Source organism: Halichoerus grypus, chromosome 6 (assembly GCF_964656455.1).
Source record: "Halichoerus grypus chromosome 6, mHalGry1.hap1.1, whole genome shotgun sequence".
NCBI lineage: Eukaryota > Metazoa > Chordata > Mammalia > Carnivora > Phocidae > Halichoerus > Halichoerus grypus.
Window position 1 is genome coordinate 149,460,561 of NC_135717.1, and position 72,089 is coordinate 149,532,649.

Sequence of the window (72,089 nt, forward strand, 5' to 3'; positions counted from 1 at the left end):
TTTCACAGAATTGGACACTGAGGCATGGGGAAGTTAAGTTTAAAAATGGCAGAATCAGCTGGACAGTCCAACACCAGAACCAGTGATAGTGACCACTGTTAGTATAACGATCGACTGTTTTACCTGCGTGGTGATTAGTTGAAAACATTACTTAAGGCACAACCACAATGGGAACATTCAGATTTATCTTAAACGTAGCAGAGCCTTACATTAAGGGTGCTGGTACGCATATGTATGTACACACACGCACACGCACACACACACGCACACGCACATGCACACGCACATGCACACGCACTCCACGAATGCCTGATGGTTCAGCACATTTTGGTTATTGCACGGCTTTTGTTTTCTTGACTTGAGTTAAAAAGACTTTAACAAAGCTCCCATAAATAAGAGACCAAGTAAATAAAAATCTCATATTTGTAGTGTTACACTAATAAGCTTAATAACAATAATCCACAAACATCTGCAATCATAAAATAAAAACTTCATTACCATTTCAATGCAGTCACTACGAGTCCTCAGGTTAGCGAGTACGCCAGCTGCGTCCTGGGGCTTCACAACACAAACAGCAATTCATTCCAAATTACCACTCTCTGTTAGTGACTCTTGCTCTCTGGCTCCCGTCCCAAACACTCCTGCTGTTCAGGTCTATTGTTTCCCCTCACTAGAAGCCTTTTATTTCCTGGGAAAGCTTGAAGGGTTGTCTCCATGAAAAACCAGGCTAATCTTCTACCCTCTGATCTTCCACTCTATGTCCTCCACTATTCTGGGCATACTCGGCTTTCCTTTCTCTCTAGCCAGTGACATCGAATATACATTTCTAGGTGTATGGAATACTTTACCCAAAGGGTGAAATTGAAGGAGTTAACAAAGCTTGTACTATTTTACGACTTTGTAAAATGAACTAGTTCGAGATTCAGATAATGAGCTTTAGTCTCTCTATAGGAGCTGTGGAACTGAGAAAACTCCCTCTCCATAATTCCTGCCATGGGCCTCTAAGTCATCAAATTCCATATAAAATTACAGAGGACTTCCCTCTGAGAGTTTATAGCCTCAGAACAGCAGGTTAAAAACTGGATTGGTGGAAAATGAAGGATAGTCTTTGAGCCACATGTAACACATATCCCAGCTTATAGAAATTTTATACTACTTAAGAGATCATATTTAACAGGCAGTTTATTTTTATGCTGCAAAATACTTATCTATTCCCTTTCATCTGGAGCTTAAACTTTTTTGCAATCCTGAATACAGCTGAAGAGAGGGAATGAGAGGATATCTGATCTTAGCCCTACCGATCTGAGCTGTACTGATATATAAGATTTCAGGAAAACAATGTCTTTTGGATTAATTTTTCCAGTGCATAAACATAACAAAGAAATTGGTTTCTTCTAGGATATGGAAATTCAAGTCTATTCACTGTCAAAAGAGGGGTCATTTAAATATTTCCTCTATTTATAATTTCTAATCAGATGCTAGAAAACATTGGGAGAAATGTACTTTTTCTAAAAAAAAAATTGCTCTGTTTTGTTGTCATAACCCAGTACCTTGTACAGATGACCTCACATTGTTTTCCTAGGGATCTGGGGATCTATTTATGAAGATTCTTCAAATCTTCACCTTGGAGCCTTTTATGGAGTAGGTGGAGAGCCTCCTAAAGCCATGAGCTTGCATCAGAGACCGTCTTCCCCTTGGAATGTGGCACCTGACTGAAAATGAAGTTAACCTTAACCGCATGTACCACGGATATCTTCGTTCTTGGATGATGAGCCTATTTTGACTCCATCCAAAGAAGAGAACGCCTCTGGTGGATAACGTAGCATATAACTCTGCTGAGAGGAAACATGGCAGCCATTCCTAACACCACACATCCTTCCCCAAGCAGCCTGTTATACAATGAAACATTGTTTTTATGTGGCATATTTATAAAGGTAGAAGGGAAGAGGGTAGAAGAATCTGTCTTCAGGGTTCCATGATACATTACAGAGATAGCTATTGGGGAAACTTGTCAATAAACATGGTCATGGGCTCGTTTTCATAGATCAGATATTTCACAGATAGATCCCATCTCAAGGGCCACTTGAAATTTTGACAAGTAATGTGTCACAAAGACATATAGGCCTTGTGTTATGAAGAATGGGAATGGGACACCCTGGAAAGCTGATTCATTTTAAACACAAAAGCTAAGGGTGAGCTTACCTATTACTTATTGCTCCTTTGTAATGTTCTCCTTGGCAGCTAGCAAACGGTGCTTGATGTATTTTTTTTAAGATAGAAAAATAAAGTGACATCTGTTTATGGAGTTCACCGGCAGATCCACACATTGTGGGTTGTTTGGACAATTGGTTTCTAAAAATAGATTTAGGACAAATGTAGGCATTCTTTGGCATGGTTAGACTCATCACAGACTGCCTACAAAGTCAACTTCTGGCACCCGAATGCCTATTTTTAGGAGACCCCAAGGAGTGAGTCGTGGTCATTTTGGGGACATTTATGTGGCTCCTAGTAATTCATAAAGATGGATTACCATTATGAATGCAAACTCTTAAATAAGATCCAACTTAAAGAAAACATTTTTTTTGGAAAGTGCTATCCTGAGCCTTGTTTCATCACTCCAACATACCGTATTATAACAAGGCATTGCAAATTTACTATACTCACACAGATGGTTTGTATAGGCTGGCTTCAAAATGCACTATTCTTAAAAGAGACGAGGAAAGTTTACCAACTCTGAACACCAGCAGTCAGTTGGGTGTCACAGATCAGTGTCAGCATATGATAGGAGAGGTCAGATTCTGGGAGGCAAGACAACTTGGAACAGGGATTCAGGCACAGTGTTTGATGACGGCAACTTGTTACAGGGTATTACATTCAGTACCTTCTGTGAGACAGGATAGAAATAGTGGGTAATTGGATAACTTTTTCTGGGATAGTTAGAATACCAAAGTAAAAGCTTGCAGCTCCTTAAAGGAGACAGAATACTCAATCAAACTCTTCAACAGGAGATTCTATCTATTTAATCTACCTATCATCTATCTTTCTACCTACTTACCTATTCATATCTGTGTATTTAGAAAATATCTGTATACTTGAAATACATTAAAATATCTCCATGTCATAGCAAATGTCTACGAATAGTACATAATAAACCCATCAAATAAAACCTATAATAATTAGAAATATATGCTTTAATTCAGAATACTGGATACTGTTAAACATAAAAGTAAATGAGACAACAAAATCCTTTTTGAAGAAAATCTTGATTAAAATAAGCAAATAATGTTGATGCTTTATACAAGATAGAATTAGATTCATATTTCTTGTTTTTGTGGCAACTTCTAACAAGTCTTTATATACTTTGATACTTGCTTCATCCTTTACTTTTCTCTCTTCACATACTATCTTGACTTAAATCCTTGTTATTGGTGATAAAGATCCTCTGAACACTTTTCATTCTGTCTTCTTGATCAGTAGATTTCTTTAGAGTGATCTCATTTTCCAAAGGCTAACTAAGTTGCCCTATCATTAAAAGGCTTTTTGATTTCTAGAGATGATTATTCCAATTTGAAAATCTTTTCAACTTCTTAGAAACTCAAGTGTAGACTACATTAACAATAACTGTAGGAAGAAAAATGTGTAGATATTAAACTTCTGCTAAAGATAATTTAGAATTTAGGGGGTAAAGGCAGAAGTGGAAATGGGGTCAGAGGAAGGGGATAATTAAAACCACCCTGATTAAATTCAGCATATTTGAAATATTTCAATGAAATGAGAATGATCATTCATGCCCTGACGGAAAATTGCCTTTCCCTTCTGGATGGAATTCCTATTTTTGAGAACTGCAAATTTGCTAAAGTAGTAGATTCGTCCAAAATTAGCTTGTAAAATGCTTGCAATAAGCAACATCTCCAAATCATGGTCAAATGGCATTTTGTACAGATATTCCATGACAAAATATCTTATATAGGTTAAAGTACAATTATGAAAGTGCCTTCTATTTCTTCAGGGTTTTATTACTATGTTTTACAAATTTAATATCATATACTGAGCTGATATGAGCCGAAAAAATAATACATTTCTATGTCTGGTAAGGATATCCAGCTTCTGTACTTCAGAACCAAGGGAGGCTCTCCTCACCCAATGAAACATTGCTAATGCCATGGCTGATCACCTGACTCCAAATTTATCTCAGCAAGTAAAATGAGAACTATTTATTAAGTGCCTGTAGCATGCAAAACCCTGTATGGTAAGGGTTAAGTGACACAATATTGACTTAACAAAAAAGGGGAAAAAATCCTAGTATAGTGGGTGACACATATAAGAGTTCAGTAACAATCAGTTTCTTTCCTGACTTTTAATGGGGGGGGGGGCGCACAGAGGTTGGGATAAAGAAAATAGGAAAAAGTTAAATGGTATTCAAGGAAAGGCCATGTGGTTTGAAGTGTTCTTAGTGTCAAGGATGGGGTGGCACTGATTTGTCCCTTCTCTTTCAGATCCACTGGTGACTCAAGGTGCAGGTTTACAACATGGCCAGATTGGTGTGGAGAAAGCAAAGCTTGACTTCTCTCATGGGAACTGAATCCACAATCTCATCCTTTCTAGTCTTCTATTCTAATAGAGCTAAAGAACAATATAAATGAGTGATGATTTTAGAAATCATCTTTAGATTTAACACTTTGACAGACCAATCAGTGTAGTTCTCTCCTGCCTATCAATTATACCTGAGTATCCCACTACACTTTCATCTGGCAGAATGTTGGAAAGTTATTTGGATTGTTTTTCCATTTATATAGTTCAAGGTAAATCCCAACAGGGTTATAAACCGTAGGAATTTTCAGGCCTACATAGCCCCTGATCTTTTCAATAGCCCCAAGAGGCCCCCTTGAAGTCAGACTCCAAGTAATGTGAGAAATTCTCACTCTGTTCTGAAGAAGATCCAAAAGTAGTAAATCAGTTTCTCTGGACCCTGTTGGGATTGAGTCTACGAAGGGAAGTTTCCTTATAAGCAACAATGGGATTGATTAGTGGCCCAATAATAAAACTTTTTAAATTTTTTTTCCCATAGATATGATGGATGTGGTGGATGAGTCTTTTCCCTTTCCCCTTGAACTGAGCTGATTCTGATGTGTTTTGGCAATTAAAATGTGGTATACGTAATGCTGTGTATTGACACCTTTTGGGACCCTGTGAGAAGCCCAAGCAGCATGGAAAGGCTGTGGAGGAGAATCCAGGGGCTCCAGTCAACAGCCCTGGCTGAGTTTCCAACAACATGTGAGTTAGCCATCTTGGATTCTAGGCCAATCTGGCCTCTGGAGGAACACAGCCCCAGCGGACAGTATACAGAGTAGAAACTGCCTAGCTGAGCCCTGTTAACTCACAGTATCTTTAGGGATAAAATAATGACTATGGTCATTCTAAACCACTAAGTTTTAGGGTGGTTTGTCATATACCAAAACCCATACAGACATTAATACTTTCTCCAAGCTTGCTTTCAACCCAACGACACTTATTTGGAGTAAGATGTCTAACTGGGGCTAGCATAATGTATAGAGAAGTTGAATCCTTATGTTGCATACCTGAAACTAAGGCAACACTGAGTCAACTATACTCAAGTTAAAAAAAAATTTTTTTTAAGCTAGCTGGGGGAATATCTGGTTTTGAAATTTTCTTTCTTAAATGTAATTGTTTTGAGTGGATAAAAATCAAAGTTGGGGCTATGGTGGCAAAACCACTAAATCCCTGGGAAAGGGGGTGAAGCTAAATGTTGTGAAGACAATGACTGGTGTTGGGGAGGAGGTATCTGTGTTGGGGAAGGCTGCATCAGTATCATCTGGTCACAGTCACATGCCAGTACCCCCCAGGGGAAGCTCCTGGACTTCAACGTTCTGCCTAGATTTTCTGAACTGCACAAGTAAACCTTTATTCTTTTATTATTTTCATATTGAATTAGAAGCTCTTTTACATAAATATAATTTTCTTCAGCATCTGTTGATTTTTTTGGACCATGAAATTTAGCAGGAAATTAAAAGCATGAAGGCTTGCATGGCATAATGCTGAGCCCTGCAAGTTTGAAATAAAACTTTATCTAATTCTGTCCCCAAAATCTGCTTTTTAGAAGCATAAGGCCTGACAAGCTCACATTACTCACATTCACATTTGTGACTGCCACCTCACTCTCCTCCTGAGATGATTCTATTGCTCACCAGTTTGATGGGCCAGTAGAAAATGCATTTGCCAATAGCCTGGGTCAGGTACCAGCTGCTTTGGGGTTCCTTTGGTTGCCATGTCCCTTCTGGAGAGGACAAGTTGCCAGGGAAGTAGCAGGAGTCAGAAATGAGTCAAGGTCAGGAGACAATAGCCATGGCATCAACCCTTGTGGAAATTAGCAGAGTTCACTGGAGGATGCGGGCATTAGGTACAATGCCAAGCATTTGACCAGAACCATTCGAGCTAGCGTTGAATTTGAGGGCCGTCCGTTCTCTATTTATCCTATGGCAAAGCAGTTCGATTCTGAGAGAAGGAACTGGCTCTCTTCTAGAAAGTGGGTGGGATTATTTTTGTGCCCACTTAAGAGTGAAAGGCCAGAAGGCAATTAAGGGGGCTGATCTTTGGTGTAGGGCCCTGAGCCAAATGTACTGGTGCTAAAGTACTAGGTAACTGAAGGACGGGTAATAAAGGGAAGTATGATGGTCAAGCCCATGGAAGCAGGCAAAGAGCAAGGATGCAACCAATCATGAAGGGATGGCAACAGAGAGTCCAGGTTTGGGAAGCAGAGCTTAGAAAGATTCCTGGATGCAAATTGGTACAAATGGTGGGAGATTTTAAAATGCTACTTGCAGTCAAATGTGTGGGAAAGGAGGGACCAATAATAAGAGTCAGAAAGATCCTGCATTAAAAATCAAGAGGGCTGCAATGTAGACCTAGTTTAGAAGCGAACTAGCTGAGTGACCTTTAGTAAGTCATTTCATACCAAGAAATAAATGGCAGGACTGGTACAATCAAGTGGCTGTATTGTGCCCACAACTGACTTTGAGTGTCCATTGCTACTAGAGTATGTGCCGTGTTCCACAAGGATGAGCTTCTGAGATGACTAGACTATAGATTAGGCATTCAAAGTTTAAACTGAGTCCCACCTTTGTTGTCACTGGAATTTTCCTATATCTAAGATCACATTTAGCTGAGAGTCTGTATACTTCTTTTATTTCAGTCTTGAACTTCTATGAGTCAGAGTTCATTTTCATGGTTGGGCTGCCTGTCAACTTTCAGTCTATAAGAAGCTACTGGAAAGCAGCTATCTGTAGTTATTGATATTACACATGGGGGAGCAATTCTTGTTTTCACTTTGGACCTGGATTACTAGGTGTGGGGGACCAAAATGAGGAAGGGCTTCTGTGAGTGTGGGCCACAGGTGGGGGGGTCTGCCAAGACCGGAGAATCAGAGTGAGTGGACCTCAACCCTGTCCCTTGACACTCAGAGTAAAGGGACTTGCTTGAGGGTGAAAAACTGTTCACCTTTTGCTACAAAGCACACGTCTGCAGAACAGAGACCCTGATATGTCAGAGTTCTTTACTAGTTCTTCCCGACAGACAGGGAACACGGAGGGCAACTGTTTAACAGAGGCTAGGAAATATATTGTCTTACGTAAGTCATGGCATAAGTCTTGACAATTACTTGTCCTCTGAGAGGCCATAATTATTTTGCTTTACCCTCTCAAATACTGCACAGAGTGTTCTGGGATGCATATCATCATGAAATAGTAGAGTCCCACTTTCCTCTTCTCATCCATGAAGAGGAAAGAAAAATAGGCCCCGGACACAGATTAAACTTGCTTTTATAGTTAACGAATACACCATCAGTCTTATCAATATTACTTCTGACCGAATTACTAAGAATCATCCTAATCATCACCACCTGATTGCAACTCCAATTAAAGGTGACTACTTCACACCGGGCACTGTGCCAAGTACCAACATTACTGTAACTCACTGAATGCTGCCAAGAATGCTGTGAGGTTGTTATTACGGCCCTTGTCTCATATATGAGGATTCTTTAGGCCAGTAGGTCAATGCAAAAATATTTAACAACCAGTCCCATAAGGTGATGGATCCGAAGCTATGCACAGACACCCCAGCATTAACAGGCTGAGAATTAGCTCTCGTCTTCCCCCCTACTCTTTTCCTGGGTGGGATCAATTCTTTCTTCAAGTCCCAGTTTAAATATTACTTTTTCCAAGAGGGGTCTAACCCCTAAGGACCTTGGCTAGCATTCTCTCTGCAAAAGCCTCATAACACTGTCCCCTCTGAGTAAAGCTCATCACACCTACCATAGCTCCCTTCCTGGCTCATGCTCACGAGACCAGTGTTCTAACCGAGTTCCTCATCCCACCTCTCCTTATAAGAGGGATGAACTAATGTATCCTTGTGTGTGTGCACGCGCATGTGGCGTCTATCAGTTATCATCAAGATTAAATTTTGTATTTTCAATATAATTATAATCTAAAGAAATATACATATATTTTAATGTGTATATAATGTTTACACACACACTTTAAAATATGTTGGTGCTGAGTAGTGCTTTAATTGGGTAAATGAGAGTAGAACAGAGGTGAACCCAACACGTAAATTATTGATTTATGCCAAGTGGAGATCAAATAGTGTCACAGTGTGCCACATAAACAAAGATTATAGGCACTCCTATAGAGAACACATGTGGGAAATCACACTCTTTGTTATGGAACTGGAACATGTGTGAGTCACTGCTGGTTTCTATAAAACATCTTTCAGGGTACTCAACTAATGATGCTAATTTGAATTGCACTGGTGTTGGAGTTCAGCTTGCATTTATTTTATAATTTTGATATGTTTTTGTAACTACATGAGCCAGATGCATAATGTATTCATATCTAGCTTATGTTTATGTGTTTTTATGAAACATTATAATACAATTAATATAAGTCAATGCTAGGGGTCTGGGAGGATTTGGTTTTTGCCCATTAAAAGGAGGCCTTTATGTTCCCCAAGGCTGAGAAACACTGGAGAAGACAGTCATTTCCATAAAGGCGGGGCTGGTTTCTCTTGTTCACAGCTGTGTGTCACTGCATGTGGTAGTTGGCCCACCGGCGACATATAGCATGTTCTCAGTAATTATTTGGTGAATACATGGGAGGCTAAATCTTTCATCTTACTGATGGACTCTTGCTTTTCCTAATCTCTTCTCCTGTGTGAGTTCCATGCTCTGGGCTTCATGGTGAAAGAGCATGGACTTCTCTGACTTTTCTCTTCCTAACTTAATGCCACCCCCTGTGTTTCCCCTGCTCCTGTAGCACCCTTGGTAATACCCACTTTGCTGTCAGTCTTTCTGGGCCAGTCTTACAGAACCCGTAACAACAAAAAAAGAGACTTGTTGCTTTATAAAATGAGTCCTTTCCAGTCTCCTTTTCACACCAAACAATTTTAGAGCACTTTGTAATATGATCCAACTTTCCAAAAATTTCCAGAAATTTTTCAGGAGCACAGTTTTGCCGAAAATACTTAGAATATTGTATCTGATGAAAACAGAATGTAGTAACACAGGAGATTTCTTTGATACCAAGTCGTTTAAACTCCAAAGTAATAGGTAAAACAAAATAAGCTTAATGTCTTTAATTTCTTAAAGTTTATATTTTTTTTTAGCAATCTCTGCACCCAACGTGGGGCTCAAAATCACAACCCCAAGATCAACAGTTGTATGCGTGCTCTCCGACTGAGCCAGACGGATGCCCTCGGCTTCATGACTTTTAAATGTGTGAATACTGAGGTACATCTCAAAAATATTTTACCAGGAAGCAAAATGTTAGGAGAAACATAATAAAAAACGCTTTTAAATGAAAAATGTTTTCTCCTCTACTGAATCGCTAGAATAATTTGCATTGAAATAATCAGGTATCTTGTGTTTCTATAGAAAAAAAGGAATGTAGAGACAGAAATAAGTGGACTTGGATTAAATATGGGTATGCCACTTATTTCTAGGCACTTAATTTCATCAAGAGTCTTATTTAGTTATCACAGACTTTTGTGAGATAATATACTTTTTATGGTTTTTGTTGGTTTTTACCGTAGAAGACTATATTTATTATACATGTTTTTAAAACAGTTGGCTGAAGTCACTTGATTAGTTAACTGGTAATCAGGTCTACTACTAATTGGTTCCTTTAAAAGTAACCATTTGTGTTACTTTCCTACCACCTCCAAGTGGATTTAATAAATTATACACAGCCTGAATAACTGTCATGGTGTTGGCCAGAAAATGAAGTATGTTATGGTACCCATTTCACCGGGCTTTATCATTTAGTTGGAGTATTGTATGTGCTATCGTGTACCTATTTGGCATCCATTAAAATCATTTAGAAATTAATATTTATTGTATGACATCTAGAGTATGAAGATACTAAAAATATAGATTAAAGTATCAAGGAGGGGTGCCTGGGTGGCTCAGTTGGTTAAGCATCTACCTTTGGCTCATGTCATGATCCCAGGGTCCTGGGATGGAGCCCCACGTCAGGCTCCCTGTTCAGCAAGGAGTCTGCTTCTCCCTCTGCTCCTACCCCCACTCATGCTATCTCTCTGTCAAATAACAAATAAAATCTTAAAGCAAAACTTTAAAGTATCAATGAAATAATGCCATGGAACATATTTTCACATACAAAGAATTATTTTTTTTCAAAAACACGTTACTTCTCGATCTCTATGAATTAGGTTTGTGACAGATGGGAGATAATATGGGTCATCTGGTGGTAGGAGGCTGCCATTATAACAAACACCTTTTCTGGGGTGTTATCCTCCTCCCTTCTCTTCATAGTAGTAGATAAATCAGTTCAAAGGAAATATTTCAAAAGAAAAAAATAACAAAAAACAACTACAAAAGAAATTCAGGAACAATGGAACTCATCATTGTATTTTTATGTGGTTCTTCTTATACATCCTAAATCACAGCTGTGGGGTGGTGAGACCAACTGGGTCTTCTAGACAAGGGAGAGTCAAAAGAATTGGGTTCCAGATCATTCTGCCCTTTACTACCAGAGATCTTAGGCAATCACTTAATGTTTCTATAACTCAGTGTTCTTATCTGTGCTTTGAGGGTTCACCAAGCAGTGCATATGAACTTTACAGAGCAGTGTACAAATCCATCAAAATTAAGGAATTTTATTGAAGCAGGATTCCCTAGAATGTGTCCCATGCTGGTAATGTGTATCATGATTATCAAAGAGAAAATAGGATTGAGCATTTCTCAAACTTATTTGCCCCACGAACTTTTTCATCTATTAAAGTTCAGTATAATTATGTTCAACTGAGACTACATTATCAAAATCACTTGAGAAAGCATGGTCGGGCTTGTCGGGACCCTTTCCATATCTCCTAAGGCAAAATGGCTAGTGCAGAGGTTAGGGCAGGCAATTCTCATTTCTTCGTTTCTCATATGTGTCCCAATTATGAACATCTGCTCCAAGCAGAGGACTTTTTCAGAACTTTGTGTAAGGAAGAATTATCTATAGGGCTTGTTATATACTCAGATGTGTAGGTTCTGTTCTCAAAAACTCTGATTAAGTTGCTCTAACATGGGGGCCCAGAAATCTGCATTTTTATAGAGCACTTCAGGTGATTCTGATGTGGGCATCAGTGGACCAGGTATTGAGAAACATAGGTCTGTAGTTCTCATCTCTGGCTGCACAGTAGATTCATCCAGGGAGCTCATACAATCTACTGAGACTCAGGCATCAACCACAGAGATTCTGATGTGTCCAGCAGATGGCCTGAGTATCACCAGGTGAAAGCACTGTTTAGTCAGGGATGAGAACTACTGATCCAAGGGTCCCAAATCTGCAGGGTTTTATGGATGATGGGCATGCTTTTTTAAACTACAGATTGGTAGGTCAGGCTCTTAGAAGGTCTAGGTTGAAGTCCAGGAACTCATGTTTTTAATAAGCCAATGAGCTGATTCTCATCATTAGGTAAGTTCTGGATAAAATGTATTAGATATCACAGATGAATTTATCAGATGGTTCACTATCATAGTACAATGCAGAACAGACGTCCTTTAGGTGGGGAAAGCTGGGTTAAGGAAGATTTGATAAGAAAAGCAAGCAAAACCAGAGCACTGACGGAAGGCAAGCTTGTGAGCATTGGGGATGGGAGAGTATTTCAGTGGGTTGGAGGGTATTAAGAGCCTTAAAAGGAAGACAAAACAAGAATCAAGAGAAGGTCTTTCTATTTGGACTTTTTTGCACAGCCCTGGGGCCCCAATAATCCTAATGGGAAGAGTTTTGAATTCTGCTAGAGCAATCTTGAATTTATGATATAATCAGGTTAGAAAAGTATATGATTATACTTTTAGAATTTTGAAAAAAAATTTACAATGAAGACATTTAAAAATACAAACCTGTGTGTAGGTTTTTTTCTTTCCTGAGAATTCATAGTTTTCTTCAGGTTTTAAATGGTTAACATTTATGGATGTGGTTTTACTGTGGAACTCTGTGTCTCTCTTTACTACTTTTCAAGGTAGTGAGAATTAAGACGTATTTGTGTGTTGTGCACATTTCATCGATTCTTTATCCATTTGCCACGTCTTACTAGGGTTTTAGAATTTTTAGATTTTTTAAATGCATGTTACCATAAATTAGGTACAGTAATCAGAGGGCAATGGGACTGTGTGTGCAGTTTCAAAACCCTATGAAAATGTCCATAGACATTTTCCATCTTAGTACATTTAAAGTCAAATATATAATTTTCAGAAACATTTAACAAGATTGATGTTAAACTCATTTGTTTAAGGATACTTTAGGTGCTAAGTACTCTCAGGGGAATTAATACAGTTACACTTAATCTGATATGGGATTGTTCATGATGAATTCTCAGAATTTGCGAAGTAACAAAATGGGTGAAAAAGTATGAAATAGTTAAATCAGTGATCCAGTTGTAAAGATGTTTCAAGTGTTCCTTTTTAGCTTTGAATGACTCCATTGATTTGGCCATTTAAATCTACTGTAAAAAAGCACCTCCAATTTTGCCTGGCTTCTCCTCCACCCTAACCACCCCCAAGGCTGGCAACCCTCCACCCTTCCCTTTTCCCTCACCTTCCTGTGGCTCCTAGATTTATTCTCTGATCAACTAGTGGCTGGAAATGATAAACAGTGGCGGCAAACAAAATGCCATGCAAATTCTGTCAGGAATGTGCCTAATAAACAGAGCTGATGGTTAAGTAAATACGGGACGTTTTAATAAATGCTACTTGTTTAACGTCAAATATTTACTGAGAATCCAGGGAGAAGGGGCCACTGAATTGAATGTTTTCAGCAGTAGAGGGATTCAACCACAAATTTGTCCTTGTTGCTGACCATGCCTTAGTCTTTGGAACTTAGACATATGCTTTCTCTTGACCATGGCTACTCTCTAGTCCTCATCCTTTCCCCTGTTCCTAATTCTGTCATCTCCTCTCCCCCAGAAAAAGAGTGTTATTCAATTCCTCCAAAGAGTTGGGATCAAAATTGGTAAATCTGGGACTCCCTGAAGTCACAGGCTCATTAGGAAGGGACCATCTCCCAGATGGCCTCTGCAGGAGCCCAGAGTGCTATTTTCATAAGTTATTTAGACCTAGTTCTATTTATATCAGGTATGTGGTCTGTGTAGTGTTTGGAAAACATTAGTGGAACCTGCCAGGTCCACCATTATTAGAAATGTAAAGGACTGGAAACATTAGGCTTTTTTTTTTTTTTAACTGTTTTTTGGTTTCTAAGGATTCCCCATGTGAATATTTTCCAACTTTGGGGTGGAGGAAAAGGAAAAAATGCAGAAAAAAATTTTCCTGCCATATTTTTACCCACTGTTTGGGGCACTAATCACAGGGCGCATCGTGTCGCCGTAACACCCCCTAAAATTTCCAGGGTAAACACCCTCAGTGTGGGTGTATTTTATGTTTAAGGACAGCAGTGTTAGCTTAGGTCTGTGGTCTCAAGGCAAAAAGCTGTTTTTAGAAAATACCAGATTCAGCTTTTACTGGTTGATGGGAAATATGCTTAGAGATTCTGTTACTTCTGACAAAACAGCTGGCTACAGCTGTAGACTAATTTATTGGGGTATGACAAGTCCATCTGAGAGATTGCCAAGTGTAATAGGTGGAAATCTGTTGAAAAATAAGGCCACAAGACACCGTAGGAAACATGCTCTGTTCCTCTGTTCACTGGTGACCTTATTCAAGTCACTTTTTAGAGGACACACTAGTTTTTCTCTCATGTTACTGATCTTCCATTGCTATTGGTGAATATCAAATATGGCCCACAAATTCCTTCCTGGCCTTTTATTCTAGTTTCTAATTTCTCTTATTCTTGTGCTACCTAAATTATTTAAAGCCATAACACCTTCAGACCAGAGGAGTCTTAGAGATTCTCTACTCCAATATCTGCACTTTACAGAGAGAAAAACCAGGCCAAGTCCAGGGATGTTTAGTGACTTGCCCCGTGTCACGCAGTTTGTGGAAGGATCAGAACCTGACTCCCTGGAACGGATCTTTGTCTCCCATATAAAAGCCCTCCCACCGTGAGACATTGCCACAGTCCATTCCTGCCTCTTCTAGCACTGTGTTCCCCCGTTACCCCCTGTCAAAGAGACGACACCAGAGAGGAGGGAGAAAGATAAGGAACAAGGTGGATTGCCGTATACCCAGCTATAACAAGGGCTACCTTTTCTTATCAGCCATAAAAAAGAACAAGGGCTTCTTTCAGTAGGAGTTATTTATAGAACATTGAAGGCTTTGCCAGTTTGAAGGGGATTCCAGAATTGCGTCTCCCTCAACTCCTTCCCCCTCCTCCCCATATTCTAAAAATGGATTCTCTGTGCATAATATGTTAGTTCATATGGCTCCAATGTGGATATGGAGCTGACAGGAAGGTGGGAAATGCAGGCCACTGGAGCAATGATATAAGAGAAATTTAGGGCACACACACGGGGTACATAGCTGTCTCCAGGGAATTTCCACAAGAATGTAAGGTCCTTGGGAGCAGAGGCTTTGTTTTCTGCTGTATTCCCTGGACTTAGAACACTGCCCTGGCACATAATGGATGTTAATAAATATTTGTTGAGTGAATGAATGAGAGAAATGGTCCAGGTATAATGATACTCATACATATATACCTAAACAAACCAAAACACACCCAGAACATACCCCCCTCTCCCACCATGCTACTTCTCTCTCTCTCAATTACTCAGTTAATAATACAATAAGATGACAGTGATGATTACCAGCATGCGTTCTTTGGTCATCAAGATGCCGTCAGTGCCTCTGCAGTCATGCTTCTCTGCTTACATTTTAATTAAAACATTATAATTCCTCTCCAGTGGAGTTCCAGTGACAGCTGACGAGCCCTACCTTTCATCAGTATGTTCTTACATTTTACCCTCTACTGCTCAAACCCACCGAAGCACTGATTTTCTCCCTTTTGGGTCATTGTTCCATTGCTTTGATAGGAAGCTTATTTTCACTTCTGTGTCCAACAGAAAAATGGAGAAGTGGCTTGATTTCCATTTCAGTTTTAATTAAGAAACTAGTTAATTCTTTGGAAGGTATGCTATGAGTATGAAGGGCAGACAGCTCATGGAGCAATGTCAAAAGTAGCCACCAGAAAACACGTCTGCGTCAGCTGACATTTAACAAAGTACTGGTAAAATAAGAAAGAATTTTTTCTTTACTTTTGTTACTATCATATCAGCATTTGGGATAATAATTATGCATATTTAGAGCAACACAAAGATAATTTTCTACTGTGACTTAGAAACAATTTTAAACCTACAAGGACATAGACATTATAGAAATTGTCAGAAGCCAAGAAAGGAAATAAATACATTTGATTAATAAGCAAATGAACCCAATGACAGGGTATAGTTCTGGGGTGAGCTGACTAGCTTAGTTGACGTTCACAGTATCACCTCCACCTGTATTTTTCACCAGCCTTCTTGAAAATGTAATGTTGGCACCCACAAGTATGTAATAGCACAAATCCTCTAACCCCTTTAGTAGAAGAGTTGGAAAAGCCATCTGAAGTACCCTTTTGCAAGGTACTTTTGGCACAAAGGCCTATGGCAACATGTTTTTAGACGCACAAGAAGTTGGGAGGCCTTTTCTAGATCAGTAGAAATACAAATATATGAGCCAAATATGTAATTTAAAATTTTCTAATAGCCACATTAAAACAGTAAAAAGAAACAGGTGAAATAATTTTAACAATATATTTCGTTTAATCCATGATATCCAAAATATTATCACTTCAATATATTCTCAACATAAAAATTATTAATGAGATATTTTGCATTCTCTTTTCATACTAAGTCTTTGAAAACTGGTGTGAATTTTACACATACAGCACATCTCATTTGGGACCAGCCACATTTTAAGTGCTCAACAACACTGTGGTGAGTGGCTACCATATCGGACAGTACAGTACTAGACAGTCAAGGTTCAGTCAGCTGATGTAAAATATATATCCTTTGACATTTATATGCAGTTATCTCTGTTATTCCACTTGAACTGCACATCAACTCTGAGAGTGATTTTTTTTTTTTTTTTTAAAGATTTTATTTATTTATTTGAGAGAGAGAGAATGAGAGACAGAGAGCATGAGAGGGAGGAGGGTCAGAGGGAGAAGCAGACTCCCTGCTGAGCAGGGAGCCCGATGCGGGACTCGATCCTGGGACTCCAGGATCATGACCTGAGCCGAAGGCAGTCGCTTAACCAACTGAGCCACCCAGGCGCCCTCTGAGAGTGATTTTATAAGTGAAGAAACCAAGTTTAGAGAGAGTAAATGAATTACCCAAATCTTGGTGGAAACATTTTCCTTCTGTCATACTGCCTTCCAGTTATCAAATTCCAAGAGAACTGCCACATCATATTAAGGTCTCTTGGCACAAGAGGGGCTCTAGAGAATAAGTGACATTGGTATTGCTGACAAGTAAAGATCACCTTTAGATCTGGTTAGTTGTTGGAAACTATAACAAAGGGTAGGTATCACAGTCAGTAATCCATTATAACAAACAGTCTCAGGAAAGATGGAAAGTGTGCTGTGTAAGAGGAGAAAATAATCTGCTAGTGTTTGGGATTATAAACTGTGGACAAAGAAATAGTAAAGACCATAATTTCACTTGTTCATAAAACATGTTGGCCACACAATGACAGACACTGTGCTGCATACACAAGTTATCCAGAGTTTACTGATGCTGATCAGTAAATAAATAATTGTACACAAAATTCAGTAATTTTATCACAAAGGTATGAACTAGATTGTGTGGGGACACAGAGGAGAAAGTCTTTCTCTCTGCTTAGAAAAGGGGAGGAGATATTTGAATTGACTCTTAAGGCAGGTAACATCTTACTAAGCAGACATGGTGGGAGAGGGTTGTTTCAGGCAGAGAAATCAGTGAGTAATAATGTGGCTAACAATTACTTAGTGCTCACATGTCCCAGGCACAGTTCTAAGCTCTTTACAAATCTAACCTAATTTTATTCTTAAAGCAACCCTATTAAACATTTAATTCTAGTATAGTGGGAAGCAAGTGGATGATTCTGAATATGATCTCCTTTACATTTTGAAGAAAGATCACTCTGGTTGCTGTGTAAAAACTAGATGGAAAGTGGGAAAGGATGAAAACAAAGAGGCATGTCAGTATGCAGTTTCAATGCTCTAGACAACAGGTGATGAGGTTTGGGTAGGGAGCTTCCAGAAGAATGTCTAAGTTTGCTTTTTTGAGGAGTAACAGAGTTACACTGCATTAGCTTAATGTAAAGGGGAAGGAAAAGTGGTGGATAAAATTAAATGTTGTCTGACCAAGGCATGTTAATATATTAGGGGAAGAATCACTTAAACTCTTCTTCCAAGATTTGTAGCTATCATCTATGTCCTAGAAAAGGAGCCAAAAGAGAATACACTGTTCTTTGATGTTTCCTAAAGCCCATACAAGGAAAAGAATTTAAAAGAAAACAGAACCCAAAACACTTATATTGTATTTTAAATGGCCACAATAAATCTGCTACAGAACTAAGGCAAGTAGTTCAGGTTGCTGAAGCATTATATCTCCTCCCAGTCACTTATTAGCCCATAGCAATTTTATTTCTGTCACCATCATTGCATTGGGACAGCTTCTGCAAAGAGCTGTATCAGTTTGGATGCTTCATATTCAAAGTATCAGCAGATCTGCTTTAAATAGGCTCATGAAATTCAAACATTCAGAGCTAGACTAGTTTTAGGAAAGGCTTGATCCAGTGCCCTACAAATGTGACCAAATGACCTGGCTTCTTTTTGGCTGTTTTCAGATGGCTACCAGCAGCTCCTGAGGTCATTTGTTTTCTTTTTCCTTTCCGAAGTTTCCATGTCCCAGAATTGTCAATAAAATCCTAAAGTTTGCCTAGACCATCTTTAGGTGCCCATCCCTGTGGCAGGAAGATGCTGTCCTTGGGAACCAAGGGCTGGGGTCAATTCCACATAATTCATATGGCTAAGAATGGGTAAAGCAGCAGCCTTATTTCTCAGAGGAAATTTGGAATTCTCATCCCAGAAGGCAGAAGAATAAGCACTGGACAACAAACAGCAAGTGTCCACTTAATCCAAATGACGTTTTCCAGTCATCATCTAACCTGTCTCTCTACATTATGTGATCTTAGCTCATAATTTGAAAGAATCTCCTTGATTTAATTACACTGCTTGTGCCCATTCCTTGCTACTTCTATGACTATTCTATTTTTTTTTTTTTTTAAAGATTTTATTTATTTATTTGACAGAGAGAGACACAGCGAGAGAGGGAACACAAGCAGGGGGAGTGGGAGAGGGAGAAGCAGGCTTTCCGCAGAGCAGGGAGCCCGATGCGGGGCTCGATCCCAGGACCCTGAGACCATGACCTGAGCTGAAGGCAGACGCTTAACGACTGAGCCACCCAGGCGCCCCGTCTATGACTATTCTATTTATTCTTCTTTGGAAGACTATCTCCTTCCCTCTACCTCTTAAATGTTAGCATTCCCCCAGGCTCTGTTCTTAGCCTTGTTCTCTTCTTACCCTGTCCTTGAGTCAGTAGACCCAAGCCCAGACTCAACTATCATTGGTATAGAGAGTCTTGATCTGGGTTCTGCAAACTCTTCAACAATTCAAGTAAGACTTTAGGAGGTTAATGAGCCTCCCCAAAATTGTATGCACATATAATCCTTCATGACCAAAAGTTTGAAAACCACTTTTACTTTTGCCATTATCACCCCAAAGTACTATCTCCCTTCAGATCTCATTCCACAGCCTTAACACCCAAACTCGGCGTCTCCTACTCTGTCTCCTTCCTGATGTCCCACAGGCATTTTAGTTCAGATCAGATCAACACATATTTTTAATTTTGGGCTACGTTACTCAGAGCTAAGAAATGGTCCCTGATCTCCAGTGGTCTTCAGTTTAGTGAATCTTATTGATTCACTTTAAATTCAATATTTACTTTCCTAAACTTCTTTTCTTGTATTCACTATTTTATTTAAGGACCGTAACTGACCTTTCTGCCCAAGGTGGAAAGCCAGGAGCCATCCTAGCACCTGATTCTAGTGGGGGCAGTGGGAGATCAGTCTCTCTAAATTATTCTGTAGATTGAATATTTCTATTTTATGATAAAATATAATTTTGTATTTGGAAAAACCCTTATTTAAAAAAATTTTTTTTTAAAATTCATTTGACAGAGAGAGAGAGCACAAGCAGGGGGAGAGAGGCAGAGGAAGAGGGAGAATCAGGCTCCCCGCTGAGCAGGGAGCCTGATGTGGGACTCCATCCCAGGACCCTGGGATCATGACCCGAGCAGAAGGCAGACGCTTAACTGACTGAGCCACCCAGGTGCCCCATAAAAACCCTTATTTTTTGTAATACAAACTATATAAGTAAAGTTTGACAAAATATTTCCTTGTCAGTAGGGATAAACTGAAGAGAAGTGAATTTTAAGTGTGCTGTGGTAAGTCATGTTCCACTTAGAAGGGTACATATTAATTTTGTTGGAGGGGCAATGTGAAGTTTTCACATTTATTAAAAAGAGACCATGGATTTAAAAATGGAGAAACACTCTTCTACTCCTTAAAGACCAAATAAAATCTGCCACTGAAACTCAACCTTCCCACCTTCCAGATCTTTCTCACATTCATCTCTCTCCCTTCCATTTCCACTGCTCCTGGTTGAGTTCTGGGTCCCTCGGTAGCATCACCTCCCTGGTCTATCGTACTATTTGCAAATATCCCCTTACCCTCTTCTGGTATCCAATCTCACTCTTTCCCTTCTTCTCCATCTTACACAAAAAACCAGAAAGATCATTTTTAACCGGAAATCTCTCTTTTTTTTTTTTTAAAACGCTGGTCACTCCAGCATAAAATCATTTAGTGATTTCCCACCTTCTACAGAAAAATATTCACATTGTCTAGCACATTGGATTGCTTTCCAAACCTTTGATAATCTGGCCTCTTCTTACTCTTCCAGCTTCATCCTCTCTCCTCTTTCCTTCCCCATTTAATGTATATTCCTGAACTTCTGAGATGCTATCTTCAGAGGTAGCCATGACCTTCAAAACTTATCTCGAACATCTTGTTCTCTACCCAGGATAGCATTTCCTATATTTTCACATTATCACAATGAGAAATTAAACACTTCACAACATAGCCCTTGCCAGTGGTGATCTAGCAGCAATACACTCATATCTATAGAGAATATTACTATCAATTCTTTTATTCAAAGAGCTCTTTCCTGGGCACTCATCTTCTAACTATATGGATGCATCATTACTGTTTCTGATCTACATGATGAGCACAGAACAAGGTGTTTATTTTTCTTTATTTAGAAAGAAATTTCTGCATCCTGAAATGTAAAACAGAACTACAGAACATTATCATTCAACGGACATCGACTTTTTTTCTTCCCATTAATCTCAACTCTGAAGGATTTACTGAAGTCTCATATTCCTTGATCTGACACTGAAGAGTTAGGAATGGTCACAAAGACTACAGCTGGGGGATAAGATGTAGATTAAAAGAACCATTGACTCACAATGGCAACAGAAAATCATAAGGGTTGAATTCAATTTGGATTCAGGTTCAAAGCACTAAGTAAAATGGAAGGTAGAGGCTGTAAATAGTTTTTAGTGCCCTGGAACTCAACTTTTTCCCTTGGAGCAGCAACAGAGGATCACATTGCCAAAGATTAGGTAATTTGTTAGCCACTCTCTCATCCTTCATGAACCACTAAATTTCTGCTGCTTTATTCAGAGAGGTCATAAGAGTAGTGGCTAAGAGTACATCCTTGGAGCCACATTTCTAGGTCTGAAACACTGTATCTGGACCTCGCTGTGAGATCTCAGGCAGGTGCTTAATACTCTCTGGACCTCACTGTACTCGTCTTTAAGTGGGGGTCATGGCACTTGTCTCAGGTAGTGTTGACAAGTGTTAATAAACAATGCATGTAGAGTCTTTAGGATAATGCCTCTCACACAAGTGCTCTACATGTTTTGCTATTATTATTTTCTGAGGGAATTCATGACTTTTTAGGGGGCTTTGTTGATTATATTAATTTCCCCAGTGTTGTGAGGAGACTATAAGAGTAAGTCCTTATGAAGACTTCCTATGTGCCACGCACTGTTCTAAGCCCCCACACATATACCCCTATCTTAGAGATGACAAAACAGGTACACAGAGGCTTAGCAAACTTGCCCAAGGGGACACAACCTCAAACCTGAGTGCTCTTAATCACTGCAGTGAGGGAAATGCAGGAGGGGCAGTTTTAAAGAAGAAGTACCGTTGACCCTTGAACATGGGTTTAAATTGCTCAGGTCCATTTATATACGGATTTTTTTCAATAAATACAGTGCAGTCCTGTAAATGTATTTTCTCTTCCTGATTTTCTTTTCTTTTTCTTTTTTTAAGATTTTGTTTATTTATTTGAGACAGAGACAGAGAGACAGAGACAGAGAGAGAGAGACAGAGAGAGCACAAGGAAGGGCAGAGGGAGAAGCAGATACCCTGCTGGGCAGGGAGCCCGATGTGGGGCTCGATCCCAGGATCCTGAGATCATGACCTGAGCCGAAGGCAGACACTTAACCAACTGAGCCACCCAGGCAGCACCCCTATTCCTGATTTTCTTAATAACATTTTTTTTCTATCTTACTTTACTGTAAGAATAGAGTATATAATACCTATAACATACGGAATATGTGTTAATCAACTATAATTATTGGTCAGGCTTCTGGTCAACAGTAGGCTATTAGTAGTTAATTTTGGGGGAGTCAAAAGTTATATGTGGATTTTTAACTGCATGAGGGGTCAGTTCCCCTCAGCCCTGTGTTGTTCAAGGGTCAACTGTACTAAAATTTTGAACTGGTCTAACTCTACTCATTATGTCTGCTTCCTCCTTTTAAACATAGTTCCAGGTAGCTAGATTTGAGCTGGGTAGGACATCCTGGCCATGGACATAGATTAGGACTGCTGACAAGCTGCATGCAACTGAGAGTAGAGATAATCAGGAGACCAGCATGCACCCCTACCCCCAACGGTAAACACCAGAACCAAAGCCAGGCAGTCAGTTCAGCTGTGTCATTGGTTTGAAGGGCTAAGGGGGCTAAGGAAGATGCAGGACTAACCAGGACATAGTAGCAGAGATGGGCAGAGGAGCCTGGAGTAAGGACCTGGGCCAGGAGAAGGCAGTGCCATCACTTATTATGTGGTGGCACTGGCAATGAGCAGAGAAAAACTCAGGAGGAACATAGATTTGGCATGAAAAATTGTTCCAAAGTCTGTGCAAAACAAAATGCAGCCATACAACTTTCTTATATTTTTGAGTCGTAGTACTACATCAGAGCTAATAAAAAAAATCACTGTTTCCTAATATCCACAGAGACAAATGGCAGGGGGTAAAAAAGACATATGCACAAAGATTCTCATTGTAGCATTATTCAGCAAGATAGTGAAAGAATTGGAAATTGCTTCAATGTTCAACAACAGTGGAAATGAAAAGTAAAATAAGAAAGTACTACCTGATTTAATATTATGCAGCCATAAAAGTAATAATTATAAAGACTATGGAATAACAGAGAAGCATACTTAAAAATATTTTAAGTGGAAGCAGTAGAGTATAAAATCGTATCTCTATTATGGCTATAACTATGTAAAATTATGTAGGTAGACAGGAATTGGAAGGGAACACAAAAATATGTAAAGTGTGAACTTGGTTGAGGTTGTGAGGTTTCTTTTTATTAGTATAATTTAGGCAGGGGTTAGGTGGAATTCCAAGTAGAATATAGAACAAGTGTAGAAGCACAAGGGTGAAAGAGAAAAGTGGCATATAGGATAATAGAAACTTAGTATGTCCCAAAGTAAACTCTTCTTTTCTCCAGATCCTTCCCTTTTGCCAGGGAAAGACACTATCAGTCATCTAGTCACCTAAGGTACAAACCTGGGAATCATTCTAGACATGTTCATGGAACATCCACATTTAATCAGACACCTAATGGTGATTTTAACTCCATAAATGCCTGGAAGCCTTTCTCACTGCTATTGTCTTCCATTAGGTCCATACCAACTCTTGTTTAGATACACGTTTTCCCCTGCCATCAACACTTCCCAAATCTTACCCCGGCTCCCCAGTGGTACCAAGACCAGGCTTTCTAAATAGAAATCAGATTATGTCACTTCTCAAAGTCTTCAGTGACTCCCCTGGGCTGGGCAGGAAAATGAACAATTCTTTGGCATGGCTAAAAGCCTCATCTGATAGGACTCTGCCTTCCCTCTGCAGGATTAAATCTATTAACAAGCCATGATGATGAGTCATGCTGCAGGGTTTGCTCTTACTTCTTCTTCTGCCTGGAATGTAGTCCCCATCTTCTTATATATCTTTATTTACCCTCATACTTGATGAATAGTCTGCCTAGCTATAGGATTCCAAGTTGGACATCTTTTCCCCTCAAAACTTTGACGGCATTGTTCCAAAAGTATTCTCCCTTGTAGAGATACAGTTGAGAAGCTTGATGCCATTTTGATTTCTGATGCTTTGTATATAACTGGATTTCTCCTCAACCCCCTTTCTCTCTCTCCCTCTCTTTTCCTCTCTCTTTCTCAGCTTTTAAGGTCGTTATCCCTGGTGATCCAAAATATCACGGTGACATATCCTGGTGTGGGTCTTCTTTCATTTATTTTGTTGGAGATATGGTGGGTTTTTTCAGTTAAGAAACTCATTTCCTTTAGATGTAAGGAATTTTCTTCTATGATTTCTTTCATAATTCTTTCCCTTCCATTTTCCCTAGTCATGCTTTCTTAAATTCCTACTGTTTGGATGCCAGACTTCCTGAATTGCTACCCTAATCTTTGTTAGCATTTTCCCATTTCCCTGTTCTTTAATATTTATTTTCTAGATTGTCCCATTTCCTTGTTTTTTGGTATTTATTTTCTAGATTTCCTCAATGTACCTTCTAAACATCTATTAACTTTAAAATATTTAAAATATATGTATTTTTAATTTCTAAGAGCTATTTATAATTCTTTTAATGCTTCATTAAAAAATCCATTTGTTCTTAATTTATGGATGGAATATCTCTGAAAACATTAAGGGCAGTTTTTTTCTGTTTATTTTAGTTTTACCTCATGTTCCCTAAATTATCTGTGTTTCCTTCAAATACATTTTTTTTTTTTCCTGTCTGCTTGGTTTCTCTGTTCCATGTTGGAGGTTTTCCATGAATATCTATTGTGCCTTGAATGTAAATTCCTATCTTAGAATGAGATACTATAAAAAGTTGATTCAAGATTCTGTGATTGTGTGTTTGTGGATGTGTGTTTGGGGGGTTGTGTTTGTTGAATGAAGAGCTTCTCTGTAGGGGATTGGATCTGCCTGATATCAGTGTCCTTAAATTTTTTCCCTTGAGCTAGTTATTTTTCCTAGAGAGGAATACTCCATTTTTATATTCCGAAGACAAAAGAAGATATTCCGGTGGTGTAATCCTGGCTGCCAGCAAAGTGGGAGGTGATCAAGGGAAGGGGGTTAGGGAATATCATCATTCCCAATGTGGAATTCCCCTGAATTCTCCTGTTTTCAGTACAATGCCCCATCTTCACCCTCAGCTCACTGATTCCTCAGTGGTAACTGACACTTCTTTTCCTGTGCTTTTCTGGGGCTTGGCCTCTTCATAGCTGTTATCTTCCATCTGCATTTCTATTTCCACTTTTCTTTGATCTGCATTGTCAGCTAACTCCTATCTATTCTCTCTTCATTTTCCAAAATTTGCTGATAAGCCTTATCAAATATTGTCTCCATTCCCTTTTTCCTTATCTGTGTGTTTTTTTGTTTGTTTTTGTTTTTTACTTAAAAAATTTCTTTACTGTCATTCTAGATGGGTTTGGGTGGGGACGGCAATAAATATGTATACTCAATTTATGATGTCCCACCAGCCCTTTTTTGACCTCTGTTGTAGGCCATGGTCAAGTCTGATGTAGGTGTGATAATACAGTTAGGAGGTATGTGATTGTGGTCCAGAAAGAATTTCTTGTATGGTAAATGGATGAACTCATGGGTGACAACACAGTCCCTTCTGCAGCTTAAAAGTCTGAACATCTGAGAACCTAGGGTCTGGCTCCTCTGACCCTGCAGTTTCTTCTCACCAAGCACAGTGAATTTTAGGGGAAATTTTTAAGGAACAAGCTGTGCACTGGAAGAAGCCTCTACTCATTTGTACCCTTGATTTTGTGCACTGCCCTGCTAATTTGAAGTTTTGGTAGCCAACCAAAGGGAAAGCAGCCTTAAACTGAGTCTCCAATATCCTTCAGCTCTTTGGCTCCAACCTAATTTAACCACCCATCCCTAGGAAAGAGTATTGCTGTGATATTCTTTTGTTCCCTTTCTGCTTTGGCTTGTCCTATTCCAAAACTTCTAATATTTATCGGATTTATTTTCATGTCCTTTCTAAGTGACATCTTTGGCACATAGTAGATGCTCAAAATTTATTTGTTAAATGAATGAATACAGAGATCAGTGAAATGTCAGATGAAATACATAAAATCTCAGTTGTTCTGGTCATCTTCAGTGACTTACAGAAAAATCAATATTCTTATTGATTCTTACTAGGAAAGCAAGTAATCCTCAAAGATTAAACAGCCTCCTTTGATTCCTTCTCTCCTTAAGAATTAAAATATCCATTTCTTTTCTTTCTTTTTTTTTTTGGCAGCATATTATTTCTATATCTGTGTTAAAATTTATTTTATTCTGCTTGTTTTTACAATTGGCTATCCATCTGCTTTTATAAGATTAGAAGCTACTTAGGGGCAGAGGTTATACCAATTGTCTCTGCCTTTCCATAGTGCAAAGCACAATGAATAGACACAAAAAGCTCCATCCATGTTTGCAGAATTAGGTTGAATTATCCTGAATTTGTCACATATACAAAAGTAGAATATGGGGTGCCTGGGTGGCTCAGTCGTTAAGCATCTGCCTTCGGCTCAGGTCATGATCCCAGGGTCCTGGGATCGAGTCCCACATCGGGCTCCCTGCTTGGCGGGAAGCCTGCTTCTCCCACTCCCCCTGCTTGCGTTCTCTCTCTCTCTGTCGAAAAATAAAAATAAAAAAATCTAAAAAAAAAAAAGATAAAAAAAGTAGAATATGTATTGATGAGGGTGTAAGGCTATCAGTGAGCAAGGGAAGAGAATTAGCAAAGATTTGTTGTTTGCTCTGAATCACTTTACTACTACAAATTGATCAGCTGAAGTTTTAACTTATTGAGTAGACCCTGATACTACACTCTATTCCTTACCTTATTTCCCACAAAGCATCTTTTCAATGGCCTCAAATTACAAAAGTTCGGCACATAAGTCAGTAATATATCAATGTGCTCAGTAAAACAATTAATAAATGGTCTTCACCAAAGCAGCCAATAATTTGAATAATATTATGATTATTATTCTGATACATAATCTCATATCTACACAGAATTAATTTTCTATTCATTTTAGAATAATACCAGGGAAAATCTAATTTTTCCTCCCTGTCCTCCTTTAAAGGAGGGAACGAATTGTGTAAAGCTATTGGTGCTGATTCCTTAAAGATACTAAGTGGCAAGGAAAATGTAGTGACCTTAGAGTGAAGTGACTAGAATGAAGTGACTGATCATCTGCAATGATCACTCCATGAGTACAAAAACTCAGCTAAATGGGTGGCGTGATTCAACTCTCAAGTATAGTGGAGCCACTTCGTGTGGCATAAACACAGTCTAATGGCTTGGACAGTTGTTTCTGAAACAATGTTATTAAGTTCCTTCAAACATTTAGAAAGTGTATTTATTTTAATCACTGTAATCCTAACAAGGATGTGTGTAGGTGCTTAAAATAATACAAATGTCACCTATATGATACAAGTCATTGAGCAGTGAAAATGGTTTCCCAAACTGCAAATAGCCAGGATAACAAATATATTTCATGATGAAAATCTGGGTCACTTTAATACCAAGGACCAATTTAATGGTGACAGTAAAAAAAAAAAAAAAAAATTTAAACTTTGAATACGGGGTTTAAGGTTTAATCGGATTTCTGAAAATAGTTAATAGCACAATCTTTAAAGTGCTGAAAGAAAAAAATATATACATACATAACATGAATTTTGGATGAAGGTATGAGATGCTCTGAAAAGCGTGAAATGGGAACAAATATTAGTAATTTGAAGATGATTCATAAATTGAGTACTTAAATTTGAAGGCTCCTGGAAGCTGTAGTGGCTAGAGATTTAGGACAATTCAGGTCAAGACTCTGCAGGGAAGTAAGTAAGCCTTTGGGCTAGAAGTAGATCAAGTGAGAGCACCAGGTTGCCATAGTCTCAAGGCCATGAATGTCATTCAGGTGCTGGACTTAGCATGTATGCTCCCATCTGTGAAACCTCCTTCTTTCTCAAGGTGGTTGCCTTCTGTACCTAACCGTGGCTTGTTAATTGGTGCACACAACTCCTGAATCCTCACCTAGCTTCTTATATTGCTCACCTGAGTTATGTATTCAATTCCAGCTTGGTCACGTGACCCAAATCATGATTGCTCACTTTATATGGTGGATTTATCCTGTATTATATTTTAAGCCCATGAAATCTTTAGTGACTCAAGAGGACAGGTCTAATTCCTTTCCTGGGTGGTTTAAAAATTGAAGAATTTTTTATTTTGTCTTTAAGGATAAGGGGGTTATTTGAATAACTATGGAATAAGAACAGACTTATATTCTCCAGGGGAAATTTACCCAGATAAAATACAACATTTTTTTGAGTTATTTTAGTTCCCAATTATATAGAATGAAAAATACTTTTGGGGGAGCTTGGGTGGCTCAGTCACTTAAGCATCTGCCTTCGGCTCAGGTCATGATATCAAGGTCCTGCAATCGAGTCCTGCATTGGGCTTCCTGCTCAGCGGGGAGCTTGCTTCTCCCTCTTCTGCTCCCCTTGCTTGTTCTCTCTCTCTTTGTCAAATAAATAAATAAAATCTTAAAAAAAATACTTTTGATTTCTTCTAGGACTCTGACTCCTAAACTGTGAAACTGATGGAAAACAAGGTTGTTTGATAACTCTCAGTTTCCTAACAGTGAAAATCAACAAAATATTCTGTCTTCATCTTCCCTGACATTTCCCAGGATTGGCCTTCTATCTTGCTGTTACTGGTACTTCTCTTTCTTAATACCCACCCCCGCTCCCCCCGCCTCTTCTCTATCTCTTTCAGGATCCTACTGCTCCCCAGATGTGGTCATTACCTTTCATCCCATTCTCTGTTCTTTCTCTCTCTACTCCTTTAGCTTCTACCATCACCCCACTGGTGATGGCTCAAGTTTATATTTCTAACCCTCTTAAAAGTCCCAGGCATGTATTTCCACTGCCTGCTAGAATAGCCTTATGTTTATATCCACCTGTATTTAAAATTCAGTATTTCCTTACAAATTCAATGTTGCCTCGTTAAAACAGTCCCTATCTTTCCCAGTGATCTTTGACCATGTTCTTTCCTTCAGCCCTTTGATCTAAGTGGTCGCTGCTTAGCACTACCACTTAGCTTAGCACAACCACTAAAAACTAATGCTAATTTTAATCTCCATAGTCATTCCTGTACATCTTCTAATTTTTAAAATCACCATTGTCCTCCCTTACTATTTGGTTATCAGTAGTACAGTTCATATAGAAAAGACAGGATAAATGTTTTTTTTCTTTACCATTATTTATCACCTTCATTGCCTTTATCTGGATTATTCTAGCAGAATTCTAATTTTAATGTGGGGCTCTTCATCTCAGGGTTTTGAGTTTGAGCACCACATTGGGTGTAGAGATTACTTAAAAATTAAATCTTTAAAAAAAAAGTAATTTGGTAGCTACATATAGTGTAAGTTAAATGGGCAAAAGAATGATAGCAGGAAGGTCATCTAGAATTCTGAATACCTTGACTGTTTTGGATATCATTGGATGACAGAATTGGTCAGACCTATCTGTTAAGAGTAATCTGGTAGAAGGGCACCTGGCTGGCTCAGTTGGTGGAGTATGAAGCTCTTCATCTCAAGGCATTCCTTTTAACCAAATGTGATCCGACTTTTCATTTGAATTTCTAAAGTACTTTTAAGTTACATTTCTAAGGGCAATTAAAATTTTTTGTTGCAATGTTTTTTGATATAGAGGATGATAAATGGGATGGGTGGACCATATCTTACGATTAGAGCCATGCTTCTAGTTATACCCTTTAACATTTTTTTCTATGCACATACAATATTTGAAATAAATGAGCACATATATTATTTCCTTTAGAGAAGTAGGAACATCCTACCAAAGATGCTGTCTGCTCCACCCAGATCCTCTGGAGCTTGCTTACCAGTTCTGGGCCCATGGTAGTCTCTGTACTTGCTGGAGGCTGCCCTTGGGCTACCAGGCAGCTTTGCTGTACATGGAGGGCTGTAAGGACTTGGGAGCTGATGACGCACGAGAGCAAGTTACAGTCAATGAATGAGTGGTAAATGAGTGGTAAATTCTCATTTGGTAAATTCACCTCCAGAACTCCTACCAGGATCAGGCTGAGTCTGAGACTTTGCCTAAAATTTGACTGTGCCTTTTGGGTGTGCTTGTCCTACTTCCTATCAGTTTCTGTTAGACTCCTTCCTTAATATGTCACATGCATGTAAATCCATGTCTCAGGGACTACTGCTGGGAACCCAGCCTAGGACAATCAGATATGTCAAGCCAACCTTTCTCTTGGGTCAGTCGTGAGTATTAAGCACTTATCCTTGAAGTACTCTTCTCTGAGCACTCTCTTAAATATCTTCATGTACTTTATATACTCACGTTCAAATGTGAGAAAAATGCTAGTGACTTATCACCACTTTCTCTGGCTTTTAGAAAGGCAGTGATAAAATTGCAATGTCCATTAGCATTCTCTCTCTCAAACATGAAGTAAATATCTAGCCAGGAACAGAGGAAAAGGAAACAAAGAGCTGAACAAGACTGACATAATGGGGGGAGAATTTGTGACTGTCTCAATGTGATTCTCTAATCAAATAACCTCAGGCTTTATGTAGAGTCAATGAAATTTCATGATAAGGAATAAAGTTAAAGAATCCTCAAGACCCTTAGCATTTAAAAAAGAGATTTTAAATCATTATAATTAAGACAATGTCAAACATAATATATAGGCTTGCAACTATTTTGTGCCCTGACTTTTACTAAAGAAACAAGTAAATAAACAAAAGCACTTCTTGTTATTAAGGTTCTTCAACTGCTTGTAATCCATGGGGAGATAAGCTTATAAAATAAGCTAAAAAATAACACAGGATATTCTATAATCAGATTCACATGGTCCATGTTGTAGACATTTAAAGAAGCATGTGACTATTCTGTATAGAAGTTATCAGGAAAAGTTTCACTGAATATTGACATTGGAATTGAGTCTAGAAAGTTGTAGTACCTAGGGGCACATGGGTGGCTTGGTCAGTTAAGCATCCGATTCTTGATTTCAGCTCAGGTCTTGATCTCAGGGTCATGAGTTTAAGGCCCGTGTTGGAAAGTTGTAGCACCTAGATAACGGAAGGTCAAGCATTCCAAGTAGAAGTTATGGATAAATGCTAAGACTAGAATAAGGATACTTGGTGTGCTTTGGGGAGAGGAAGCATTAAGAGGAAAACTGTGACCAAAGCAAAAGACATGGATTGAGGAATCATGTTCTAATAGTTTTGTTTTTTTTTAAAGATTTTATTTATTTGTTTGACAGAGAGAGAGAGCGAGAGAGAGGGAACAAAAGCAAGGGGAGTGTGAGAGGGAGAAGCAGGCTTCCCACTGAGCAGGGAGCCTGATGCGGGGCTCCATCCCAGGACCCTGGGATCATAACCTGAGCCGAAGGCAGATGCTTAACGACTGAGCCACCCAGGCGCCCTTCTAATAGGGTTTTATATGATTGGATAGGCAGGGCAAGGTCAGATTAATAGAAAATCTTGAATGCTAGGCTAAGGACTTTGGACTTGATAAGAAAGGCCATGATGAAAGACTATAGATTTTTAAGCAAGTAAATAACATGATATTAGAGGTTTTATAAAGACTAACTTGGCTTTGTTGTATCATAGAGATTATTGTAGAGTTTAGTGTAATAGAGTTTATTGCTGAAAATTTGATGGAAATTGCAAATCTGTATGAAGATAAAGACCTAGATCTGAAGGAATGACAAGGTAGAGATAAATACTAGAGACCATAAAAAGAAGAAAAATGCCAGAACTTGGTAACTGATTATTAGGGCTGGGGTGGAGAAAAGACTAGAAGATGAGTCAAAGGTTGAAACTATTGAATCATTTGGAAAATATGGTGGGAGAGAATGAAGCTGCACACAAAGAAAGCTTATTCAGGTGGGGATTGTGCCTTCATTTGATTTTGTAACACTTGGAATTAAAGCAAAATGTTCTGGTGGAAATGTCCTGTTGGCATCCTATTTCCCAAAAATAAATATGGAACTAAAGCTTGACTAAAAAATCAGTGCTGGAAATACAAAATTTGTGCTGATTAAGGTAGATATGTGAATTTAAGCATTGGATACAAGTGGATACATTCCTAAGAATGGAAATACAGAGAGAAAACAGCTAAAGATGGGAAATTGAGCCCTATTAGCAGCCCACTTGAGTTAGGCTTAGAAATGTCATTACATCTGAATGGTAATTGAAGGTTATATGCTCATTTACTAAAAGACAGAGCCTGTTTTGTTAGCTTAACATGACAAGAAGCCAGGAAATGTAACCTTCTCCAGGGTGTTCTCATTCTGCTTTGGTTCTTTAGAATTCCCTCATTCCTCCTTTGGGGAATGTGGAATAGGAAAGGCAGCGAGAAGGGTAAGAGGTATCTGCATTTATTCCTACCCCCCCACCTCATTCCGTACTCTTGTTTTCTACACATTGAGATCTAGAATGAATTCTCATTGTATTCATATGTCAAGACCTCAATTCCTCTGTACTGGGGTAGTATATGACTTCAGTTGGACAAACTCACTATCTTTTGTTTTTTGCTTTTTATTTTTTTCATGTGATGACAGAAGATAGCACCTCTGCTTCTGCTTCACAGGGACCTACTGAGGACTAATGAGAAAAACTTGGGAGGGCCCAGGGGATGAATATCTATGGATATTTCACAGTATACTCAGGCAGCTTATTATCTTTAGTTCCAGTAAGAATAGTCTATTGGGGATAAGTTCAAAGTCCATGGAATCTGGTGTTAATACAAAGTGACTCTGGATTTTGCAAAGGAATATGTTTTTGAAAGCTCTAGAACTCAGATGTTTTATGAATATAGTGATGATGATAATAAAGCTAATAATTATAAATCATAACTCTATGTGTTAGAAATTTGTCTCCTTGATGATAAAATTGTTCCCATGCTATTCGCCTAAATTTTAATTAGAACATGATGTTTTAAATTGCACTGAGATGATAGTCTGTTAAGACCATACAAATATGAACTATCTCCATTTCATACTTTCTTAGTTACAATCACTGTGTCATTGGCTTTCTTCTCCTTCCAAACGAGATTGATTTTCAAGAGGAAAATTTCTCAGGTAGCTCTTGGACCCGAAGAGAAACTGGCAAGTGATATAAGACTCCTGTTGTAACTTCTGTTGTGATTTCAGCACAACCCTCTGAAAAAGGTTTTACCATATGTGAGAATACAGTGACCCACAGGGAAATTTCAAAAAAATTAGACTACTCTGATATAACAAAGCCTTTTCAATCCTGTAATCAGTGGCCATTTAAAAAGAACAAGTGCACAATTTGGACTGTCACTCAAGGACTAAAATACCAACGAGGTGATTTTAGATTTGTAATGTCTCCCCATAAATTATATAATAATAACTTTTAAAAATCTGATGCAGAATATATATATTTTTACTTCTCTGGGACAAGAACATAGTGAATCAAGAATTATTGTTGTTGATAAGGTACAGAAAAAGCTTAGCATTTAGAGTAATATCTACATTTTGGCCCTTTCATTTAAATATCCTCTACTGACAAAGACATTTTTAGTAATGAAGGAGGCTCTAGGGGAAGTGGAAAGAACCTGAGCTTACAGGTTAGTCCTGGATTCAAATTCTCACTTGGCCACTTTCTGGTTTCTTGGCCTTGAATAAAATATTTAATATGATTTTCATTCTTTTTTATTTCTTGATCTATAAAATGAGGAATAATAATGACTACTTAACAGGGTTTGTGCAGACTAACTAAATGTGCTTGGCACATAGTATGTGCCTAGTAAAAAGGGAGAATCCTTTGCTTAGAGATATAAAAGTTCATATAACATTGCTCTATGATTTCTTCTCTTGATGATTCCCCATTCTAGAATGTTAGCTAATGAAATGATCTAAGGATAAGAGTTAAAATGTCAGTGTTTGTTTTGTATGAATAGCTGTAACATCACACAGAAAATACACTTTTTGGAGATTTTTGGTGAGTTGATCTTTAAAAAAGAAAATGGAAAAATATGAACTGATAAAAAGTCTTACCATATTTAGTTTTCAAGTTGGGTTCAGAGTTATCTGAGTTAGAGGAAACATTCTGACATTCAGGATTTTTCTAAGAGCCACACAAACCCCTAGCCAATTTATAGGTAGATACCTACCTACCTAAAGCACTTAGCAGAGTATTACTCAACAAAATTGTCCTCCCATTGCCCCTCCCTGTCATCCCAGCAAACTGATCGTTTATGTTCAGTAAAGACCATTTCTCTTTGTAACTCTTCTTTTCTGTTATTATTTAGGTCATATATAGCAAGGTGTCCAGTTGCTTTGTTAATAACTAATTGATCTTTCCCTCTTTGGGCTAAACTGCCTTGTTAGTATGAGATCAGCGGCTCTCAAATGATGTTTCCTGTATTTGGACTTCATTAGAATCAACTGGGATATATGTTTAAAATACATATTCCTGAAGTTTACCTCAGTCTTCTAATCTCTGGGGATAGGATCAGGAATCTTAATTAACAAGCTCCACAGGCGATTCTGATGTGGAGCTGGGTTTAGAAACCGGTGACGTCTTGACCTGTCTTTCCTGATTCTAGATTCTAAATCTCCATCAAATTCTTGATTTTCTAGTGAGGCTTTTAAGTATTATGGGCATATTTATTCTCCCAGCCTCTGAGGGAGGATGAGAGTTCTGGTAGACCTCTTTTAGCGGTTGTTCAGGACAATCTGGGCCACAGAAGACAATTTCGTGAATCAAGCTGGAATTGAATTCTCTTTGGGTGGCCTCCAAATTTTTCATATATCAATTTTTCTGCAGTTCTTAAGAGAGACAAATTAGTCTTAAAGAATTATGACTTGAAAAAAAAAAAAGAATTACGACTTAAGGTTTCCCTGAATATGTAAATATTGACAGTGCATAGAAGTCTTCACTCTGATTGCTTCACTTCTATTAATGACATAGGTTACTTGATTTAGTCCTTTTTTCAATTATATATACATGTGAACAATTGCTTTTCAATTGCCTTTGGTTGGAAATAAAAGTGTCTAATTTATTTGAGGAACAGATTTCCATCCTATTAACCTTTGATATGCTATGGTATTAATTTTTTAAGTTCTCAGTACAAAAGGAATACATACACATTATAGAATATCTAGAAAGTATAGAAAATTATAATGAGACAAACTGAAATTACCCATAATTCCACTACTCAGAAACAATACTCAAGACTTTGCTGTAATTTTTTCTAGTTGTATGTGTACACAGACATATGCAAAAACAACTATTTGGGGTATTTGCCAAATATGTAATTTTAACATTTCTTTCCCTGCTTAATATTTTACATTAACATTTTCTCATATTATTTAATGTTCTTTAAAAACAAACAATTTTAATGGCTACATGTATACAATGTGAATAGACCATAATTTATGCAATTGCCTTATTTTTTAAAAAGATTTTATTTATTTATTTGAGAGACTGAGAGCACAAGCAGGGAGGAAGGGCAGAGGGGGAGGGAGAAGCAGACTGACTCTCTGCTGAGAAGGGAGCCTGATGATGGATGACATGGATGATGTGGGGCTCAATCCCAGGACCCTGTGATCATAACCTAAGCCGAAGGCAGGTGTTTAACCAAGTGAACCATCCAGGTGCCCCTGCCTTCCTATTTTTTATATGTAGATTGTTTTTAACTTATTGCTCTTATAATCATCCTATAATAAGCATTTTTAGAAATAAATTATTTGAATATCTTAGCATTTCTCTATAGCATTTTTTCCTAGGTAGAACTACTAAAATGGTCTGAATTTTTAAAAGTTCTTGGTATGTATTACAAACTGTTTCTCAGAAAAATTAAAAAAATCAACACCAGAACTGTATGAATGTCCATTTTTGATATATTACACTTTAATAGAGTTCTTATCATTAAAAAAACCCTTCACTAATTGAAATCCTTGTTGTTTTAAATTGTTCTTTAAATATTTGTGAAGTTGAATGCTTTACATAGGTTTTTTGAGCCAAGGATATTTCTTGGACTGTAATCTGTCTTATATTCTTTTTGTAACTTTTTTCCTGAGAGTATTACTACTTTTCCTTATTAACTTATAAGTGCTTTCTCTGTGTTAATTACATTGGCTTTTAATGTCATATTGTTTGTAAATATTTTCTGGTTTGGTAGATTTTTTAAATCTGTTTGTGATAATGACACAGTTATCAATGGTGTTAGTAATGTTATGTTTCCATAGTATAAATAAAGACTTATCCATGGTAAAAAGAGGTAGAAAATCCATATAGTACAGATATTTGATACATTTTAAGTATGTTTGTGTGATGCACAAGGTCTGGCTTTTTACCAATAGATGCCTCATGTAGAGCTAGCAGAGTGTTCATGGATTGTTTTACCTTCTCCATTTGTCTGGTGAGGAGATTCAGGTGAAATACGGGCATTATCTTTTTGCATGTAAAGCATTATTTTGTGTTTCACTTTCCAGAGAAAGAAAAAGAGACATGACATCCTTCCTCCGACTATGAGTCTTCAAAAATCCTGATTCTTGGGTCCCATCAGAGGCCTATTGAATCAGAATCTCTGGAGCTAGACCTGCAATCTGCATTTTATCAAGTTCCACTGCTGAGTGTTAAGTATTCTAAAGTTTTAGAACTACTGGTGCTGGGGAGTTCAGATGATCAGTAGTGAATTTTCTCTCTCACTAATAGCTTCTTTATTTTCTTCCCCTCAGTGCTCAGGTACTCAATTTACATTATATTAGATTGCATTCTTTATATGTTGGTTTATAAAAGTTTTTAAGGGCGTGCTAGGAATCTGAAGCTAGAGTTAATCTCATTCAAGGCAGGAGATGTAACACTTTTTTAAAAAATCTCCTTAAACCACTTTGCATAATGCTGCAAAAATTACTGACTCATAGGGATTTCAAAGTGCCAAGGAAGTTGAAACATCCTAATATTTTAAAAATATAAGCCTATTCTTTATATGAGGAAATGGAGGCAGAGAGTTTTAAATGTCTTTCAAAGTTTGTCAGGTGTCATGGTTTTTGATTTACTGTTTTTTGAGCTTCTGAATGATTAATCTTTCTGATATTAGTCCAATGATATTTTAAAAAATATTTTTATAAGACCTTTTACAAGTGTCCCTTTTGTAACAAAGGTATGAGGTAATAAATTTTTTATTCTATTTAATTAAGCAAGAATTTATTGAGAACAGTACCTAATCACAGAAAATTAAAAAAATTTTTTTTTGCTTTTGTCTACAGTGTGACCAGCTCTGTTCTTGAAATCATGGATTTATTGCTGTGGAAAGGAGCGCAGCCTTGTCCTTGAAGGACTTGCACTTAATTTTTGGCATTGCTCTTATATTATTTCATGTAATTTTATTTTCTTTAATCATACGTACCATAATTATATCTCTGAAGCATTTGCATTTCCCTTGTCTGCTTTAATACTATAACTCATTTATCTTTGTATATAATTTTATGTACTTTTCAAAGCATATTAATACACATGGTCTTTGGGGCACTTTAAGAACTTAGTATAAGATCAGTAGGTAATTTTTATTGACTGTATGCTACATGCCTGACTCCAAACTTCCCATGGATTCCATCATTGGATTGTCCCAATAATGCTGTGAGGTACACTGCACTATGTCCCACTTATCAGGCATAAAAACAGATCTGAACAAACTTAAGTAATTTATTGACAGAACCAGATTTTAGAAGCCAGTCAGTCTGACTCATGAGCCCATAGTCTTAAGCATTAAACTCACTGCTTCCCCAGTGCATAGGTAATCGTAACATAATTGGGCAGATAAGGAGATTCTTGTCAAACAACTTACATTGTTCAGATATTTATATTACAGGGCATATTGTGGAACTCACTCACAGTGCTCAGTAGAATATTTTCTGTGAGTGAATAGAAGCCCTGGATGGTGGTCAAACAGTGACCAGGACCTCCTTTGAAATCTCCAAAACCAGGAAATATTATTTCATTCGGTTATCTTTCTTTTTTACGTGTAGGCACCAAATAGCATAGCTACTAAGTATATAAAGCAAAAACTATAAAGCAAAAAAGTGGGAGATTTCAATATGCATATTCAAAATTAGATTAAGTAGGGAAAACAAAAGTAATGACATAGAAGAAATGAATAATATAATCAATAAAATCTATTAGTATTCCAATATGGAATTTTATATCCTTCAAATAGATCATGTAATTTTTAAAAATGTCCCTGGAATATTTACAAAAATTGATCATGTGTCTAGTCAAAAAGAAACTTTATTTTATTTTTTTAAAAAAGATTTTATTTATTTATTTGACAGAGAGAGACACAGCCAGAGAGGGAACACAAGCAGGGGGAGTGGGAGAGGGAGAAGCAGGCTTCCCATGGAGCAAGGAGCCCCATGTGGGACTCGATCCCAGGACCCTGGGATCATGACCTGAGCCGAAGGCAGACGCTTAATGACTGAGCCACCCAGGTGCCCCCAAAAAGAAACTTTAAAAACAAAAGTGGAGATTTTACAATCCATGTTCTCTGATAACTATACAATGAATTTGGACATTAAGAAACATTCCTCTTTAACTCTTGGATCAAAGAAAAAAATAAAAACAGAAATCGCAAACTATCTCCAAGGCAGCAAAAATGAGAACACATTAACTACAAATTTATGGAACATAGCAGAAGTTATATTCATAGATGAAATTCATAGCTGTAAGTGGTATCTTTATCAAAGGATGGCTAAAAATGAAGGTACCTTGTACTCATCTTAAGAAATTAAAATATCCACAAAATCAACCAGAATATATTAATAAATATAACACCTAAAATTTAAGAAATAGAAAATAAACCAAAAAAGCTAGAAAGGTTAAATAAACCTGGAACCCGGTTATTTGAAAAGATTAATAAAACAGATAAATTTCTCATAAACCCGATTAAAGAAAAAAAAAAGGAGAAAAATATAAAGGATTAGAAAGGAGAAATGAGTCATAATACAGATGTGGAAAAGATGAAAAAATCTAAGAAAAAGCTTCATGAAACTTTATGGTAACACATTTGATAACTCAGGGGAAGTTGATGTTAAAACAAATGTAAATCACTGCAATTGATCAAAAAGGAGGACTACTCTAGTATACTAAATGCTATAGAAAATACTGGAAAGGTGAATAAAAATAATCCACTGAAGAAGTTAATAAGACCAGATGGCTTTGTGGCTGAGTTTCATCAAATCCTTAGAAATCATCCATTCAAGTATTTTAACTATTCCAGATCACAGGAAAAGGTGTAGATTTTCTCCACATTTCATAAAACCAGCATAATCTTAACACTTACTAAACACAGTGCAGATAAAACACAACAGTCCCACCTCTTACGAATATAGCAGCAAAAAATTTCAAATTAAAATATAATCAAACGGAGCCCAGCATTGTATCAAAACATACACACCATAATGCACTAAGTAGGATTAATTCCAGGAATGCAGGAATGATTCAAAATCAGGAAGACTACTATGTTGAAGGAGAAAAGTCACGTGATTTTACTACAGAAAGCAAGATGGAGTCACTCATGTCAAGAAGTGCCATAATCAGGAAAGCAGTCAAGGTCATTGCAGCTAAGACTAGATATCACCAAAACCAGCAGAGTGGCAGTGCTAAGGACTGATAATCGGTAAGGCCATGTGAACCTGGAAGAGCCAGGAGCTGATAATCACTTGAATCAGAAGAGGCCTGCAAAGGCCCAAGACTGATTAAATTCCTTTAGAAAGTGGGGACCTCTGCAGCAAATTGTCAGATCCTCCAGATGCTGACTCTTCCACGTCTGTCCACATGAGAAAGGCAACATCCACTGAAGGTTCTGCCTGATTGATCTCTGAACATAATAGAGACCCCGCCACTGCTTGAACCTAATAAGCGGCAAATGTCGGGGGCGGACCTGGGCCAGATGGAGTCCTCATCTCAACCACTGGGCTCATGCACTAATGTTGCCTTTGGTTTGTTAACTTCTTACCTCTTGCTGTATCTTGTTTCCTGGGTGACTTTGTATTGTACTTTGTTTTGTGTGCCAGTGAAACCAAGTTAAAGGCATACTGAAATGTCATTGAGTTTGGAATTCTGAATCTGCTTTGTAATTATGTTAACCTTGCTTTATGACTGAATAAAGCTGACATTGTGGAAAGATACAACTTGTGTATGTGCCTTTATCCTGTGTTCACAATGTTTACCAATAAAGATAAAATGCTTAGAAGGCACTTGTTAATATTTATCTGACAGTCCCAATAAAAAGTCTACATAAAATTGGAAAAGAAATTACTTATGATGAAGACCTATAAAAAACCAATAGCAAGAAATTAAAATTGTTTATGCTAACCATTCTATAACATAAAAACACAATATATAAAAACACAATACTCCAAAATAAGAAAATGAAATAACTGGTATACATTTAGAAATGAAGAGATAAAATTATGTTTTCTTGGAGGTATGATTATGTAATTAGAAAACCTTAAAAAATCCAGTAATATGAAACGGAAGAAAAAAATAATTGGAAAGTTGATTGGTATATCTTTTTATTTATGGTATATCACATTTAAAAGAATCTAAGATGCCACAGATTTCAAGATATGCTATTAAAAATGTAATTATAATTAAGATGTCATTATTATAGGATATATTCCACTTTCAAAGATGTTAAAATATGTATTTCAGAATTGATGAAATAAGATAGGTATGAAAAAAACAATAGTTTTTCTGAGTATCAACAATAATCACCTAGAAATGAAAATTAGAAAACCTTCACTACAGTGACAAAAAACTATGTAATGCTTAAGAAAAAATTCATCAAGAAAGATAAGGACTTTACATGGTAAAAAACAAAACAAAACCCATAAATTCTTATGTAAAGACATAAAACTCTCTGAACAAATGGATCAATATGCCATATTTTTAGATGAGAAGAGTTAAAAATCCATGCTCTCAGAATTAATATAAAAGTATCCATGCTCTCAGAATTAACATAAAATTCAGTACAGTGCCGATTAAAAACCAGACAGTACTTTAAGGGGAGGATTTGACAAGATGATTTAAAAATTCATATTGAAGACTATTTAGAATAGTCAAAAATATAAAGAAAATAAGAATAGTGATGGAGGATTAAGCATAATAGACAATAAAAATTTCTATAAATCTACCCCAATCCTAAATGGAGGGATACTAGTATGGGAACTGACAAACTGATCAGGGGTAGGAAAAAAGAACACTGTATTTTAATTCAGTGGGAAAAGGATAGTTTGGTTCATAAATGGTGCTGGTAAAAATGGCTCTCCCCCCCAGAAGAAAATAAAATTAAGCCCTCATCTTTCACTATATAAATTCCAGATAGACTGAATCACAACATGTAAATCACACAACAGGAAAATGTAGGAGGTAATATGTAAAGATCAACAGTGGAAAAAATACAGACAAACACAAATGACAGTTAAAGTGCCATTATCTATGACACAAAAGGAGGGTCTGCACATTGATCACCATAAGACAAACACATCAAAGGAAAATGGACAAAGGATTCATAATTCATAGAGGAACAAGTCCGGATGGACAATAAACAAAATGATATTCAACTTTTGTGTGAGTCAGAGAAATACAAATTAAAATAAAAATAACTCATTTTACATGTCAGTGCACAAAAATTTAAAGGAAGATTATGCCTATTATAGGTTGGAATTTGGGGAAAAGGACATTCTCATGCATGGTTGGTGGAATACTTTTTGGGGAAGTAATCTGGCAATATTTTTAAAAATAAAAATGTACATACTGTTTGACTCAGCAGCGCCCTCCCGGTGAGTCTGTGGCATAGAAATAGAAGTGTTAGTCCACAGGAGGGTCTTGCAGCTCTGTTTATAGAGGCACAAAGCTGAAAAACAAAGTGAGTAACCATTAGTAGAAGAATGAGTGAATAAACTGTGGTATATTAAAAACATGGAGGGGCTCCTGGGTGGCTCAGTCAGTTAAGCATCTGATTCTTGATTACAGCTCAGGTCATGATCTCTGTGCCTAGTGCGGAGTCTGCTGGAGATTCTCTCTCTTCTCCTTCTGCCCCTGGCCCCACTCACGCTTTCTCTCTTTCTCAAATAAATAAATAAAATCTTAAAAAAATAAAAACATGGCAAATCTGCTAAAAGAGTGAGTTCGACCTGTAATAACCTAATTCGAAAGGATATTTGGCACTGTTACGTGAGAAAATCAAGATGTAATTCTTGCATAAAGTACGATACCATTTTGGTAAAACAAACAATGATTCCCCTCATATGTGTGTGTATGAGGTATGAGCATGGAGAAATATGAAACTAGATGCTTGACATTTGTTTTCTAGCTGGGAGGTGAAGAGAGGGAGAAGGTAAGGGGGAGTAGAAAGAAGAATAAGAAAAGAAAAAGATCCACTATACAAAGAATGAACTTTGAGCAAGAACATGAGAAACAAACAAACTCAAACAACAAATAACTCTGAGTTCAGAATTAAATGTCCTGATAGAAGAAGGCATCATTATCTTCACACAAATAGGGTTGGAATAACCTAGAATAGAGGGCACACAGAATTAGACAACTACCAAAACCTTCATTTAGTGATGCTAGTTAAGAATTAAATCTAATCTCCTTGGCAGATGGAATTAGGGACTGATTTCAGAACCCACAATCCTGATCTTTACTTAGAGTGATATATCTGTGAATAAATGTTTTGGAGGTTTCAGAGATTTAATTTTAAAATGTGATGATTCTGTTGTTTACCTATAAACCCAATGCTTGCCTTCCTCTGGTAAAAGTAAATAAATGACAGAATTTTTTCTCTCACCATTTTAATATTTAGATTATGGGCATATCATATTTTATTTTGTAAAATTCATGGTGCTCTCCAGGCATGAGGGTGAATATAATTTGTTACTGTTTTTCACCAGGTGACTTGCACATAGTAGGAACTCAATAATTTGCTGAACAGGATTGAATTCCACTTTGAGTGCTTTCCAGCTGAGATAAATCATTAATGAGTGATAAACAAGGATTCCTAATCTCAGTGTACCTAACATTCCCTCCTTCTTCTTCCTGATACAGGCAATAGATTTTATTTAAGTGCCAAAAGATCTGCAAAATTCAGAATGTCAGTCACAATGAATAACAATTTCACTTCACTCAAGTGTATGGCCAGGAACAGGTGATTAAACCTATCATGGTATTACCTTGCTGCCTGGAGGTGCTCACCACATTCTCCCGGTTTCTAAGGCAACTGATTAAGGAATTTAAGAACTGAGGCCTCATTTAGGCTGATGCCCTTAAAAAGGCAGAATTTCTTTTCCAGGAGGCCGTACTGGGAGACAAGGCTTATTTGTTTTAATGTTTTTCATTTCTCTAAATTTCACAACACAAGGTGCTCAGATACCTTTTGGTAGAACCTACTGGAAAATGTTACCAATATAAACATGTAGAGCTCAGTTTTGCCAATCCAAAAAAACACTTGGTGGGATTACTGGTAAATAGGAGGCAACTCAAAGAAGACTCTGTTTTCCTTCCAGCCTTGCTTTTTATTTACTTCTTTGCAGCACAAGCCGTAGACAGTGATATTGATGATGTTGGGCTAACAACTCAGTGAACGACTCTCCCTTACAAGACCATGGCATTGGATGGGTCCAACACAGACAGGCTTTTCATGCAGTTAAGCTGTTCAGTCTTGACACTCACTGTGATAAACTGCCACTGAGATAAATTCAGTGGTTCTCTGGAATGAGCTCTTTTGGGTTACAAAATGGCCTCCAGGGAGAGTCAGGGCTTGCTTCCAATTCGAGGTTAAGAGGATTTTTTTTTTTTTTTCTTTTCGATCAGGAGGCAGCAGCCAGTCTAAGATCCAACCAGCAGATTGTTTACATACTTCTCTAGTACTCCCCGCCTTGGCCACAGCCTGCTTTCTCTTGGTGGATTAATCACTCATATCTCTGAAATAACGTGATTCTTTTCATTAAGTTGCTGAAGTATAACATGAACATTTCATTACCACATAAGAGTTACTACCTTTTCTCTTGCAAAAGAAATATTAAGTCTCAGCTGTCAAATGTGAGAGAATGCCTGTTGTTCTCTGATACAAAAATAATGCTGCTCACATTTCCATACATTTTTTTGGTAATGTTATCATGCCTCTTGGTCTTCAGATAACTTCAAAATTGCAATAAATTTATGCATCTTATGGAATGATTCTAACATGAAAGGATCACACTAGAATGTAAACTCTGAGAGCTTATCTCTTTGGATCAACATTATATTCCTGTGCCTTTTACAGTGTCTGACATATGGAAGGCTCCTGATGAATGAATGAATGAATGAACCAATGAACGGAAGTGTATTGCATTGGGGAATGGGCTATGGTGAGGTTGACTTGGTATGGCAATTGGGAGTGGTGGGAAATTGGAACTAGCCTCACCCACCAAAGCAGAAATTGGAGAGACAAAGCCAGCTGAATGCTCTGGGAGGAATTCCATTTCAGCAGAATGAATGAACTATGTAGTTGTGTGGATAGATAAGAGAAGTAGTAATGATTAGCTACTATATACTTTACATACATTAAGATTAATCCTTAAAAATCTTTCAAAGTGAACGGTATTATCTCTATTTTACAACATGAAAAATGAAGCCCTAGAGATTTAATGACTTTTCCAATATCCTATAACTAGTAAGTGGCAGAATTGAGATGCAATATCCTGGCTGCTTTCAAAGTCCACACTCTTTCCCTAAGTTTATGTGAATAACAGGCATTGGATGTGGGCAGGTATTTAATATGAAGAGGCAGGAGAACCCAATGATCAGGCATCTCCCAGAGTATGTACGTCAGAGAACAGGGATTCAGGCAGGCTCATAATTCCGTAAGACCAGGGGAATCTTTTAAGCAGGTAGCCGGGACCCTGGTAGCTGGGAATTTTGGTCAGAAGGCTGGAGGATCTGGTAAGAGGAAGGTAGGGCCCTAGTCTCAGAGGAATTGGGTTACTCCACAGGCCACAAAGATAGTGACTCAAGCACAGGGTATATTGGTATATGGTGTAATCTGTGGTAACAAATTACCACAAATTTAGCAGCTTGCAACAACACTCACTTATTAGCTCCCAGTTCTGTTGGTCAGAAGTCCAGGTGGGCCCCACTGAGATCTCTGCTGAGGATCCCGCAAGACCTAAATGAAGGGATTGATGAGGCTGGGCTCTTATTTGGAGGCTCTGGGCAAGAATATGCTTCCAGGTTCATTCAGGTTGTTGGCAGGCTTTGGTTCTTTGTGGTTGGAGGGCTGAGGTCTGGTTTCCTTGCTGGCTGTTGTCTGGGCACCACTTTTAGCTCTTCGGGGCTGCTCTCAGGTCCTGGCCTGTGGCCCTTCAGCTTAGGAATGGAGAGCTTCCCTTGCATCAAGTCCCTCTCACCCCTTGAAATCTCTCTGGCTCCTTCTTCTGGTACCAGCTGGATAAAATTCTCTGGTTTGAAAAGGCTCATGTGATCAGAATAGGACCATTTGAACATCTCCCTCTCTCAAGACAGCTGATTAGTAAACTTAATTGCATTAAAGTCCCCTTTTCCATGTAAAGTAACATAATCATGGGTGTGACATCTCATCATATCACAGTCCTGGGGGGATAGAGAGGGAAATGGCAGAATTCAGTCTAGCATGCGAAGGAACCAGTGGGATTAGAATGAAGGCAACAGTGGGGATGCAGAGATCCAGTGTATTGACCTCTTTAAATTTCTCCTGCTTCAGGTCAATTAGATCAAACTGTGCAGGTAGGATGGCTGTGGGCAAATTACCAGACCTGACCTATTAGAAAGCCTCTTTCAGCAGGCTCGCTGTCAAGTAGGCTCAGGGGAGTGAGGAGAAAGGCCCCAGCGCCTACACATGTGGAGCTCATTCAATTCTGACATCTTTTAGGAATGGTACAAGAGGCGTGCAACTACTTTTTGACATTGAGAATTTTGCTGGTGGAAGGGATGTGTATGATAGTGATGAGGAAGTCTAGGTCATCTCTGGTTTTCTCTGAAACCTGTGCTTGTTCATGGGAAAAAAAAAATACGTTTTTGCCCAAAGGCTTGTTCATCTGTTCCCAGTTGTCATTTTGGCGTTAGGAAATAGGCAGGGGACTCTTGCCTGCAGAGTGACTTTGTAACAGCCCTCACCTAACAATCGGCTCCACAGCGAGACATTCTGACACTGAGGAATGATAATTTATGAGGCCTTTGCTATTTTTATTTCTTTCTGCAGCAGAAAAGAAAACTCCGTTGTTTTTTTTTTTTTTTAAAGAATAAATTCTCTCCATTTAGGCAGAGAACTTTGCCAAAGGCAACAACTAAAAATAAAATCTTTTCATGACTGTATTCCTGGGCTTCCTCACTTAATCAGAAGATTCTACAGGGACAGTGAAATAGACCACAAGCTTAGAATATTTTAGAATCATTGAATTCCCCAGCTACTACAGAAACTGCATTGTATTGAGTGCCTAGCTCACCTATTTGTAATATATGACTTAAAAGGCAGCTTGGATGAGACAATTTAGTATTTCTTGATAGTATTAAATGTCAGCAGCAACCACTGGGTAGAATTCAGATTTTCTTTTTCCCACCTTCAAATTGTGCTTTTTTGTTGTTGTTGTCTTTAGAGAAGAGTTAAGCTCTACATTTTCACTCATCATCAAATGGAATAGATTTGGCTAGTCGGTTCCTCAGAATAATTGCTAGACTCTTTAAACAAGCAGCCGTCCTCAATTAACCTGTAGGGGATGTCAGACGAAAGGCCTGGTTTTCCGGGCAGACAGCAAGCTAATGGGGATATTTCTTCATATACTCCATTTGCATATGTCACAGTGAGAACATACATTCCCTTTTCTCTTGGCCCTATTATTTAATTTCCACCAGTGAACTAATGGGAATAATAAACCTTTTTTATTTTGCAAAACTATGTTGATAAAGAACCAGCAGCCATACCTATGTTGGGGGTAAGGCTTTTCGCTTACAAACATGCTACTTTAATATTTTCATTTTCATAACACCTCTGCAAGTAGTGTTAGGAAACAATATCTTAGAAAGGTGTCCTGTCATTAGTTCCTCTGTGAGGCCCTGGTTTCCCAAGCAATTGCCACTTTGTAATGAACTTTTAGTCACCAAACTGTCCCACACAGTATGTGAGGGTTCTCGGCCTTACATACAAGCTAACTGAGGAGGCTTGGGTGGGATTTCAGCCCTTGGCTTTTAGATGCTAACACCAAATTTGAAACGAATGGGTGTCACAGCTCTTACATCTGTGTTTGGTTTGGTTTTGCTTTCAGTAGGTTGGAAAGCCTACCTGCCTGCCTACCTTTGGAATGCCTGGCCCCCCTCATCGTGATGCCACTCCAGGTGTCAGGACTACTCTCAGGGAAGGGTCGGTGGATGTTTCTCTGGGCATCAGAAGGACATGCCCTGACCCGTACCACTGCTCTCTGCCTGCCAAGACTCGTGGATGAAGGTCCTCATCCTCTGATAGGACAGGAAGAGACTTGGTTTTGTTGAGGATCTGGAGGTTTCTTCACTCACTGTATTCGCTTTCTAGGGTGGCTATCACCAAGCGCCACAGGCGGGGAGCCTCAAAACAACAGAGATGTATTGTCTCACAGTTCTGGAGGCCAGAAGTCTGAAACGGATGTGTCAGCAGGGCCATGCTGTCTTGCAAGGGAGTCTGGGCAGAGTCTGGTCCTTGTGGTGCAGCTACGGCACCTCGCCCAGGTGGTAGCCATCAAGCCTTGGTCTTCCCAAGTTTGCAGCTGCAGCATGCCACTCTGCTTCTGTCAACATGTGGTGGTCTGTCCGTACGTGATAGTCTCCTCTCTGTGCCGGTCTGTGTCCAAATTTCTCTCTTCTTATAATGGCACCCGTCATATAGGACTTTGGCTCATTTTACTGACCTCAACTTGATTAAATCAGTGACCTTATTTCCAAATTAGGTCACATTCCCAGGTACTGGGAGTTAGGACTTCAACATATCTTTTTGGGGGACACAATTCAGTCATAACACTCACTCTTCTCCCATTTTGGACGTACAATGAATTGAATCAGGAATGCAAGAAAATGTACCGCAAACCCTCTCTTTGAATAGAGATCTTCCACTTTCTTTTCCATAGGGTCTCTGAAAGGCAGGAGTAGGACGAATTTGCTTGTTTTTATTATATTTTCGATGAACCAGTGTTTCTATGGTAAAGGCTCATTAAGAGGAGAAATAACTTTTAATTCAACTTTTGGAATGAGAAAATTACTCTTAGGGGATTCATGTGAGTGTTCCTGTTTTATAGATGAGAAAATTGAGGTGTGAGATGACTTTAACACCTATGTTTCAGGCATGGTGTTTCCATGTTTATGTAAGGAGTTAGCTGGTAGTCATGTGACTTCCCCTAGCACATATACCCAGGAAAGAGAGGAATGCTGGTCTTCGGTCTTCTCATCTGTACGTTGTTACTTCTGACTATGTAATAGGAATATATTTCTGAGGCTATAAATTCTGTTATACCCTTCTCCTCTGAGTTTACTTCTCCAATTTGTACTGGAGATTTTTCTTTCTGAAAAGCCCTATTTTATGGGAAAATATATACTCATTATTTGACATTTGTCATTATTTGTCATATTTTATCTTTAGAGTCACTAGGGGCTTGATAGAGCAGATTTCCAGTTCTTACCCACTGGGAAATCAAATCTAGGTATATGATGTGGGGCTTATGTCTCCAATTTTTAGAAAGCTTTTCAGGTGTTTTTGGTGGCAACAGGATTTAGGAACTACTGGATCAGTTGCCTGTAATGTATCTTTCAGCTCTAAGCATTTATGATATCTTCTTTTAGGATCCTGCCTCTGTCCCCTGGCTAAGGTATAAGGTATTCTGATTTCCACTGACAACTGGGAATATGGGGAGTTCCTTCTGGTTCCACAGCCATGTGAAAATTCTGGTTTAAGCACATCATAGGCACCAGCTTAACATAGAGCCTTGACCAACTTCTCCTCCAAGTTTCACAACTTTCTTCCTTTTTTTTCATATGACTTCTTAGTTTTGAATTTTCCTGGGACTCATGTTGTTCTACATCCTCTAAATATCAATATACATAAATGCACATATATCCACTCAGGACACAGGTCTCCTGCCCTCATTGAGATTTTCTAAAGGAGCAAGAGGCTTTCCCTCCCAGATGGACCATAATAACTTTCTCACTAAGAACCAGAATTCAGACACACTATCATCAGTGCAGGGAAGGGAGTATTTTACAAAGCTCTTTTGAAGTGTTTCACCAAGATGGCCTTTTTCCTCTTCATAGAAGCTCTCTGTTTGGACATTTCAGATAAACAAAATGACATTTTAAGACATATTTATTCCAGTCAGAGACATCTGGATATTTGGATGTTTCCATGCGTAGTACCTATCCATTGCCTTGCTTATAGAAAGTACTTAATAAGTATTTATGAATATAAGAACTAGTACCTGTTCATTGATAGAAATCCAACTTGTAAAAAAAAAAAGAACGAAAGAAATCCAACTTGTTTCTCATCAGCTCAATTCCTTGAAAGTCAAACACAGGACTTTGGTTTATTGGCAATCAGCACTTTTTCAAATATTATCTTAGGTTAGAGTTTAATGAGGAGATCATTATAGGTATTTAAAATGCCCTCTATTGATAAGCCTCCCTGAACCTACCACACCTTGCCCTGACCTCTGCTATACTCTGTCTTAAGGGTGGGGAAGAATAAGCAGTGATTAATGGTGATACTTAATCAACAACTTATTAATAAAGGGTCAGTTCATAAGTCCTCATTAAGTATCCATTCTTTCCCAGCCCTGGTCCTAAGCAGGGTGAGAGATAAAGAAATAAAAGAATTAGACCCTTCCTTGATAGAATTTATAATCTAGCAGATATCTTTATAACTAAGGGGTTTATAAGTTCTATGCTTTTTCTTCCTCCCTTCTTGTTTACTCTGTTACTCCCATGTTCCTCTCATTGGTTTCCCTTCTCTGTCACCCATGATTCATCACTTTAGCCTTGCCTAACAGTATGACTGGTTTTTACTGAGCTAAAAGACAGTGTGCAGGAGTAGAGAGGCTTTGTAGATGAAGAGGACTGAACGCAAATCCCATTTCTGGCACTTCTTGAATCTGTGACCTTGGGGAAAATAGGTCAAACTCTATGAGCCTGTTTCCTCATCCTTACGACTGAGATAATAATTCCCGCTTTACATGTTTAATACAAGGATTAGAATCAATTTATATAACATTTATAAGGTGTCCTGTGCATGGTGGATGTTTAATAATAAATGTTGACTAGAGGTACAACTACTGTGAATGTTAAATGTTAAGTAGAGAAGCAACTATTAGAAAATGGCCCAAATGGCAAGAAATACTTTTGAAATGTCATTAGGGCAATAGAATATTTGGGTTTGGACATATATTTAGGTTGCTCCTGTCCATACCATTATTTTTTTATTAACTAATACTATTATGTATAGTTGTTGCTGCCTCTACCTCCCATTCCTCATACCAAATGGAAAGATTTAAGAAATACCAGGAATCTACTCAGAGAAAATACCTTGAGAAGCATTTATGATAAGTTCTCTTAGGATCCTGCCTCTGTCCCCTGGCTAAGGCATAAAGTATACCTTAGTCTCAGGTGGATTCAAAGGTTGGCATATTTAATAAATTCCAAGGAGATTCTGATAAGAGATGAATCAGATCTAGGAACATACATTTAGGAAACAGCCATAAGGAGGTGAAAATTTAAATTATGAGAGAGAGTGGAAAACATGCAAAAGAGACCAAGGAAAGCTGAGGTTCTGCTGAACCTGTATTTGTTCTGTTTTACTTAAAAGGGGAAGTGGGAGGGGGGATATGAAATAAAGGTCATATAAGGCACTGAGAATTACCAGATGCCATGAAAATAAGATGTGGCATTATTGTTAAGACAAGAGAAAGACTTTGAAAATATTGCACTACAGAAGGATTATTTAAAAAAATATCTTCTGCTGTTTTCGTTTCTGATGACAAAAATTTTACAGAAAAGTACAACAAAGAAAACAAAAATCCCTTGCTGTCCCACATCCAGTGATAACCAGTGTGCTTTAGTAAGTATCCTTCCTGTCTTTTGGCAAACGCTTAAAACCTCTGATGGAAAGAGTAGCCATTTATTGAGGTTGACGTTAGTTTCAGACTAAAAAGATACTTTACAAATAAAAGTTCAGAATGGATTGATTGTTTTTGAATATTACATGCAGTGAGAGGACTTTGAAACCTTTCTGGATGGAGCTATAGCTTTGAAAAGTTTTAGTGGAAAATATAGACCATGGGTTGGCAAACTAGGGCCATTGGGCTAAATCCAGCTCACTGCTTATTTTGTAAGTGAAGTTGTATTGGAATACATAGCCGCACCCATTGTTTATGTAATATCTATGGATGCCTTCCTGCTACCACTGCAGAGCTGAGTATTTGTGACAGAGGCTATCTGGACCATAAAGCCTAAAATATTCATGATATGGCCTTTTTCATAAAAGGCTTCCCAAAGCCTGGTATAGAACTGTACTTCCCAAATTATGTTCCAAGGTACATTAGTTTCCCATGAAATGTTAATAATCATTATTGAAAAAGGGCTCTGTATTCAAATAAGTTTGGAAAATGCTGGATTCAACAAAGTTAACCAAATTTCTTTATAGTTGGACATCTGATAACATTTAATATGAACATTGATAACCAACAAGAGCAGAATGTCTTATATATAGCACTCCCCAAAATTATTTGGTCATAGAACCTACCTTTTTTTTTTTTTCTAGTAACATCTATCAACCTCATATAGTTTGGAAAATCTTAAATTTGCCTAGGAGACTTTGCCAAGATCATAAAACAGCATAAATCTGAGGTCATTGGGTTTAATTCTAAAATGTCTGTATAGAAAGCCTACTTGGTTCCAGAGGTAAGAAAACCACCCTCTACTGGTCAATCACCTGAGCTATCTTTGGGGATAAAGCACAATTTTAGCCGAAGCAAAATGCCCAAGAGTGCTCTATAGAGGTGGAAGTAAGAGGTAGATAAATAAAGCCTCTGAGGTTGTAACAGGGCAAATGAAGCTCTGAGAATTGCAAAGACAGAATACCTTCTCTGTCAGACCATAACTTTCTTTAGGGTGAGACCTTATCTTTTGTACTTTGTATCTCCCTCTGCCTTAGCCACATAGAATCTCTTATGTATAGCACTGGTTCAATAATATCTGTGGAATGGATGAATGGTGATTAATTTCAGGGGTGTCAAATACCTCTTTAAGGGATTAAAGGAATAGCTTCACTAAAAGACATTTAGGATTCTTCCAAAGATTTAACCAAATTAATACAAATTACTAAGCCATGTATCACCATGGGGCGAAAGGAACTCTTGAAGTTAAAATCTCTTACCACTAAATAGCAGTGTAGTCAGTCATTTCATAACCTGGACCCTGAATTTCTGAATTAGTGAGAAAAAGTATTTATTAAATGAGGGGGTTCTAGCCATAGTTCTAATCAGAAGCCAGAGCAAATAGCTAAAATTTTCATAATGGTGAGGTTATGAAATACCTAACAGGCTTTAGAAACAGTCCCAGTGGTGAGCTCCCCAGTCCATTTAAAAATTAAACTCTCGGGGCGCCTGGGTGGCTCAGTTGGTTGGGCGACTGCCTTCGGCTCAGGTCATGATCCTGGAGTCCCTGGATCGAGTCCCACATCGGGCTCCCTGCTCAGCAGGGAGCCTGCTTCTCCCTCTGACCCTCCCCCCCTCATGTGCTCTCTCTCTCATTCTCTCTGTCTCAAATAAATAAATAAAATCTTTAAAAAAAAAAAAAAAAAAAAAAAAATTAAAAATTAAACTCTCTCAAAAATGTTAACCACGGAGGGTACAGTCGCAGACTACATACTATGCTTTCAAAGGACAGTGGATGCACCTTTCTAAGGGCAAAACAAATCAGCAAGTTCTTAAAATTCAATAAAAATCCTAATAAGTCACCTAACTCAATTACCTTCCAACATAGGCCTCTCCTTGGAGAATATTCTTACCTGTTTTTTGTCATATCCTACTTGAAAACAATAATACCCTGACCACAAGGTTTTGCTTTCACCAGAAATTCTGTCTAGTCCAATGTACAATTAGTAGAAAAGAGGTGGTGCAGCTAATGTATCACAGAGTCAGCGACACCTACACAGACTGGATGAGGAGAAAGATTTAAAAAATAACTTGCCGGATATGCAGACTGCTCTTTCCTATTAAACCAGGGGTGAGAGGTACTATTTTATCTGTACTCGCTACCAATTGAAAAAAACAAAACCAGAAACAACCCGTCCCTAGGCAGAAGGGAAGTTGGACCAGTCACCTCTAAGTTACAGAAATTTCTTAGCAGTGCCAGAAGGCTGCTGATGAGAGGCACCTGGAGACCCGACCCCCCCTGAGGCCCTGTGTATCTTCCCAGCACAGGTCCATAAGGAATCTGGCTCAAACAACCCTCCCCACCCTGCATCGGAAGTGCAGCAGGTGAATCTCTGGCCCCAGGAACATGACCTGCTGCTCTGGGCCGCGGACCCCTGTTCACACTGGCCCAGCATTCCTGAAAACCTGCGTGCGGGCGCGGGAGCGAGGGGTGTGAACTGCGCACGCGTGTGGTTCTGGTTTGGCATCCAGGCTCCCTGGAATTGGTCCGCAGGTCTGGGCCATGTAGGAATATATTGGGCCGCAGGCTGGAACTTTTAGGGGACATCCAGGGCTGCCAGCATTCATCCTGCTCTGGAACAGAGTTGCTAATTCCCCTGAAGCCAAATCTCATGCCATCTTAGACACCATTCTGCCCCTGACCAGAGCTAGAAGGGATGGGAAACATCTGGGAATCATGTTTGCCAGACAGATCCAAGTCCAGTAAGGTCAGCAGGACCATGTGGGGTATGATGGTAAAAGAAAACAAACCAAAAAAAAAAAAAAAAAAAGGAAGAAGAAGAAGGAGGAGGAGAGGAGGAAGAGGAAGAAGAACAAGAACAAGAATAAAGAACAAAGAACAAGAAGAACAAGAAGAAACATCTATCATTTTCTCCTATAGACTAACACAGAACTCAGGAAAAGGCCAGGCAGCACACTTCTGAAATACAGAAATGGATAAATGTGCTATGACTTTCATCTCAAGAGTAGGCAGAAGAAATACAAATCACAGAAATTTGCTTAGTTTCTTTCTTTCTTTTTTTTTTTTTAAAGATTTTATTTATTTATTTGACAGAGAAAGACACAGTGAGAGAGGGAACACAAGCAGGGGGAGTAGGAGAGGGAGAAGCAGGCTTCCCGCAGAGCAGGGAGCCTGATGCGGGGCTCGATCCCAGGATCCTGGGATCATGACCTGAGCCAAAGGCAGACACTTAACAACTGAGCCACCCAGGCGCCCCTAGTTTCTTTTACAAATGCAGTGAATACTCTTCTTAGAAAAAGAGAAGAGCTGTGTGGGCTGGCAAAGGCCTTTCCCAATATCCTCATCCCCCCTCTGCCATTTGCTATTCATCCTGGATAAAGAAAGAAGACAGATTTATCAGTAGGAATTGAATATGGCTATCACCCAATGTCATTTCATAGAGGGATCCTCTCTTTGGGATGGAGATCGTGTGTTTCAGGTATTCCAGGAAAATATGGAGTTTATCTATACTGTACCACTGTCTGGCATGTGTTCTAGTTCTGGTTTAGGGAAAAAGGATCCATTTACCTTGGAAGGTTTCTAAGCACCTAAGGCATCTTTGGGTGCTAACAAGCCTTGGGCAGGGAATAACTGGAAAGGGGGCAGCATTTTCCAGAGGTCTAAGACATTTTAAGAGGAAATTTTTCATATATATGATTCTAAACTGCATATTCTTGAATAGGTTTACTGTGTCAATTATCATTGGGTCGATTGACTTAGTCCATTTCATGAAGGTTCAAGGTGATTTTGTTTGGAAACCCTCAAGGAGAGCTTTAGCGAAACGCATTCTTGCTGTCCAAGACAATGCTGAATGGGAGCTACTGTCCTAAATGGATCCTTGACCCTGTAATCAAGATTATCTGCAATTTTTTTTTCCTATACAGGCAACAGCTTGTATTTTGTCATGGAAAAAATGAGAACAATTAGAATGTTTTCTAGATTAGATACCAGGTGTCAGAATACAGAGGATGTCTGTTCTGGCAGACTATTTTTCCAATACTAAGTGTAGTACAAAGTTTCTGGTTTATAATCCCCGCCTTCCCAGGTGTCAGGTTGCTATCCTTGAAAACTCCCATCCTTGGAACCTGAGCACTATTTCAATACAGCCATGGTATGTGGGCGAAGCTCCATTTCAAAGGTCAGCCTATAATGCGGCAGGAAGAACCAACTTCTAGGAAGGTATGAAGTCCTCTTAGGGCCATATTGGAATGGTTCTCAAACTGATATTCTGAAGGGAAACTTTCATTTACTTCTGTTTCTTCTCCTGATTTGGTTAACCAGGAGGTTAGGGCTCCTGACCTCAATACAAACCCTGCCTGAATTGGCTCTGGAGACTCCAAGTACGGTCTGGGTTCAGGGGATGTAGCTGGCCAGTGGGCTATCTGGAAGAGGCATCACACATTGTGTCTTTACTCTGTGACCCAGTTCTGATGATCTGGTGCATTTTAAGAAGAATTTTGAACATGGGGCTAATCATGGAGATTTTAATTCTTTGGGCACCAGAGGCAATAACACATTTTAGAAGCCAATGAAAATATCTAAGATCTGAAAAAAAAAATTACAGACTACAAAATAAGAGAGAGAAACCTCAAAATGAAAGAATTTCAAAAAATGATAATATTTTTCGCTGTTTAAAGAAAAATATTATATTTAGGATAAGATGTGGACTCACATTAATGTTTGATAGAATGTGGAACATGATGTCCAGAATAAGAGGGTCTGTGTCCTATGAAGCTCTTCCCATGGTCCTGAGCCCAGGGAATATCAAGGGCCAGCATTGGAATCTTCTTGGATTTCAATAAACACCTTTTTTTTTTTTTTTCCTGGTTAAAAGTTGATCATTTCTGGTTTCGCCCCCTAGTAGGCGATGCCTGTAATATTGGATAAGATATGAAAGTGCAATTTCACATGACAGCAGTTTTATAATGTCTTGAAATTCCCACCATTGTTAGGCTGGGTGTGATGACTCCAGCTAAACCTGCCTCTTTTATTAAGAGGATTGGCCTGTGTGACTTCGGAGAGGAATTTTGGCAAGACAAAAGTGCTGATTCTAATCCTGGTAGCAACCTCTGGGTTTTCAACAACTCTTTTGTGGGTTCTCCCCTTCCCCCTTTTAAAACTTGCAATTAACCCTGGGTAAGGAGCCTTTTTATTGAAATTTACTTGAGGGACCCATAATTTAAACGTACATGGGAAACATCAGAGACAGAAACTAGGAGTTTTGCCAGGCACCTGGGAACAGCTCTGTATTATCACAGAATCTTCAAGCTGGAAGGGACTTTAGAAATCTTCCAGCTCAGCCCCCGCACTCTACAGATGAAGGAAGGAAGGCCCAGATGAGAAATGACTTACTCAAGGTCTTTGCGGTGATTTGTGGTAGAGAAGGGGTTAATAAGCAGGCTCCTGACCTCTTCTCATGTCAGCTTTATTCAATCATACAGCAAGATTAACGTAATTATGAAGCAGGTTCAGGATTCCAAACTCAACGACCTTTTGCTACATGTTTAACTTGGCTTCTTACGCATCACACAAGGCAAAGTATAATAAAAAGTCATACAACAAACAAGATACAACAAGGGGTAGGAAGTTCAAGAACCGAACTCAAAGTCAGTTTATGAGTGCACGGTTGAGATGAGCTCCCAGTCTAGTCCAGGGCGTCTCGTGGCACGTGCCGCTTATTATGTTCAAGCCACGGAGAATCTCTGTTCTGCTCAGAGATCAAAGGGCAGAGCCTTCAGGGGCAATGGCAGTTGCCTTTTTGATGTGGTCAAACATGAAATGATCAGTGTCTAGACACTGACAGTTTGCTGCAGAAATCCTTCCTTTTTAAAGGGATTTAATCAGTCTTGAGCCTTTGCAGACCTCCTCTGCTTCTGCTAGTTGTCAGTTCTGGGTGTTGTCAACCTGTGCTGGTTTTGGCCATATCTGGTCTTAGCTGTGATGCCCTTGGCTGCTTATGTCACTGCTTGACATGAGTGACTCTATCTTGCTCTCTACACGTTTATAGGTGGTATATGTTAAAAAAATTTTTTGAACTTACAGTAACAGCAAAGAAAATGGTGGTTACCAAGGGGTGGGGCATGAGGAAAAAAGAAAAGAAAACAAAAAAATGATAGAAAGTAGAATGGTGGTTTCCAGAGGCTGGGGAGAGGTGGGTCATGGTGAGTTATTATTTAGTGGATACTGAGTTTCAGTTTTTTAAGATGAAAAGAGTTCTGGACACAGAAGGTGGAGATGGTTGCACAACAATGTGAATATACACAATGCCAATGAGCTGCACACTTAAAATTATAGTAAGTTTTGTGTTATGTGTATTTTAACACAATAAAGAAATATAATCATACAGTTTTCCTATATGTAATGTTAATTTTTTGTTTCAACTTTACGGTAGCAAAGCCCAAGAGTGGGTAAACCCTTAAAATTCTTCTCTTGAGGAAAAAATAGTTAAGAATGGAGTAAACTTTAATTTTAGGAACCTTAGGGAAGGGTTTTAATATGTGTTTTTCAGCTCACCTGTCTTGAGGCCATTTCACCATGTGGCAAATCTGTAATCTAGTGCTTTATCAGCTGTTTTGTTCCAATGGTTCTGTACTTTTCCCATTAAGTGTTAAATTGATTTGGATGCTGAACTTCTGCCGTTTCCTAAAGCATATCTTAGATTTCAGGGATGAAAAGCCCAGAAATTCTCTGCAGGGACATCCTCTTGCTTTCGAGCCCCACCTGCTATTTAGGCAAGGAAAATATAATTCAACAGAGGGAGATGTTACTCAGGGCTAACACTGGGCTTCTCAGAGATGTTATTTCCAAGATATTCACAGAATGCCCTCAAACTCTTGAGCAAAGCTTGGGGAGATGGATTTCATGAGAGGTAGAGTGTTTTCTTAAAAAAGCTCTGCAACAAACCCAAATTATCTTTTACAGACTGGAAGATAACAGTTCAACCAAGATAAAAAGCTATAAATGGTTATTTATCTACAATGGCTATTACTTTTGCACCAGGACGTGATTTTCCACTAAGCCCAAACTTGTTCCAGAGGACTTTCTGATTTCTTTCCATTGAATGAAAGTGCAGACTGTTTTTGCCAATGCTATAGTGCTTCCTTTTCAACAAACAACAGAACAAAAGCTCCTGTTTTTTGTGCTCTTGTCCCCATGTAACTCTGCTTTTATGGCACAATGGATGTCACCATTGTCTTCTTTGTGCTTTTATTTTTTAAATTTTTATTATATTTTTAAGAGGGGGGAGGGGCAGAGGGAGAGAGGAGAGACAATTTCAAGCAGGCTTCATGCCCAGTGTGGAGCCCAACGAGGGGCTTGATCTCATGACGCTGAGATCATGACCTGAGCCGAAATCGAAATCAAGTCGGGCGCTTAACCGACTGAGCCACCTGGGTGCCCCTTCTTTGTGTTTTTAAAAGTTATACTTTTTCATGAAGGGGGGTAAATTGGAGGGAGAGATGAACCATGGGAGACTATGGACTCTGAGAAACAACTGAGGGTTTTAGAGGGGAGGGGGGTGGGAGGATGGGTTAGCCCGGTGATGGGTATTAGGGAGGGCACATACTGCATGGAGCACTGGGTGTTATACAGAAACAATGAATCATGGAACACTACATCAAAAACTAATGATGTATTGTATGGTGACTAACATAACATAATAAAATAAAATTTTTAAGAAAGTTATACTTTTTCTAAGATGCTAGGAACTATCTAAATCTTAATTTGCTTCATATATTCAACTGAAATAATAAAATTACTGTGTTTTTGTTCTTAAAGGATGTAGGGTTCTTGTATAAAAGCACCTCTGTCTTTCTCTTTGAACTTAACTTTAATTTCCTCTTTTAAAAAATGGGAATAACAATAATATTACTTCAAAGGTCATTGGGAAAGAATATATGCTCGACAAAGTATATGTTAGTTTCCCATCTCTACAAATGAATGAAACAATTTGCTCAATTGAAATCCATGTTGGCTTAAGCTCAGCCCTCAATTGTGTATTTCTGAATAACTTTTTTTCTTTCTATAGACTTAACTTGAAAGTCTCATGAATGCAGATGTTCAATATCTTTCTCCCTCTCTATGCCCATTATCAAGCAAGTCTATGTTTTTAGTCTTTTTCTAAATGTCATTTACAATTATCACCATCAAACACACTTTTATAATTCCCCTTTACTCCCCATGCAATAGGAACTAAAGCTAAAAATTCTGTGAAGTTTACTTATGAAGCAATAAAAGAAAGTTATTCATCAAATAAAATAAAGTGGTAAAATCAAGAGACTTGCTTATTTAATCTGTTATAACCATGCAAATAGAGATCAAAATGGTTTGATAGAACACCTATATTGAAGCAGTAAAACCTTTAAGCTGCCATTTGTACCCCAGATTAGACCCCACCTAGAAGTAATGTGGAATAAAGTGAATCAAATTTACCTGTTGACTCACAATCTGGGCAAGAGTTTTTCAGTCTTTCCTTTCCTGTAGTTTGCTGATTTCCCTAGAACATTTACTACCCTTCAAAGCAAGCAGGCTTCTATGGTAACTAGTCAACTAAATGGACCCCGTTGCCAGGAAAGGTACATGAAACAAAACCAAAACAAGGCAGACAGGAAGACAGGGGCTTCCCCAGTGGTTGAACTGAGAGATGTCAGGGGAAACATAAAAACACAATTATGAAATGGCTCAGTGCAATGTTTTAATATTGATAGTGACAATGATAGTAGTAAAGTATATATTAATATGTGGTTAAAAGCTGCATCCTTGATTCCCCTTTAGTATTTTGCTTTTGATCACGTATGCACAGGTTTTTAAGACATTGTTCAATGACTAACATCTATTAAGAACCAACTATTTCCAGGAATTTTACATTTAATTTTTTTAAATCCTTACAGCCACCTTCAAGGTCGACTCAGTTTAATCATCAGCTATCCCTGATGACTCTCTTTCCACTTAGGTTTCTCAACCACATGGTGCAATAAAATCCCCTTATATCTCTTAATACACTTGTAATTATGCAATTAATGATCATAATACTTAAAGTTTAAAGTTCATATTTCCCACTGGATTGTAGAGTGGGAAGACCATGCCTGTTCACTGGCCTATCCCTAGAGCATAGCATGGTAGTTGGCACACAGTGAATGCTCACTGGGCACCTGTGGAATGACTCGTATGAAAAGATCGAGGCTCAGGGAAGTGGCTAAATTGTACATAGCTACTAACAGCACAGCCAGGGGCCTTTACACTAAACACTCTGCCTGGGATGTTCTTTTTGCTCTAAAAACTTTAAGTACATAGACGATTGGGTATTAATCACTTTCAGTAATCTAAAAGGGAGGAATAATATCTTTTCTCTATTTTAAAGATGCAAACAAAAGTTCAGTATCTTGCCTAAAGTCACACATATTCTTTAATAATAAATAGGTTGATGATAATAATTATAGTAATAATAGTAGCAATGACTTACACGAACATGGCAGGACTGAGCTCCTAACTTTCAGTTGCATACCTGTGAGCCAAAATTCCTCCAAACTTTTCCTATTCGGCTAATTAGAAAACAAAAAAAGATTTTTAGTCAACTTCTATCATAATTGTATGTATATTGGTCAGTTTTTTTGTTTTGTTTTTTGTTTTGTTTTTTTTTTACTTGACAACAAGCATTTTGAGGGCAGTGACTTTATTGCCTTCACTCTGTATTCCTGGTACTTATTTAGCAGCAACTCAAAAAAATACTTGTTAAATAAATGCATTCTGTTGCCAACACCCTATGACCGTATGTACTAGTTAGCCTCTTTCCTCTTCTATCTACATCTGTCAGAATAGTCCAAGTTATGCTGTGGTAACAACCTCAAAATTTCCTATTCATGATGTCAGAAAAAGCTTTGCCTATATAGGGACTAAAGCTGAAGAAGACTCCACCATCTTATGACACTGCCATCTAATCACCAAGCTGCAGAGCATACCACAGCAGGAGACGGGAAAGAGCTGGGGAGTCAAGCATAAGCCATGAAATGCCTGATCGAGAGTGTAACTCACATTCCTTTGTCCAGAACTATCATGTGGCTACACCTAACTTCAAGGGGGTATGGAAATGTCTAACCAACAAGAGAGGAGGACTAGATGTTGGTATACATCAATAATTCCTATCACAAAACCATAATCTATGACCTCAGGCTTTGTGAAAGAAGGGGCAAGATGGCAGACAAGAGGTCAAAGGAAAGAAAAGAGAATGTCCAGATCTGCCCCATCCCCCCGCCAGAAAAAACAGGATGAGGAAGAGGAGAAGGAAAATCTCAGCTGTAGGGTTGTTCTGACAGGGTTAGCTTCTAAGGTAGAATTAAGCCCTCAAAGAAACCAGTCTTAACTTCTCAATGCTTCTCTATTGCTCATCCACATGACTTGTTAATAAAGTTGATTGTTCTTATACCATTGTGAATCATGTTTCCTTGAGAAAGATAATCACTAAGAGTTCCTGAATCATCTTTCATGCACAAGGTATAGAAGAATAAAGATTCCTGCCTACAACTTAAAGTAGGTATGACAAATAGAAAAAAAGGAACTGAGGTGTCTCTGACACTGGAATACATTATTACTCTCTTCCTCATCTTTCTGTGTCACTACTTAAAGTCTCTTACTATTTCCTTCCTTGCTAGGGTAAACACCACAAAGGAAAGAATTATGGGCATCTTATGTATGGTTATATCCCAGAGTTTACAAGCACAAGGCACATAGTTGGTGTTTAAAAAATATTTATTGATGGCTTGAAAGGACAACTTTGTGGGATGAGCTTCAACATTTGCAACTAAATGTTCATATCCTAAGGTGGGCCTTTTGAAGAAATACAGAAATACTGAAGTTGCTATTCATTTGATTAGCTATGTTGTAGGCAAGTAGGGAATTTTTTTTAAATCTTTGGTTTCATCCTTGGCAAGATCTGCTCAGTCATTTTCTTTCCAGTTGGTGGTTTAGTATCCCAGCAGTATAGCTTATGGCTGGTAGTCAATTAGTTGTGAATTTATTTTTAATCTTTAGCAAATGTCCCTTGTGAACAAGCACAGGATGCATCATAATTACCATCAACTACTATCTCTTCAACTCCCCTGTGTGCCTGGCAAAGTACTGTGCAAAACAGGGACAAAATATAGTTCTACTACAAAGAAGCTGACAGACAAATAAAGATCATTAAGTTTTGCTGTATTAAAAAATAATTATATTGTGCAGATGAGTGATTTTCTTATGTTCTGATAAAATGCTTCATGGAGGGCTAGAGTTTTAAAGAAGGTTATGAAAGAAAGAGAAACAATGATAGAGCACATAGACAGCAAAAGGGTCCTTTGATAACTACAAGTTTAATAACTGGTAAATAATATAATTATCAGGTGGTGCTGATAATTTGTTAAAGAGAAGAGGGACATTTTCGGTAACATGTTATTAGTACTTCTGTCATTTAACTGTGCAATTGCTTTAAAATAGACCTCAAAAGGTATTTGATAGCTAATGTAAAATTATGAGACTCTCTGATTCATTAAGATATGAAGAAAAGGAACAGCTCATTTGTTTGCTATGCACGGAAACCATTTCCTCATTCCTCAATCAGGAACAAACATCCACCTGATTCTAAAAAAAACCTTTTGAAAATATACCTCTCCATGATTGAAAATAGCATTTTGTGGCATTGACTTTATCTGTGAATAGACATTTTCCAATTTGAACTTTTAATGAAATTCATGTACTTGAGAACAAATGAGTATTTGGTTTTTAACTTTAATTTTTGTTTTTTTTTTTTAAAGATTTTATTTATTTGCGAGAGAGAGAATGAGAGACAGAGAGCATGAGAGGGAGGAGGGTCAGAGGCAGAAGCAGACTCCCTGCTGAGCAGGGAGCCTGATGTGGGACTCGGTCCCAGGACTCCAGGATCATGACCTGAGCCGAAGGCAGTCGCTTAACCAGCTGAGCCACCCAGGGGCCCTAACTTTAATTTTTGAATAGAGGATTATTTTTAATCCTTCAGGACACCTGTTTGGTTATTTTGCCTGTAGATACCAACTAATTTACTGGTTGATGAGTATGATAAACTCAGTATTATTATGACATCAGATTTGTCTTCACAGTCCAAAGAATATTCCTTAGGCAAAAACATCTGGAAAGCATTAATAATTAGTAAAAAAATAAAAGCAAGTAGCTTAACAAAAGCAGCACCTCACTAATAAAGGGCTAGACCATCATCATCCCTTTCCTTTTCTGTACCCCCGTGAAGGTGCTGAATGCATGGGAAATACCTATTCTTTCTTTTTCTGTCCCAGAAAAAGAACAGAACTGAACCTAACTGTATGTATCATATGAAGGAAGGCAATCCTGAGGTTGGCTCCATGGAAATTTGAAGCTCCAAAGAAGCCACGAAGGTAAGAAGGGACAGAGTTACCGTGTTTAACAGCCTAGGAAAAGAAAACGATGAAAGAACTGTTTCTTTCAACCTGAAAACGTAATAAAGAAATATTTGGACTCACTAGAATCTTGCAGTTCCATATCTTTTTAAATAGGAGACTCTGAGATGCACTCTTTTATGTGCAGCTGTGAGATTTGATACAGAACACAACGTTCTTTCAGAAATATGACTAAAAAGAGAGAGAGGGGCGCCTGGGTGGCTCAGCTGGTTAAGCCGCTGCCTTCAACTCAGGTCATGATTCCAGAGTCCTGGGATCAAGCCCCGCATCGGGCTCCTTGCTCTGCGGGGAGCCTGCTTCTCCCTCTCCCTCTGCCTGCCGCTCCCCCTGCTTGTGATCTCTCTCTCTCACTATCTCTCTCTCTGTGTCAAATAAATAAATAAAATCTTAAAAAAAAAAAAAAAAGAGAGAGAGAAAAAGATGTGTTTAAAACAAAACAAAGAACACAGCCCAAAGCCATACAAAGGCAAATGTGTGTGAATGCGAGCATATTTTAACTTTCTCCTTATATTAGACTAGAGATGGCTGAGAGTCAGCTGCTCTGCTTGAGTGGGGCAGTGCCCTTACTCTAGTATGTGATTCTGAGGTCACCTTTCCCTATTTGTAAGGGCAGGATCTTTCCACTAGCTTCTTTTTTCCTGCCTGTTAGGAGACTGTATAACACTCAGAAGCAGGAGGCTGGGGAATCAGAAAGATTAAGAGTTCTGGAATCCATCAGGCCTAGATTGGACTCCTAACTCTACCTCCATTTCCTCACCATGTGACCTTGAGTCAGTCCCAATTGAGCCCCAATTTCCTTATATATCAAATGGGAATAATATCTTTCTTGCAGGAATTTTGTGAGAATTAAATGAGACAATGTATGAACTATTTCTGGTGGAATGGCTTGATATCATATCTTGGCACCACGTCATCAGTGTGAGTTATATTTGCTCATTGACTCATTCATTTTTTACTCATTCATTTGACAAATATGCATTGAGCCCCTGCTATGTGCTGGGTGCTGAGTCTACAAAGGTAGGTTATATAGACCTGGTCCCTGCCCTTACTGAGTTCCAGAATTATGGAAATAAGTGACAAACAGGGGAAGAGTAATCACAGGACAGTGAGATATGCTAGGCTCCAAGTAATCTGAAAGCAGTAGGGTACTGGAGCTCGAGAACAATTTACTTTTATATTTACTTTGGGAAGATTGAAGGTAATACTTGTAATTTTATCCTCATTTATTTATAGTCCATTGTGCTTTTTTTTCTCCTCAAAGGAAGTGGACATGGAAATAATATGCAAGAATATATTTCCCCAGGAACACCATATGCTGACCTAACATATAATTGGTGCTAAGTGAACAGTAATTATAATGATGAAGAAGAGGAAGAAAGAAAGAAAGAAAGAAAGAAAGAAAGAAAGAAAGAAAGAAAAAGAAGGAAAGGAAGGAAGGAAGGAAGGAAGAAAAAGAAAGAAAGGAAGAAAGAAAGAAAGGAAGGAAGGAAGAAAGAAAGAAAGAAAGAAAGAAAGAAAGAAAGAAAGAAAGAAAGAAAGAAAGAAAAAGGAAGAAAGAAAGAAAGAAAGAAAAAGAAAGAAAGAAAGCCTTGAAATACTACTACTAACAATGAAATCCTGGCAGTGTTTTATTGAGACTGTACGTTATAAAAGTCAAATACAGGACATTCTAAATGTTCTGTGTTCTTCTGGTCTGTAAACTCTAATTACATAAAACAGGGTTTTATGCTTCCTCAAAAGTATTATTGTTTGCATTTAAATGAAACTTTGGAAATAGAACCAATATTAAGAAAATGTATTGTTCTCATACAAATACTTTATAAGGATGAACACATGTGTTTTGGGACCTTAGGAAAGGACTTCTGGGCTCTCAGCATACTTGTCTGATAAGGGCAGGCTGGGTGACACTGCTGGACTTCCTGCTTGCGGCTCTATCTTGGGGCATTTTGTGCATCACCGTCCTCCGGTTTGTGGCAAACTGGAGCGGACACACTGAGGCTTATTGACAGTACCCATCTGGCCTGGCTTGAACACCACCCACTGCCCTTAAGTTCCCTTTATTCATATGGCATGGAAAACATGCTGATACCAGCTCCATTATTGAAGGAGCCCTCCACGGCCGTGAAAGAATAAATTGCTAGAGTTTTCTCAAGAAAATTTAAGGTCATGGAAGCTCCAGGCTAAAGGAGGCAGGAGCATAATCCACATCCTCTAAGAAGATACAAGTAGGAAGGACCCACCATGTAAATTCTTGAGTTCTTTGCTAAATTGTCTTTCCACTACCATATTGTTCCCCAAAAGATGAGATGGGCTCCTTTGGCACAGAGAATAGTGTACACAGTAATTTTTCTGGAATTCACAGGGACTAACTATAAAAGCATTCTTTTCTATTGCCCTTTCTTTCGTGGACTGATAATATCTCACCATTTGGCAGAGATCACTGCAAATATCTGTGTTTTTAGGAAGAGTGGATAATGTTCTAGATGTAATTTTATGCTAGGTCATATTTTCAGGCTTTTTCTACCATTTAGACATGAGAAGTTGAGATATGTACCTAGGTTATATACGTGTGTGTGTGTGTGTGTGTGTGTGCGCGCGTGCGCATGTGTACTGCCATTTAAAAGAACTTTTTATTCTGGAAAATTTCAAACTTCTATAAAAGTTGGGAGAATTGTATAATAAACTCCCATGTACCAATCATCTAGAGTCAATAATTAACTACTCATGAACGGTAAATTTTTTTCTATACTCCTATTTCCCCATTCCATTTATTTTGAAGCAAGTCCTGAAGATCATGTGATTTCATTAATAAATATTAAGTATGTATTTCTAAAAGATAAGGAATCTTTTTGTTTTTATTATAACTACAATACCATTGTTAAAGAATTAGCAGTAATTCTTTAATATCATAAAATATCCATATCCAAAAAGTATTTAAATTTCCATTGTCTTATCTGTCATAATTTTTTGACTGTTCATTGTTTTTTTTTTTTTAAATCAGGATCCAAGTCAGGTCTTCACAATGTAATTGGTTGACATGTCTTTCCATTTCTTTTCCCCTTCTGGTTAATTTGTAGAAGAAACTGGGCTTTTTGTCCTGTAAGGTTTCTCACACTCTGGGTTGTGCTGATTGCAACCTGACAGTGTCAACTAATGGATTTCTCCATCTTTTGTAGTTTTGCAAGTTGATAGTTGCACACACAGGCTTGATCCAATTCAGGTTAGATCTTACTTTTTTGACATGACTACTTCATAAGCAATGTTGTGCTTTTTCATCAGGAGGCACAAAATATTGAGTTGACTCTCTTTTTGTGATGTCAGGAGCCATTGATGCTCAATTAATGAACCGTTAATTCATTACAACTTGCAAAATTGTGGTATTCTAATTTTATGATTTCTTCTTTCCATATTTGCTGAAGTATTTTCATAAAGCAAAACTTCTTTTTATTTACTATACTGATAGTTCAATTCACATAGGAAAAGCTTGAATTTTTGCCTTAATTTACCAATGGTGACCGAGTTAAAGTTTTTTATTAGAATTATTAAATCTTCATGGATTTAAAATATTTGTTATTAAAGTTCTTGCAATTTGTATAATTATTAATGCTCAAATTATCCCCCTTTTTTTGTGAAGAGAAGCAGAAGCCTCTTCATGTTGGCTCTTGAGGCTTGCTGATACGACCCTTGTAGTCTGTGATAGTTTCCTTGTTATTTAGTATATAGCAAGGAAACTTGTTTCCTGCTCCAGTCCTTTGAGTCCTTTGAGAATGGTATTTAGAGACCATAATCTGGATCTAGGAATACTAATGTGTGTGTGTGTGTGTGTACACGTGTATACACACATTATATATATTCTAAGAAATATATGTTTTTGAAAAGGAAAAATACATTGTGAGTTCCACTGATTCTCCCAGTTCAAATTTAGGAACACTGTTTTTTTTTTTTAAAATTGAATTCATTCTCTTATATCTATAATTTCTTTCTTTTATGCTGAGAATCCTGGTGCTCAAGGTCATCAGGAATGATTGAATTAGAAATACTACATATTTTTTCATTTTTTTAATTCCACAATATTGATATAACAGTCTTAGATTAGTGATACCAATACTACCACCCTAATATGATCACCTGAAACTATTAAACATTTTGTTTTGCAATTTTTTTTTTATCCTAAGGTACATCTTACTAGGGATACCAGCCAAATGATTGTGTTTTAAAGTCACTTAAAATAGTATTCTCTGTGTGGTTTTGCCAATAACTGGGTAAAGAATTACATTTATTTTATGTTTCATTTTTGAAATGGCTTAGAAAATTGTTTTGTAATTGATAAAAACTATTCACATGGTTCCAAGTCAAATATCCTAAACAAGAAGGATTTAAAAAGTTTACTTTCTGTTCCTGAACCTTCCCCATTCTTCTGTTTCTTTTTTGATATAAGATTATATATATATATATTCACATTCCTCCCTTTTGTATTTTCCTTCTTTTAAAACAAATAGTTGTATGCACTATACAATTTTTCCCACCTTACCTTTTTCATATAAGAATATGTCTTTCCCTATGTGAGCTACTTTATTTGCTTCTTCTATTTTTAAGTGTATTTTTTGGCATTTAGGAAGATTTATCTTTTTATTCTAATATTTGCCTTTATATGAACAGTTAGAAAAATGCCAATAGTCAACCAAGATGGCAATATATGAAGCTCTTGAATCTCCCTCTTCCATCAACACACTGAATGTACAGCTATAGATGAAATAATTACCTCTAAAAGAAATCCAAAAACTAGATGAATGTCTACTACACATTAGGTAAATGAGAATACACCCACATTGAAATGGGTAGGAAAGGCTGAGAGAACACTCTCACCACAATAAAAAAACACTGAGCTTAAACTATATGTTAGACCAGATGAACCTAACTAACAGACACATACAGAACGTTGTACCCAATAGCATTTGAATAAACATTCTTCTCAAGTGCTCATGAAACATTTTCCAATGTAAATCATATGTCAGACTACAAAACAAGTCTTCATAAATTTAAGAAAACTGAAATCATATCAAGCATCTTTTCTGACGACAGTGGCATGAAACTAGAAATCAATTACAAAAACAAAACTGGAAAATTCACAAATATGTGGAAATTAAACAACACGCTCCTGAACAACCAATGGACCAAAGAAGAAACCAAAAGAGAAATACAAAATCTTGACATGAACAAAAATGAAAGCATAATATACAAAATTTATGGGATACAGCAAAAGCAGTTCTTAGAGGGAAGTTTGTAGCATTAACCTCCTACATTAAAGAAAGGAAAAAGATCACAAATAAATTACCGAGTTTTACACCTCATGGAACTCTCAGATTCTTCTGAGAATCTAAGAAGAGTTCTGAGAATCTAAGAAGAATCTAAGAAGGAGAAACTAAGTCCAAAGTTAATAGAAGAAAAGAAATAACGAAGATCAGAGTGGAAAGAAATGAAATAGAAACTCAAAAGATAATGGAAGAACCAATGAATCTAAGAGCTGTTTTTTTTTTTAAAGATAAACAAAATCAACAAACCTTTAGCTAGATTTACCAAGAAAAAAAAAAGAGAATACTCAAATAAATGAAATTATAAATGAAAGAGGAGACACCAAGAGGAGACTGATAGCACACGGACACAAAGGATCATATGATACTACTATGAGTAATTATATGCCAACAAATTGGACAACCTAGAAGAAATGGGCAAATTTCTGGAAACACACAACCTACCAAGACTGAATCTTGAATAAACAGAAAAATCTGAACAGAGCAATCACTAGTAAGGGGATCAAATCAGTAAGCAAAAACCTCGCAACAAAAAAAGTCCAGGACCAGATGGCTTTACTAATGAATTCTACCAAACATTTAAAGGATTAATTCTGATCCTTTTCAAATTTTTCCAAAAAAAAGAAGAGAAGGGAACACTTCTCTTTTGAACTCATTTTACAAGGCTAGCATTACTCTGATATCAAAGCCAGAAAAAGGACACTATGAAAAAGAAAATGATAGGTCAACATCCCTGATGAACATAGATGCAAAGATCCACAAGAAAATATTAGCAAAGCAAATTCAACAGTTTATGAAAAGGATCATCCACCGCAATCAAGTGGGATTTATTCCAGGAATGCAAGAACGATTCAACATCTGCAAATCAATAAATATAATACATCGTATTAACAAAATAAAGGATAAAAATCTTACAATCTCAATAAATGCAAATTTTTGACAAAATTCAGTACCTTTTATGACAGAATCACTCATCAAACTGTGTATAGGAGGAATGCACTTCAACATAATAAAGATCATACATGAAAAACCCACAGCTAACATCACCCTCTAAGATCAGTTATAAGACAAAAATGGTCACTCATCACTTTTATTAAACATAATACTGGAAGTCCTAGTCAGAGCAATTTGGCAAGAAAAAGCAATAAAAGTATGTAAATCAGAAAAGAAGAAATAAAGTTTCTCTATTTGCAGATGATGTGATATTATATATAGAAAGCCTCAAAGACCCCATAAAAAACTATTAGAACTAAACCAATTCAGTAAATTTGCAGGATCCAAAACCAATATACAAAAATTAGTTGCCTTTCTATATACTAACAGTGAATATCAGAAAGAGAAATTAAGGAAAAAATCCTATTTACAATACCATCAAAAAGAATAAAATATTTATAAACAAATTTATCCAAGGAGATGATAGATCTGTACACTGAAAACTATAAGACATTGATGAAAGAAATTGAGAGACAAATAAATGGAAAAATACTCTGTGTTCATGGATTAAAAGAATTAATGTTGTTAAAATGTGCATACTACCCAAAACAATCTACAGATTCAATGTAATCCCAATAAAAATTCCAATGGCATTTTCCACAGAAATAGAAAAAACAATCCTAAAATTTGTATGGCACTACAAAAGACCCCAAAGAGCCAAAACAATCTTGAAAAAGAAGGAAGCTAGAGGCATCACATTTCCTGATTTTAAACTATATTATAAAACTGTTTTACTATATTATAAAGCTGTAGTAATCAAAACAGTATGGTCCGGCATAAAAACAGTCATATAAATCAGTGGGATAGAATAGAGAACACAGAAATAAACACATAATATATGATCAACTAATTTTCAACAAAGGAGTCAAGAATACACAATGGGGAAAGGCTAGTTTCTTCGGTAAATGGCGTTGGGAAAATTGAGCAACCATATTCAAAAGAATAAAACTGGACCCCTATCTTACAACATACACAACAATCAACTCAAAATGAATTAAAGACTTAAATGTAAGACCTGAAACCATAAGACTTCTGCATGAAAATATAGGAAATAAGCTCCTTGATGTTGGTCTTGGAAATGATTGTTCTGGATTTGACACCAAAACAAAAGGCAACAAAAGCAAACACAAACAAATGAGACTACATCAAACTAAAAAAATCTGTACAGTAAAGAAAACCAACAAAATGAAAAGGCAACCTATGGAATGAGAAAAATTATTCGCAAACCTCATTTCCAGTAAGGGACTAATATCCAACATATACAAGAAATATAACACAATAGAAAAGAATTAAAAATGGGCAAAAGACCTGAATAGACATTTTTCAAAAACCAAGAAACACAAAAACCCCATGATAGAGATAATAAATGCTGGTAAGGATGTGGAGAATAAGGAATGCTTATACACTTTTAGTGGGAATGTAATCTGGTACAGCCACTATTGAAAGTAGTATGCAGGTTCCTCAAGAAATTAGAAATATAACTACCATAGGATCTAGCAATCTGACTTTTGGGTGTATATCCAAAGGAAATGAAACTATTATCTCAAAGAGATATCTGCACTCCCATGTTCATTGGAGCATTGTTTACAATAGCCAAATTATGGAAACAACCCAGATGTTTGTTGACTGATGAAGAGATAGAGAAAATGCCTTCATTGTGTGTGTGTGTGTATGTGTGTGTGTATACAATCGAATATTATTCAGCCTTAAAAAAGAAGGAAATCCTACCATTTGGGACAACACAGATAAACCTGGAGGACATTATGCTAAGTGAAATAACCATACAGCAAAATACAAATGCTGCATGATATCATTTACATGTATAATCTAAAAACCTAAAAATAAAAAAGTTGAATTTATAGAAACAGAGTAGAAAAATGGCTGCCAAGGGCTACGCAGTAGTGGAAACAGATTGGTAGAACTGTATCAACTTTCAGTTATAAGTTGAATAAGGTCTGAGGATCTAATGTACAATGTATAACATGGTAACTATAGCTGCTAACACTATATTGTATAATTGAAAGTTACTAAGAGAATAGAAATTCAATTTTCTACCCCTCTCCTAAGAAAGGAAAATATGTGAGGTGATCAAGGTGTTAATCAACTCAATGGGGGGAATCCTTTCACAATGTATAT

General features: G+C 37.8%; 1 long non-coding RNA gene across 1 annotated transcript; it reads left to right on the forward strand.

Moving 5' to 3' along the window:
- The first annotated feature begins 9,673 nt into the window (after positions 1–9,673).
- Positions 9,674–40,115, forward strand: LOC118538985 (uncharacterized). The gene is made up of 3 exons (XR_004918874.2): positions 9,674–9,799; positions 36,466–36,608; positions 37,243–40,115. It is a non-coding gene; the product is annotated as an uncharacterized LOC118538985 (long non-coding RNA).
- The last annotated feature ends 31,974 nt before the right edge of the window (positions 40,116–72,089 follow it).